General features: G+C 42.3%; 1 protein-coding gene and 1 long non-coding RNA gene across 3 annotated transcripts in view; both read right to left on the bottom strand.

Moving 5' to 3' along the window:
• Window positions 1–1,483: 1,483 nt before the first annotated feature.
• LOC120063581 (olfactomedin-like protein 2A) lies at window positions 1,484–28,391 on the bottom strand. Its single transcript, XM_039013929.1, has 8 exons — window positions 28,383–28,391; window positions 16,057–16,320; window positions 15,205–15,312; window positions 14,582–14,758; window positions 14,195–14,450; window positions 4,445–4,756; window positions 4,011–4,196; window positions 1,484–2,088 (listed from the first exon to the last, which is right to left on the bottom strand). The coding sequence occupies exons 1-8, from the start codon at window positions 28,389–28,391 to the stop codon at window positions 1,484–1,486; spliced, it is 1,917 nt and encodes a 638-aa protein (XP_038869857.1).
• Window positions 28,392–57,154: 28,763 nt separating this feature from the next.
• Window positions 57,155–61,468, bottom strand: part of LOC120063131 — a 13,626-nt gene continuing 9,312 nt past the window's right edge. For both annotated transcript variants that reach the window (XR_005478469.1, XR_005478468.1), the window contains exon 3: window positions 57,155–57,390. This is a non-coding gene — a long non-coding RNA (uncharacterized LOC120063131). The remainder of the gene's footprint in view (window positions 57,391–61,468) is intronic.

Raw genomic sequence — 61,468 nt, 5'->3', positions numbered from 1 at the left:
GAAGGAAAGAAATTCCACAAATTAACTTTTAACAAGGTACACTGGCAGGTAGCCTAGTGGTTTGAGCGTTGGACTAGTAACCGGAAAGTTGCAAGATCAAATCCCTGAGCTGACAAGGTAAAAATCTGTCCTTCCGTCTCTGAACAAGGCAGTTAACCCACTGTTCCTAGGCCGTCATTGAAAATAAGAATTTGTTCTTAACTGTTCTTAAGTTAAATAAAGGTTAAAAAAATTATAATAATTGAAATGCATTCCAGGTGACTACCTCATGAAGCTGGTTGAGAGAATGCCAAGCGTGTGCAATGCTCTTCAAGGCAAAGGGTGGCTACTTTGAAGAATCTCAAACATAAAATATATTTTGATTTGTTTCACACTTTTTTGGTTACTACATGATTCCATGTGTTATTTCATAGTTTCGATGTCTTCACTATTATTCTACAAGGTACAAAATAGTAAAAATAAAGAAAAACTCCACTTTTGACTGGTACTGTATATTCAAAGCATCCCTCATCCTCACTGAAAGAAACAATTTTAACAGTTAACACTACAGTACACAGCAACATTTATACAAGTTAAAAAACGAACATCATCAATAGGCCTGAAATGACAATTACAGATGATCATAGTGCTAGGTGACAGGATAGAGTTTGATGGTCCATAAAAATCTAATGGGTGGAATAAATGAGCCATTCGTGATTTACAATAGCATCCCAATATAGAGTCCACATTGACCAGGAACCTTGTTGTGTAAGCGCATGGTATGCTGTCAAGTTTATTGGTTAGTATGCATTTAAAGAGGAATGTTGGTTGTTGAATCTAATATGGGCGCTGCTGGACTGTCCATAGATCCGGTAAAGAGGTCAATGGAACTTGACCAAAACAATGAAAATGCCATGGAAACGCCCGGGGGAAAGATCAGAATCTCCTCACTGCCCCCCATTAAAATGAACTTACATTTAGGCTATTGTTTATATTTCTATTTCACAATATGTTGAGGTGAAAATCAGAGTATCATGCTGTATGGATGTCAACCCCAACACATGTTCATGTCATCATCACCAATGAACTGCCTTACAGTTAAAAACAACATTGACTACCACCACCGATTTCTCAGTGCTAGCTACGCTACCAGCTTATTCGAACGGGAGTTACCATTTAGCAATTACCTCTTCTAAACCTGAACAGGGACTACTTCTAAATGTTATGCAGCAAAAACAACCAAATATATCAAAATTGGACTTTCGTAACCACATTGTAGGCCTGTTACAATACATCAATGATAATGGACTTGATGAATATCCACTTCCTTAGATCAGATTTGAATGTGCCCCAATCCGGTGTCCTTCTTCTATCCCCACGGTCTACGTTCCATTGACCTCTTTACCACATCTATTACTGATTATCTCTCTTAATCTCTATGGGGATAGTGACCTTGTCATGGTGCTGATGGCCTATACTTTACCTGAGAGCAAAACCCCTATGCTCATTGGTCAACAAAGTGTATGTTATATGTGATCTGGTGTCCATTGTCCCAGGCGTACAGGACCTTCTCCTTGGGATTGTAGTCGATCTGGGTGGTGTAGGCGTATTCGTTGGTAAAGGGCAGACGAGGGATAGCCTCTGAGTTGGTGTGGGTGTCATAGGCATAGTTCACCTCCCCTTCCTTCTGGTTATAGACGTCCACAGCGTACAGCACCCCACAGATGATGAAGCAGTTCCCGTAGGAGTTCCTCTTCAGGCCCGTCCTCCAAGTTGTCTCCTTCTTCATGGACAGATCCCCAGGGTCCAGCTTACTGATGACAATCACCTCCTGCTGAGAGTAGTCATAGTCCGTGGCAGGGTAGATCACCCACAGCCCACTCTCGTCCACGGCAAAGTCAATGTCCGAGTGGCCTCTCCACTTCCAAGGGGTGGTGTCCTCGTAAACCACGTCATGCAGGAGGGTCCAGGCGGCCACGTAGCGCATCCTTAGGTCGTACTTAATTATGTTTTTGGTGAAAGCTCTGTTGTAGTAAAATGCTCCGTTGTACACCACATGGCCTGTGCCGATCCAGTTGTAAGGCAGTTTGAAGAGGTTGCTCCAACGACCTAACAGGACCAAATATATACATGTTTAGCGAGCGCTAACTACATACCATGTTGCCCCCCCAGACATTATGCTAACATCATGTAAAATTAAGAATAAATCAAGTCATTCTGGGTTCCACAGGTGTCACACACACACAAACATTTTAATAGTTCCATAAAAGTTTATACAATTGTTTCACATGAGAGACTGATTCGTTTCTGTTTTACTATCCCACTCCCTGCTGTCCAAACAGATGTTCTGTTATTAGGGTTACACTCATATCTGGTCACATCTGCTCGCTTACATTTCCACCTCAGGAAGTGTGATTTAGATAATGAATGAAGCTGCAGCGAAGGACAAAAACAACCCCATAGCACAGCACTTTTCCCCCCCGAGGCCAGCCCATGCCTCTAATCCCTCAGCTATGGCCAGTTCAAATGAGAGGCCAGCCCTGCCTAAGCAGAGATCACAGCCACTCACAGAGATACCTAGCCATCCGCACGCTGCTGTGAACTCACCACCCTACTGGATATCAGAGCAAAATCTCTGTACGCTTAGCAAGATGTTAGTGAGTTTCAAAAAACATTGTCCTAACACCTCTAAATCAACCAGGCTAGTCCTGTGAGAAAGATCATTTTACCCAGTCAGTTAAGAGGAGTAATCCTATTTCTCTCTCCAATTACTAGTACAAGAAGGGGTGGATTTTTCCCACCCAGCTGTTTTAGGAACTTTGTGTGTGGAATGAAAAGCACAGTATGACAACTAAAACCTGCGAGTTTGAGTCTCAAGCTTCTATAGTGTATACTCACTACATTTCATGGGTCACTGTAGGGCAGTGGTCACCAACCTTTTCTGAGTCAAGATCACTTTGAGTCAAAATGCATGCCAGATCTACCACTCAGACAAAAAAGGACTTAAAAAACTTAAGTCTATGCAACACTAACCAATTAAAAACAGTTCTGTTGCAATTAGGTTTGTGCAGTAGGCTATAGGCCCAATACATTATCACTGCATATTGGCTACGCTTGAATTGTCCTGCCAATGTTGTTCTTCTCAGACCATTTAAAAATGATATTTAAAAAATGTTAGGCGTATGATAACACTGGTAATAGATCATTTGTTGTATTACCTGTGAGGCATAATTATTTGCTTATTGCTTTTACTGGACTGATGGCCTGCATCTGATGGTCAGTCTGAGGGGAGGGAGGGAGCATCAGTCAGGAAGTTAAAGCTTGGTCGCAAATAGGTCTTCCAAATGGACAATGACCCCAAGCATACTTCCAAAGTTGTGGCAAAATGGCTTAAGGACAACAAAGTCAAGGTATTTGTGTGGCCATCACAAAGCCCTGACCTCAATCCTATAGAAAATTTGTGGGCAGAACTGACAAAGTGTGTGTGAGCAAGGAGGCCTACAAACCTGACTCGGTTACACAAGCTCTGTCAGGAGGAATGGGACAAAATTCACCCAACTTATTGTGGGAAGCTTGTGGAAGGCTACCCGAAACGTTTGACCCAAGTTAAACAATTTAAAGGCAATGCTACCAACTACTAATTGAGTGTATGTAACATCTGACCCACTGGGAATGTGATGAAATGCTGAAATAAATAATTCTCTCTACTATTATTCTGACATTTCATATTCTTAAAATTAAGTGGTGATCCTAACTAACCTAAGACAGGGAATTTTTACTAGGATTAAATGTTAGGAATTGTGAAAAACTGAGTTTAAATGTATTTGGCTAAGGTGTATGTAAACTTCTGACTTCAACTGTATCTCTCTATTGTGCATGAGAATACTTTGTAACAGATTTCCAAAATTAAAATCACTTGGATCAATTTGCTGGTGTTTTTACAGTCTTATGTCCAACAATTCAAATAAATACCCAGGCTGCTAGTTGGGGAACCCTGGTCTATAATATGTATCTCTCTATGCCATGCCCACCTTGCTTGAAGTTGTCCAGGTTTCGGAACTCCACCAGGTTGTTGCCATAGTAATAGTTAGTGACGTAGATCTTAGAGTCCTTTGCCAGAGGATCCTTCATCCAGGCTCCCTCATTCCGCCCATAGCTGTGCTGCTTCTCTGGGAGCTCGATAGACGCCAGGGTCCCCTCACAGTCTAGGATCTTCCCTGCCAAGTACAGCTCAAAACAGTCAACACAAAAACTACCAGACAAACTGGATAAATAATGGCCTGCATGAGTTTCCAATCATCCAATTTCACAGTCACACATTCTGGCAGCTAAACGTTACATGCTTATCTGTTACTGAACTGAACAGAGTCATAGCATTGACTGTCAGTATTGCTGTAAATGAGCACATTCAGTTGATATAGGGTGTAGTGTAGTGTACAGTAGGGTATTGTGTTGGTCAGGCTACCTGCTCTGTGTAGGATTGGCCGGCTGTTGTTGTCTGAGTTGTCCAGGAAGAGCATGATGGTGGGAGCTGGTCTGTCTAGCCTCTCTACTCCTGCTGCACTGGTGGTGGTGGTGGTAGTGGTAGTAGATGGCATTGTGGTACTGGCTGTTGTTGTTGTTGCTGCCATTGTTGTCGTGGTAGTGACAGCAGTTTCTGTGGTAGTTGTCGACTCAGCTGTGGTTCCCTTTATGGTTTCCAAGATGATTTCAGCGCCTCCGTCCTCCGAGTGTGTCTCTTTGACGTGTTGGACGGTTTGAGTCTTGGCAGCGTTGTCTGAGGATAAAGGGATGAAGTATTGGCAAGCAGGCCATGGAATTTAGTTACTCAAAATCAAACTCTGGAGGGGCCTTGTCTTCACGAGTTTTCATTAGAATTAACTGGCTAAATTAGTCAAATAGGGCCTCAGAGCCACAGGCCCTGTATGAGCTGCTTTTGAGACCTCTGTCAGAGAGACAGACACTGTACAGTACCAGAGATTTCCCGGGGCCACATCAAAGGGGAATGCATTAGTTATGCAGCACACAGAGCATGCCAGCTTCCTCTCACTTTCTCTGTCCCCTCCTCTGTAACCAAGTGAGTCCTGCTGCCTCTGCCTCTGTCTGTTTGGATTCAGAATTCCACAGCCCTCACATGACATTTTCTTATCCTTGGCCATGGAGAGAGAATAGCAGAACAGAGGACAGTACCAGGAGGAGAGGGCCAGGCTGAGTCTGCTCGCCTCTGTTACTCATATTACTGGAAATGTATCAGTCTAACTGAAATCCCAAATTTCCCGCCTGATACAAACTGCCATGAAGGTCATGGGTGTGAAGCAACACTATTTCTGAACAGACCGTTAACAGACAAGCGGAAAAAATTATTTCAGATCCCTCCCATGTACTATACTCTGAATATCCGCTCCTCCCCTCAAGTAAACGCTATAGGGTCCTCATGTGTAAGCTGAACAGGTATAAGCACTCCTTCATTCCCATGTCCATCAAATACCTAAACAGCAAATAAGTAAAGTGTGTTAGTACGCCACTGACAGAATAAGGGAATATGCAAAGTATTATGTATGTGGCTATATGAGAAGTGTATCATGCTAAGAGTAAAGTGCAATGTATGTATTATGTTGAGTGTGTAATGTACAGTGTTTATTGTGTATACAGCAGTACTGTGTGTCTAAGACAATTTTCCCATTGGAACATTAAAGTTAATCCTATCCTGTCCTATCCTGTTCTAGCCTAGCCTACTCTCACTTCCTGTGCTGCTAGACACATGTGAGATAAAACGCCTCTCCCTGCTACATAAGCAGCGCATCTGCACAACACTCGCTCTCTGAACCTCATAGTGCCAGCCGTGCACACTACCTGACCACATGTATCTGTTAAAGGCTTAACAGCAAGATAGAGAGTCAGGGAAAGCCTTAGGAATCAGGAGGCAGGCATAGATAAGAGAATGTGCTGTGGGTCTCGAGTCAAAATCACAGGTATTGTTGTGGTGAAGGAAAAGCCACATTGTCTTTTATCTAATAGATGCAATTCACCTAGATGCAATTCACAAGGCCCTCCTGTTCTTTGTGAGAGATTATGGAAAGTAAACTGATTCGCTTCACTGGATTGACAAAGGTGGCTGGACTCACCAAAGTATGGCTAAACGGCTAGGCATGGCAGAACACATGATCTAACAGCATATGTGCATCTGAACCTTGAGCAAACCTAGCATACCTATCCATTCAACTAGAGTTACCCAGCAAACCAAAATTGGTTCCCAGAACATTCGTTAGGTTGTAGCGAATGTTCTCATGACACAAAAAAATGTCCAGTCGTGCTGATGACTATAAAATGTTTGTATAAAACATTCGCCTGATGTTACTAGAACGTTCCTAGAACACATTTAATCTGTTCTTTAAATGTTCCCAGAATGTGTCTTTAGGTATTAGGAACATTGTGGGCAAATAACAAGAGATTCCGAAAACACTTCAACCATCCAGTTAGGCTGACATTCAGATAATGTTTCTATCTGGGTGCACAAAACCTTTGATGTTGCAAGAATGTTAACCAAAAAAGCCCTTCTGAGTTCTTTAGAGGTTCCCAAAACACAAAAGTTTGATGACATTCATACAATGTTTACTTTAGGTTGCACAAGACATTCCTATAATGGTGTCAGAATGTTGACAGAACATCTGGTCTAAGCTCTTCCAAGGTTCACAGAACATTTAATGAAGTTATGCATGTTGTTTGGGATGTTACAAGAATAGTCTTGTGATATTCACATAGGTTGCAGAGAACATTCCCACAATGTTGTACAGTGTTCCACAGTTTCCAAATAAGTCTGTTTTTATGACGTTCATAGCATATTTGTTTTAGGTTTAACATAATATTCCATTGATGTTCATGCAATATACATTTCACCTTGTCTTGGAGGTCCTCAGGACATGTTATATTTAAGTTTGACTTAATATTACCACAACATTCTCAGCATGCAAATGTCTAGCTCCTTAAAGAGCGACTGCCTTTAAAATGCAACAAATCCCTTAGAAAATAATCTATGTCGCATCAATTCAAGTCTGAAACAGTTATTCTAGTGATAACATTGACTACAGTGTAAATAGGATAATTTTGGTCATAAAGTCAGCTTCCTCTTAAATGGAGTTTGTAACATCTGTGTGTCACAACGGGTTAATTAAGGTTGGGTTTTGATTTGACGATATCCATTTGCCCACTAACATGGAGTGAACAGCTGCGGTGATTGCTCTCTATACAATAGCATACACAGTGAGACTGACCTGCCCAGCGGCTACGACTTTGTTTACATAAGACAACACGTCGCACATTTTTTTAACCTGAGAAATACTGTACCAAACAACTTAGTTAAAGTGCATTCGCAAAGTATTCAGACCCCTTCACTTTTTCCACATGTGTTACGTTACAGCCTTATTCTAAAATTGATTAAAACACCCCCCCCCCCGTCAATCTACACACAATACCCCATATTGATAAGCAAAAACAGGTTTTTAGACATTTTTGCAAATTTAATAAAAATAAACTGAAATAGTATTCAGACCCTTTACTCAGTACTCTGAAGCACCTTTGGCAGCGATTACACCCTCGAGTCTTCTTGGGTATGACACTACAAGCTTGGCACACCTGTATTTTGTATTTCTCTGCAGAACCTCTCAAGCTCTGTCAGGTTGGATGGGGAGCGTTGCTGCACATCTATTTTCAGGTCTCTCCAGAGATGTTCGATCGGGTTCAAGACCGGGCTCTGGCTGGGCCACTCAAGGACACTCAGAGACTTGTCCCGAAGCCACTCCTGCGTTGTCTTGGCTGTGTGCTTAGGGTCGTTGTCCTGTTGGAAGGTGAGCCTTCGCCCCCAGTCTGAAGTCTTGAGCGCTCTGGAGCAGGTTTTAATCAATGAACTCTCTGTACTTCGCTCCGTTAATCTTTCCCTCGATCTTGACTAGTCTCCCAGTCCTTGCCGCTGAAAAACATCCCCACAACATGATACTGCCACCACCATGCTTCAACGTAGGGATGGTTTTGGCCAGGTGATGAGCGGTGCCTGGTTTCCTCCAGATGTGATGCTTGGCATTCAGGCCAAAGAGTTCAATCTTGGTTTCATCAGACCATATAATCTTGTTCCTCATGGTACTGAGAGTCCCTTAGGTGCCTTTTGGCAAACTCCAAGCGGGCTGTCATTTTATTGAGGAGTGGCTTCCGCCTGGCCACTCTACCCTAAAGGCCTGATTGGTGGAGTTCTGCAGAGATGGTTGTCCTTCTGGAAGGTTCTCCCATCTCCACAGAGAAACTCTGGAGCTCCGTCAGAGTGACCATCGGGTTCTTGGTCACTTCCCTGGCCAAGGCCCTTCTCCCCCGATTGCTCAGTTTGGCCGGGCAGCCAGCTCAAGGAAGAGTCTTGGTGGTTCCAAACTTCTTCCATTTAAGAATGATTGAGGCCACTGTGATATTGGGGCCCTTCAATGCTGCAGAATTTATGTTGGTACCCTTCGCCAGATCTGTGTCTCGGCACGATAATGTCTCAGAGCTCTTCGGAAAATTCCTTCGACCTCGTGGCTTGGTTTTTATTCTGACATGCACTGTCAACTCTGGGACCTTATATAGACAGGTGTATGCCCTTCCAAATCTTGTCCAATCAATTGAATTTACCACAGGTGGACTCCAATCAAGTTGAAGCAACATCTCAAGATAGTCAATGGAAACAGAATGCACCTGAGCTCAATTTCAAGTCTCATAGCAAAGGGTCTGAATACTTATGTAAATAAGGTATTTCTGTTTTTAATTTTTAATACATTTGCCAAAATTTCAAAAAACCTGTTTTCGCTTTATCATTATGGGGTATTGTGTGTAGATTGATGAGGGGGAAAAATATAATCAAAATTGAATCAAATTGAATCAATTTTAGAATAAGGCTGTAATGTAACAAAATGTGGAAAAAGTGAAGGGGTCTGAGTACTTTCCGAATGCACTGTAGATGTAAAATTGCGCAACTAAAACATAATCTGCAATTTTTTTAAATGAATGACAGATTTCTTGAGTTATCTTAGATTAATTTTGGGGATTTTGAGTAAGTGAAATAGGCTTCCGTGTCTACAGTGTCTCATGGAGGACAAACATCATTAACCAAATGCAGAATCGGTCAGAAAACACTCCTCCAAGACTGAAATCGCGTTACAGTGTTACAAGTACACAGCATATGAAGAGGATGGGAATATTTTAATAACTCAAACATTTTGTTCTGTTTCCGGATTGACCATATTAGAGTGAAAAAACCCTGCAAGGACACAGTTATCTCCTGGTGGCACAGAGGATTAATGATTTGGTTGCTGATTTGAGGATTGCAGGTTCAATCCCACATGTTCTTTAACTTCTTTGATATAGGGGGCAGCATTTTCACTTTTGGATGAATTGCGTGCCCATAATGAACTGCCTCCTACTCTGTCCCAGATACTAAAATATGCATGTTATTATTACTATTGATATAAAACACTCTGGAGTTTCTAAAACTGTTTGAATGATGTCTGTGAGTATAACAGAACTCATATGGCAGGAAAAAACCTGAGAAAAAATCCAAACAGGAAGTGAGAATTCTGAGACTGGTCATTGTTAAACTCATCGCCTATTCAATTCCCTGTAATATATGGATCTGTTTGCACTTCCTACGCCTTCCACTAGATGTCAGCAGTCTGTAGAATGCTGAATAAAGCCTATACTGTGATGTGGGACCGGATGGGAGGTGTTTGAGTCAGTGGTCTGGCAGATTGCCAGTTCTTGGTCACGCGCATTCCTCATGATATCGCCATGTGTTCCATTACTTATAGAGACTCAAAATAATTCTCCGGTTGGAACCTTGTTGGATATAAATGATAACAACATCCTGAAGATTGATTCTCTACTAAGTTTGACCAGTTTATTCGACTTGTAAAATAACTTTTTGAAGTTTTTGTCCGACGTTTGCCTGCATCTGCGCGAGCGTTTGGACACGTGTACTACACATGCTAGCAAAAGTATCTAATTGGACATAAGTAATGGACATTATCGAACAAAACAACGATTTATTGTGGAACTAGGATTCCTGGCAGTGCATTCTGATGAATATAATCAAAGGTAAGGGAATATTTATGATGTAATTTCGTATTTCTGTTGACTCCAACATGGCGGAGAAATGTTGTTAAATCTGAGCGCCGTCTCAGATTATTGCATGGTGTGCTTTTTACGTAAAGTTTAAAAAAAATCTGACACAGCGGTTGCATTAAGAACAAGTGTATCTTTCATTCTGTGTAAAACATGTATCTTTCATCAAAGTTTATGATGAGTATTTCTGTTATTTGACGAGGCTCTCTGCAATTACTCCGGATATTTTGGAAGCATTTCTGAACATGGCGCCAATGTAAACCGAGATTTGTGGATATAAATATGCACATTATCGAACAAAACATAAATGTATTGTGTAACATGATGTCCTATGAGTGTCATCTGATGAAGATCATCAAAGGTTAGTGATTAATTTTATCTCTATTTCTGCTTTTTGTGACTACTATCTTTTGCTGGGAAAATGGCTGTGTTTTTCTGTGGCTATGTACTGAGCTAACATAATTGTTTGGTGTGCTTTCCCCGTAAATCCTTTTTGAAATCAGACATGTTGGCTGGATTCACAACACGTGTAGCTTTAATTTGGTGTCTTTTATGTGTGATTTCATGAAAGATTGATTTTTATAGTAATATATTTGAATTTGGCGCGCTACATTTTTTCGCTACCGACGCTACCGTCCCACCTATCCCAGAGAAGTTAACCATGTTTCTTTTGAGGAAAACTGTGGAATTGAGGCTCAGATACACTCTACTAAAAGAGAGGATGTATTTATTTCATCCAGATTTTTTAATCTAGCCAGAAATGCAGAATTTAGACTAACTGTAAAAATAAAACATTGTGTAAAAATGGACTGTTCAACTTTTTTAAAAACACACCCAATATAATTCCTACTTTGAGTCGCTTGACATGGTCCCCCCTCTCTTATTTTTCATGATCTGAAAAGCAAAACTGATCCTAGATTAGCACTCAATAATTTTGGATACATTGTAAATATGGGCCCAGCAGTATGCCGTATATAAAAAGGATGGGTGACGTGATGGTGAATAACTCAGTTATCGGGTATATCCCTGGGTTAGTTATGTGTAAGAAGGCTAAAAAGGAAGAATGGAATTCCTGATTGACCATACTGCCACACTGAAAAAAGAAGGCGTAAGAGAGCTTCTCTGGTGTAGCAGAAGATAAAAAACCTGACTTGGGAACCAAACATTGCTGGTTCAAACGCCACATGTGCATATTTTCAGTGTATGAAGTGTAAAGATATAGTTGTGTTTGTACTGTATGATTGAAGGCTGTTCCAATGTGCTCTAAACTAAAATGCTGTGTGGCCTACACACTGTAGTAGGCCTACAATACAGTCCTCAAATGCAAATTGCCATGAAATCTGTAGAGAAACATACTGGGATGTATTCCAATCTGCTTTAAGGAGCTACACATTTGCATGCTGAGAATGTAGTGGTAATATTAGGTAAAACTTAAATATAACATGTTCTGAGGACCTCTAAGACAAGGTCAACTGTAGAGTACTAGTCAAAAGTCTGGGCACACCTACTCAGTCCAGGGTTTTTCTTTATTTTTACTATTTTCTACATTGTAGAATAATAGACGACATCAACACATATGGAATCATGTAGTAACCAAAAAAAGTGTTCAACAAATCAAAATATATTTTATATTTGGGATTCTTCAGAGTAGCCACCCTTTGCCTTGACAGCTTTGCACACGCTTGACATTCTCTCAATGTCTTCACTATTATTCTACAATAAAGAAAAACCATTGAATGAGTGGGTGTGTCCAAACTTTTGACTGGTACTGTATATTCAGTCAATGGAATATTATGTTAAACCTAAAACAAATATACTATGAATGTCATAAAAACAGACTTATTTGGAAATTGTGGAACATTATGCAACATTGTGGGAATGTTCTGTGCAACCTTTGTGAATATCACAAGAATATTCTTGTAAAATTAAGGGAATGTCCTGTGCAACCTAACTTAAACATTGTATGAATGTCATCACAACTGAGCATATTTTGTATTTTGGCAACCATGTGTGTGAGGTGTTGATAAAATAATTTAAATGTTGAAAGATAATGATGAAATAATTCCACTCTGAAACCTTATAATTGTATGACATTGATTAGAATCATAAAATTATAATCTGATGATGTGTGTAGTTTTAGTCAGGATTAGGTTAAACAATGTATCTGTATAGTGGAAAAACACAGACTGTCTGAGCAAGGCGTAGCTTCGGAACCAACCTGGCTAGGCCTCTTAGAGACTTGGGAGAGGACAGGGAGTACTTCTCAAGGTCTCCCTAATCTCGGGGGAATGGAACTGTCGGCTGGGTAGTGATACACAGTGGTGAGAACTGTGGAGAAGGATAAAACTCACTTACTGTTTGTGTGTATGTATGTGCGTAGGACACCTACTGTTTGTGTGGAAGTATGTGTGCAGCTATAAAATGGATGTTTTTGTATTCTTGACTTTAGAATGTTCTCTGAATAAACTGTACTAGCCTTTTGCATAAGCTGAGTCTTTGCCTAATTATTAGTATACCCATGGTTTTACAAACCTCGGGGATTAGTCAAAGCTATTGATTGTTAGTGATTATCATTGTGGATTGAAAATTCTCTTGACAGGTGTATACTTTTGTTTCAAAGTAGATTTGTTTAAGACTACCAAGAAACACTGTGTGACCCTGATTTAACCCACTGCAGTAAAAGGTTTTAAGATGGCGTGTCGCCTTGTTAATGTCCAAAAGCGGAAGGCTCTCTTTCCATTTCCCCTGAAAACCAGAATCTCCAGTTGTTGGGGACTCGGCAGAGGCTAGCCACAACCTAACCAACGTTCTGGGAACTTTCACAGAACCAATTTTGGTTTGCTGGGAAACGTTACTTGTACATTGTGTTATTACATTACCTGGGAATCTAATGAGAACTTTTGGAGAATGTTCTGTGGTGTTGTGCACAACATTTTTGTGAATGTTAGGAGAACCAAAGATATTTATTACATTAAAAAAAGTTTTGGGGACGTTATCATACTAATGTTAGATAAAACTCTAACTAGAGATTAATGGGAATCTTAGCTAATGTTCTGGGAATGTTCCCGGTTTGCCGAAACGCTTCAGAGTTTTAAAATCTTTGTTCCATTGAACATGCTATACAAATAAAGGCATTTTTATTAATTATATGAAGAGTGCCTTGGTCCTTCTTCCTTTTTGTAAACTTAAAGAGGATTTGAAGGAGTCAGGAAAAGTTGTCAGCTTTCATCTGCACAGTGATGAGGTTCTCCCACAAATTTTGTGCTAGGCGTGAAGCTGGGGCATGTCATGGATGTGGCAATGTTATTGAAACAGCATTCCATTAGCTCGATGTATTATGTCAATACAAAAAAATGGATTTCCTGCTCGCTGAATGCACACAAGCAATTTGATCCTCCAATGGCCCAAGCCATGCTTTGTTAAAAAACAACAGCAAGATAAGTCTTGTACTGAGGATCTGGTGATCTACAAGATGAAGGATTCACTGTTTTACTTCCTCTGGCAGAGCTGCCAAGAGTATACATGTAGCAAGAAGATTTACACTCTTTTATTACACTTATGCAAGAACATCATCTTTCATTCAAATCTAAATGGCTTGCTCTATACAGAAATAGAATGTACAATATCTGTCTCCGTTGGGAATCTGAAATATTTTTGTATAATTTTTTTTATTTAGCTAGGCATGTCAGTTAAGAACAAATTCTTATTTTATAATGACGGCCTACCCCGGCCAAACCCTCCCCTAACCCGGACGACGCTGGGCCAATTGTGTGCCGCTCTATGGGACTCCAGATCAGTCTGGTGCAATGCAGATCCTGCATTATGTAATGAAGACCCCCCCCCCTCCCCAAAAAAGAGTATAACTTACATTTGAATTGGTTTAGTTTATAACAATCACAATAGGGTCTGAGCACATTAGAACAGCATATAAATGATCTCATACAGGCTGGCTGAGCGCAGCTAACTCAGCTGAAGTCACATTCTAATGTTGTCTTAAGGGGTGAGGGGGCTCCATACACACTGGGCTGGGAGAGAGAGTGGTCAAACTCTCCCCCTGTATCGGCCCCTTTTCTCTCACCTTTACCGCCTGTGACATGCCCGTCCCCATCCACCTTGGCTGCTTTGTAGTATGTGATGCCCCTCACTACCCCCGGCTGGTGCCCTGCCACCTTGGCCTTGGCTGTGGGGTCAGGCTTGATGGGCTTCCCAGGTTTGGTGCTCTCTTTCTTGGGTTTTACAACCTTTTCCTTGGGCGGCTTGGGAGGGGGTTTGGATGCAGGGGACTTTTTGTTAGGTTTTTTTACGGTCTCTTTGGTTTTCTCATCATTGGTGACCTGTAAACATTAACATTCAAGCCTGTGATTTACGGTGCGTCTGTGGGCATGTGAACGTTTGTTTGTGTTTGATGTGTAATTTGTGAGAAAGCTTTTGTGTGTGTGTGTGTATTTGTTTGAGACACACTTACCTGAGCTTTGGTCTCTGTTTGGTCTTTCTGCAGTAGCTGCAGCCCCAGGCTGGAGATCTCCTTCTTGATGCTCATCATTATGTTTGAGTAGTTCTCATACCTCTTAAACTGGTTTGTCAGAGTGATCATGCTGTCCCTTACAAACTCATTGTCCCGAGTCAGGTTGGTCTTGATTGTCTGGGGAAACAGACGTGTTCTAAGAATCAGACCAGTCCATTGTACAAATGTGCAAATAACTCTAACCAAAAAGGAACCCTTTTGTAAATAGATTATAAAAACGTTACTTTGTGTGACTCGTACTCTGGTGGAGCCAGTCACACAAATCACTCTCCCCATTCTAGTACATCTTTTCCTGTTAGAGAAGTGAATAACTGTAGGGTTACTGTAGCCATGCAGTTTAGGGGGGGTTACTAGTATCCAATCACAAACCATTTAATCAGCTCTGTCTCCATAAAGGACCATAGACAGCTTTAACAGCTTAGAACCGTTGGAAAGATCCCAAATACACTCAAACACAGTATGGAGGAAGGCATGCAAACCTAGTGTACCCTGGTTTTTGTTTTATGTCCTAGTTATTGTGGCACTTGTTCCACTATACCAGGACGCTGTTTTTTAGTGCTTACCTCCTCTAGTGTGTTCATCTGGGAGACCACCTTATTGATGTAGGAGTGAACCTTCATGAGGTCCAGACTGTACAGCGTCCCCTCCAGTAGGTCCACCATGGAATGGAGCTGTACACCCACAGCACAGAGGAGAGTATTAACACGAAACAACAACCAGGCTTAATCTATGGCTAAGTCTAAATCCACTGAGGATGGCCTGGGGCCGAAACGTTTGTTTTGTTTTCACCTTTCCTTTATGCAATTTCTTGCACTATCATTTTTTTGGGGCACAGTGATGTTCTAATAAACATGTTTATTTTTCATTCAAGCCTCAGTTTTGGACAGTGTGCGGGTCTCCATCTCTTCCAGTATTTTTTTTTTTTTTTACTCCTATGCACCTGGAACAGACACTGTACAGACAGAGTAGTAAGGACCTTAAAAGAGTGCAGAAGGCCTAAATCCAGTCAGATCACACATCTGGTTCTGGTTGTTCTGTTCAAATGCTACATAGCGTGCCTCCTCTCCTCTCACTGCCAGTGAAAAAGGAATGTGTGCTTCAGATATGAAGGTCCTCAGAGGTGCTGAGATGTTATTAGCAGATGGATATCAGACAGACAATCCAGTGATGTCATGTGTAACAACCTGGGACACCTTGAAGCTTTCATTTGAACAATTACAGGGATATCCTCTTTCTGCTTCTCCCATGGTTACGTATACTGTATCTTCAGGATCAAACAACACACATGTAATCAGGGTCTCTGTCACTGTCTTTACACAGTCAATTACCTGATTTTACTACTAACATTGACAGTTATAAGGTTATTTTGCCACCAAGTTACAGTTAGTGTCTGTTACTGCTGCACCTCCCGTCACCTTGAGAAGCTCTGGGGCCTGTTTCTTCAGCTTCTCCATCTTCCACTCATTCTCGCAGGGGTTGAGGGAGGAGGGAGGGGCTGTGCAGGAACACTTGCAGTCCGATCCAGAGCTGACGGTCTCCACCGTGTAGAAGTCCTCCACCCGTGCTTTTCCGCTCCTCAGATGCTGGCACGCATCCTTGCTCAGTGGCCTCATGATGCACTTACATCGACAGTCTGAGCCCTCCGATGTCATCCGCACCGGCTCTGTCTCCCCAAAGATCTGACAAGAGAGACAGAGTTGAAGAGAAGGGATGAAATGGACCGATTACACCAGTTTTAAATAGAGTGGTGTAGGAGTGGTTGACTAAAGTATTCCTGAGATGCGTGAACTTGACATGGTTCCCGTCCCTCAGCTACAGGAGGCAATCACAGACCATACTATTTACCAAGAGAGTTTTCATCTATATTTTTCGTAGCTGTCTATTTACTCCCACAAACCAATGCTGGCACTAAGACTACACTTAACGAGCTGTATAGTGCCATAAGTAAACAAGAAAATGCTCACCCAGAGGTGGCGCTCCCAGTGGCCGGTGACTTTATTTTATTAATTAATTACTTTTTTGGTACTTTTTACCCCTTTTTCCTATCTCATTTCATGATATACAATTGGCAGTTACAGTCTTGTCCCATTGCTGCAACTCCCGTATGGACCCGGGAGAGGAGAAAGACGAGAACCATGCGTCCTCCGAAACATGACCCTGGCAAGCCGCACTACTTCTTGACACACTGCTTGCTTAATCCGGAAGCCAGCCACACCAATGTGTTGAAGGAAACACCGTACAACTGGCGACCGAAGTCAGCGTGCGTGCATGGCCGGGCCACCACAAGGAGTCACTAGAGCGCAATGGGACAAGGACATCCCAGCCGTCCAAACCCTTCCCTAACCCGGACGAAGCTGGGCCAATTGTGCATCGCCTCATGGGTCTCCCAGTCGCAGTGGCCGGTGACTTTAATGCAGGAAAACTGAAATCCATTTTACCTAATTTCTACCAGCATGTCACCTGTGCAACTAGAGGCAAAACAACTCTAGATCACCTTTACTCCACACACATAGACACGTACAAAGCTCTCCCTCACCCTCCATTTGGCAAATCTGACCATAACTCTATCCACCTGATTCCTGTTTACAAGCAAAAATTTCAATAGGGAGTACCAGTGATGAGCTCAATATGGAAGTGGTCCGATGAAGCAGATCATAAGCTACAGGACTGTTTCCTTCCCTAGCACAGACTGAAATATGTTCCGGAATTCATCCGATGGCATTGAGAAGTTTACCACATCAGTCACCATCTTCATCAATAAGTGCATCGATAATGTCGTCCCCACAGTGACCGTATGTACATACCCCAGCCAGAAGCCATGGATTACAGGCAACATCCGCACATCCGAGCATCCGAGCTAAAGGCTAGAGCTGCCAACTTTCAAGGAGCGGGACACTAATCCCGACGCTTATAAGAAATCACGCTGTGCCCTCCGAAGAAACCTTCAAACAGGCAAAGCGTAAATACAGGACCAAGATCGAATCTTACTCCACAGGATCTGATGCTTATTGGATGTGGCAGGGCTTGCAAACTATTACAGATTACAAAGGGAAACCCAACCGCAAGCTGTCCAATGATGTAAGCCTACCAGACAATTGAAATACCTTCTATGCTTGCCTCGAGGCTAGCAACACTGAATCATGCATGAGAGCACCAGCTGTTCACGATCTCCGTAGCCAATGTGAGTAAGACCTTAAACAGATTAACATTCACAAGGCTGCAGGGCCAGACGGATTACCAGGACACTTACTCAGCGCATGCTCTGACCAGCTGGCAAGTGTCTTCACTGAAATTTTCAGCCTCTCCCTGCCCCAGTCTGTAATACCTACATGTTTCAAGCAGACCACCATAGTCGCTGTGCCCAAGAATGCCAAGATAACCTGTGTAAATGATTATCGCCCTGTAGCACTTACATCTGTACCCATGAAATGCTTTGAAAGGCTGGTCATGGCTCACATCAACACCATCATCCCAGACACCCTGGTCCCACTCCAATTCATATACTGCCCCAACAAGTCCACAGATGACACAATCTCTATTGCACTCCACACTGCTCTTTCCTGGACAAAAGCAACACCTACAGTGGGGAGAACAAGTATTTGATACACTGCCGATTTATCCTCAATGATCATGAGGAAGGTTAGAGATCAGCCCAGAACTACACGGCAGGACCTGGTCAATGACCTGAAGAGAGCTGGGACCACAGTCTCAAAGAAAACCATTAGTAACACACTACGCCGTCATGGATTAAAATCCTGCAGCGCACGCAAGGTCCCCCTGCTCAAGCCAGCGCATGTCCAGGCCCGTCTGAAGTTTGCCAATGACCATCTGGATGATCCAGAGGAGGAATGGGAGAAGGTCATGTGGTCTGATGAGACAAAAATAGAGCTTTTTGGTCTAAACTCCACTCGCCGTGTTTGGAGGAAGAAGAAGGATGAGTACAACCCCAAGAACACCATCCCAACCGTGAAGCATAGAGGTGGAAACATCATTCTTTGGGGATGCTTTTCTGCAAAGGGGACAGGACGACTGCACCGTATTGAGGGGAGGATGGATGGGGCCATGTATCGCGAGATCTTGGCCAACAACCTCCTTCCCTCAGTAAGAGCATTGAAGATGGGTCGTGGCTGGGTCTTCCAGCATGACAACGACCCGAAACACACAGCCAGGGCAACTAAGGAGTGGCTCCGTAAGAAGCATCTCAAGGTCCTGGAGTGGCCTAGCCAGTCTCCAGACCTGAACCCAATAGAAAATCTTGGAGGGAGCTGAAAGTCCGTATTTCCCAGCGACAGCCCCGGAACCTGAAGGATCTGGAGAAGGTCTGTATGGAGGAGTGGGCCAAAATCCCTGCTGCAGTGTGTGCAAACCTGGTCAAGAACTACAGGAAACGTATGATCTCTGTAATTGCAAACAAAGGTTTCTGTACCAAATATTAAGTTCTGCTTTTCTGATGTATCAAATACTTATGTCATGCAGTAAAATGCAAATTAATTACTTAAAAATCATACAATGTGATTTTCTGGATTTTTGTTTTAGATTCCGTCTCTCACAGTTGAAGTGTACATATGATAAAAATGACAGACCTCTACATACTTTGTAAGTAGGAAAACCTGCAAAATTGGCAGTGTAACAAATACTTGTTCTCCCCACTGTACATGAGAATAGTGTGCATACAGCTCAGCGTTCAACACCATAGTGCCCTCCAAACTCATCACTAAACTAAAGATCCTGTGATTAAACACCTCCCTCTGCAACTGGATCCTGGACTTCCTGACGGGCAGCCTCCAGGTGGTGAGGGTGGGCAGCAACACATCCGCCACGATGACCCTGAACATGGGTTCCCCTCAGGAGTGAGTGCTTAGTCCCCTCCTGTACTCCCTGTTCACTCATGACTGAGTGGCCGCGCACAACTGCAACACCATCATTAAGTTAGCCGACGATGTGACGGTGGTAGGCCTGATCACCGACGATGATGAGACAGTCTACAGGGAGGAGGTCAGAGACTTGGTAGTGTGGTGCCAGGACAACAACCTCTCCCTAAACGTCAGCAAGTCAAAGGAGCTGATCGTGGACCACAGGAAATGGAAGGCCGAGCACGCCCTCATCCACATAATCGGGGCTATAGTGGAGCAGATAGAGAGCTTCAAGTTCCTCGTTGTCCACATCACTAAGGAATTATCATGGTCCACACACACAAACACAGTCGTGTTTGCCATCAACGCAGCCTCAATTCATCAGGGCATGGACTCTACAAGGTGTCAAAAGCGGTCCACAGGGAGGCTGGCCCTTGTTGACGCCAATTCTTCCCACAGCTGTGTCAAGTTGGCTGGATGTCTTTGGGTGGTGAACCGTTCTTGACACACACAGGAAACTGTTGAGAGTGAAAAACCCAGGAGCATTGCAGTTCTTGGCACATTCAAACCGGTGCACTTGGCACCTACTACCATACCCCGTTCAAAGACACAAATCTTTTGTCTTGCCTATTCACCCTCTGAATGACACACATACACAATCCATGACTCAATTGTCTCAAGGCTTCAAAATCCTTCTTTAACCTGTCTCCTCCCCTTCATCTACACTGATTGCAGTGGACTTAACAGGTGACATCAATAAGGGATCATAGCTTTCACCTGGATTCACCTGGTCATTCTATGTCATGGAAAGAGTAGGTGTTTTGTACACTCAGTGTATATAGCCAAGTTATCGTTACTCATTGTGTATTTATTTATTGTGTTATTATTTTTCTATTCTATCTCTTTTTTTCTCTCCCTGCATTGTTGTGTAAGTAAGCATTTCACTGTTAGTCTACACCTGTTGTTTATGAAGCATGTGACAAATAAACTTTGATTTGATGTAGAGGCCAGGGGGTCGCTGTACTCTACTGATGCTAAGCTCGTCTTCCAGTACCTTCTGGGGCCCAGCTCCCTCTCAGACCTTCTGTCCAGGGTTAACCTGTCATCTTCCTCCAATGAGATTTAGGGATCTCTATAAACCCTGAGGCAGGCCCACATGTGGTACCACTTAGGGGAGAGCGGGGTAAGTTGAGTGGTTTTTACATTCAGCATCACTCCATTAAGGGAAATATAGCGTTCTTTCTGACAAAGATATCTACATACAGTGCCGTGAAAAAGTGCTTGCCCCCCTTCTGATTTCTGTATTTTTGCATATTTTTTTTAAATTAATGTTATCAGATCTTTAACCAAAACCTAATATTAGATCAAGGGAACCTGAGTTTACAAATAAAACAATTTATACTTATTTTATTTATTTAATTAACAAAGTTATGCAACACCCAATTCCCCTGTGTGAAAAAGTAATTGCCCCCTTACACTCAATAACTGGTTGTGCCACCTTTAGCAGCAATGACTGCAACCAAATGCTTCCTGTAGTTGATCAATCTCTCACTTCAATTTGGAGGAATTTTGGCCAACTCTTGCATGCAGAACTACTTTAACTCAGTAACATTTGTGGGTTTTCAAGCATGAACTGCTCGTTTCAAGTCCTGTCACAACATCTCAAATGGGATTAGGACTGGACTTCGACTAGGCCATTTCAAAACTTCAAATATATTCCAGGATGGTGTGTATCTCTGAAAATAATCAGAATTCATGAAAACATTACACTTTTGAAAACATCGCTTGTCCAAATAAAGTGGTCTCTTGGCACCACTTACCCCTGGTATGGAGTAAATTAAGCCGCCTACAAATTTCTATACTGAATGAAATATTACCACTAACTTTTTACAAACATGTCATCTTTATTTCCCAAACACAATTCAACACAAGCATAATTGCTTTATACAATTTTAATAATTGTAAGCATATTTTAACAATTAAAAAACACTGTACTTTTTTAAAACACTTTTGTCACGTGTGCTCCTTCTCCGGCCTCTAGGTCACCAGGCTGCTTGTTATGGCGCACACCTGTCACCATTATTACGCGCACCTGCACGTCTTCAGACTCACCTGGACTCCATCACCTCCCTGATTACCTTCCCTATATAGTCACTCCCTTTGGTTCCTTCCCCAGGTGTTATTGTTTCTGTTTCAGTTTCATGTCTGTGTTCTGTTTGTGTTTCTTGTTTTGTATCATGTTCTGTTTATTTTATTAAAACACTCACTCCCTGAACTTGCTTCCCAACTCTCAGCGCACAGTGTTACAACTTTTAACATAGGCCAGGTCATGTTACCTCAAATCCCAGCGATAATGCCTTGCATTGACCCTGAGAAGAAAACACTTATATTTGCTCAACTTGCCATTGGCTCAACCACTGGCTCAACTTACACCAAGGCAAACATTTTGACTATTAGCTCACACAGCTACAAGGATGCACTTTCATGCTAGATTTAGGACCTCATATTGAAGCTTATAGAGACCCCAACTGATGTATAGAACAATCTTAAAAGTATCTACTTTGGTTAAGATACAAGCATCATGAAACATCTAACACACTAAATTAATTTGACTTGGTGAAAATCTGTGTTTTGGACCTAACTTGCTTACCACTTTTTCCATGTGGTTTCTTCCTTCACAGACTCTATGAAATGATGACCTCTTCCTAAATATTTGGTCAATTATAAATTATGTGTATGGTTTCCTAGAAGAAAGGGTGACTCATCTTACCCCTTTGACTCAATTTACTCCACTCTCCCCTACAGCAGCACAAGAATGCAGCATGAGATTCTTCATTAAATAATCTCTGTCTGTCTCTATCTCTTTGAAATTAAATGTGTCTCTGTCTGTCTGAGCCCTTACTTTGCCACATTGTATCAAGACAGGATAAATATCTCAACTATGCACTCAATCAAGGTATTTCTGGAAGAATCGTCAGTCCTGTCCTTCACCAAATCCACACTGGGCACGTAAACTGTAGATCGGGGCAAATATCTATGGAGAGCAAGTCTTCTTGCCAATGTGAGTAAAGAGTAAACCAAAGGAGAGCATCCACACAACTGTGCACAAATATCCAGTGACTGAATGGTCTCTGGGAGTGAGGATGTTTATGGAGGCCAGACCCTGCAGGCTGGTGAGGGGAGAGAGAGGGGTGGAGAGGAGGGAGGGGGTGGGCTCATTAGTGGAGGAATGCAGCCTTTGACAGCGGTGGGGGGGCAGTACCCTCCATTACTGTAGACTTACACTCAGAGGGGTCTTTGATTATGGGGCAGGACCCCTGTGTGCATAGTGGCCAGCCATTCCTGACCCATGTCAAGTAAAAAAGGCAGTGGGTTGACAAATGCTACAACCACATGAAAACAGAGTGGATTAGCAGATTAAAGTTCCCTTGGAGGGGTTGTGCCCACAGCTCTGCTGCGCCTTATTGTTCCATCACAGACCCAGGCGATCCAAACCCAGCCTGCTCCTTAGCAACATCAGCTTAAGTTGCTTCTAGTACCAACTAAGCATGGCAAACCTAGTGGAATTCCTGCCAGCTTGATTGGGTTTGGTTGCCTCCTCAACACCTGTATTTGGGATAGTGTGCATTTGTATATTGATAAACAGGGAAGAGTTAGTACACACCATTCATGTGCATCTTCCCTATCAATCCTCTTTACTTTACACACAGACCGGAGCAAGTTGGACGTCAGCTGTCCTAATTCTAAAGAAATGATATTGGCTGTGAGAACCGTTATTGTCCTCGCTCTGTTCATTTAGCATCCCATGCCAAGTGAACTTCCAGTATGAGAACAGACATCAGAGCGTTCGTAATTAAGACCGTTAAGAGCTTAATGCATGCTTTGAGCTTGGCGCCGTAGGCTTTGACCTCTGAGAGCAGTCAAGTTTCAGGTCAAAAGAATAGGACTCAAACACAAACGTTGGTCTGCACAATAGGCGGAAGGGACCCGACTGCACAGCTTCACATTCACACACTCCACAGACCACAGTACATGATTAGATCACTCACTCACTGAAGGCCGTGGCCACTCTTACAACGACTAAGTGAAATCCCAATTGTGTCCACAACTGCTAACAACAAGATACATTGGACACAATGGCTGGCACATTCCAGGCGCTTTTTAGGCTTATCTTTAAACACAGAAAACCAATGTTATTATATGATGGCCTTAAGTGTTACTGTAACATTAACCTTGGTCCGTATAAACAAGGATGTCCGTTTCAGACCGTAGGTTTTGTATAATTGTTCAGGCCATCTGCATGCTGTTACTAGGCATATGGACTTAACAATGACACTGTAGCTTTCACAAACAAGATAATTCATGTAGGATACTTTCCACAAACGTTTCTTAATATAAACAGATAAAGAATAGACCCTGTTCCAGGTGTTGTCCACTTCAAAGACGCTCAACTCAGGAAACTGTTTCTGAGGTAAACTGGTAGAAATAAAATACTTAGTATGACTACTAGAGTGATAGGAATGAATCCACACAGTGTTCACGTCTGGAAAGGGTTTATCTGATGACTAAATCGAAGCAAAGATATTTCAGGATAGACAAATGCTAAAGAGAAAGTTCATCTCAGAATCATCGTCTACTGAACTGGAATTCGATGGCCCTAATACATCAGTTGGGGTTTACACAACAGATGGTGGAATATTGACTCAGCTTGACTTTAAGATCACTTTTGACCTATGAAGATATCTGAACTATTCGTTTAAATTCCCCGACGTATCACCTTGCTCTCCAGTCTAAACATTATAGACAAATCTGGAGTCCAAATTCTTGTCCAGAAAGTCCACCTGATTCCTAATCGAATTAGTATTGCTTATGATAAACAGACTTACTGCCACTGTAAATCTGAACCTGGACTGCAAAAGGAAACTTAAGCCTTCAGCCTGGAGATGAACCATGAGATTGCAGTCCCTAACCTGAACAGACACTGGCATTAGCACTGGGACGTTAATTAGCTGGACACAAGCTTACTGAGCACTTGCTGCTTTTGGGGGTACACATCCACATTCCATCTAAGGCTTGCTGCGTTTACACAGGCAGCTCATTTCTGATCTTTTGCCACTAATCGGTCTTTTGACCAATCAGATAAGATCTTTTGCCAATAATTGGCTGTGTAAATGCAGCCATAATGTGTCCGACCGAGCACACTCAGAACATTCTGGTTATCCTCAGTGGCTACTACTGATTGAGCCTAATGAGAGAAGAGTGAGGCAGAGAGAAAGAGGGGTGGATAAAAAATGTGACGGAAGAGAGAGAGAATCAGCTAATCTGTGGAACAGTATCAGATGATTTATCTGTAAACAGTTCTCTGTTAATTATCAGCGCATGTCTGGGGACCACAGTCATGAATGGAATTAGCTGGTTGCAATTGCTTTCCTCCCCAGATGCTGTTGTTTTGGGAGCCAGATGTGTGACAGGGCCCACTGGATAGATTGATGGAACTGATAGATAGATCAGTGTCTAATATTCCACATGATTGTACAATTGTATCAAACCTTTACTTGGATGTTTTTTCCCCCACCATAAAACACAGTGAAGGACCATGGATGTGATAGATGCTGAGTGAGAAAGTGCCAGCTGAAGGAGACCCACTGGGCACAGGCATCAATTCAACATCTATTCCATGTTGGTTCAACGTAATTTCCTTGAAATTACATGGAAACAACATTGATTCAACAAGTGTGTGCCCAGTGGGGATATCTTTCCTGTGTGGAACTAACAGGAAGACCAAGCTGGCTCCACATTGGGCACAAACTCACATCATAGCAGTCAGACACATAGGCTTTACAAAGGCAGCCCAATTAGGACCCCCCCCCCCCCCCCCCACACTGATTGGTCTTTTGACCAATCACATCAGATCTATTCATATCAGATCTTTTTCAAAGCTAATCTGATTGGTCAAAAGATCATAATTGGACTGCCTGTGTAAACACAGCCAAGGAGACATACAGTAATGCAGACTGTGAAAACAGGTGGAGGGCAGGTGGTGCAGAGAATGGGTGAAACATACTTCCCTTTGGCCATGTGGTCCTCTGGCAGCCATGTTCTGTATGGAGCATCCTTAGATGAAGGGCTCAGACAAATAGGGCTTGTAATTTCAGCTCTCTTTGTGTTACTTTTCTCCTACATTACATCGCTCAGAGGGAAAGGGAGATTGCTTTTTGTTAGCTGTTGTGGTCTGTGTCACTGTCTCCTTCATTTCCTGCTGTTCAGAATCAGCCCTCTCCCAGGCGCACTGGGGCCAGGGGCCACTGAGTCCCCCAGACAGGCAGACTGACTGACAAGTCTCATTAACTCATTAAGTCCCAGTGACACACCAAGTCTCGTTAGTTAATTACTCTGACAGAGGGGCATTCTATGGGTCTCCTCCCTATGTCTCGGTGTCCGTCTCTCTCTCTGCCCTCTCAAGGACCTCTCGGCGGGATTCCTGGGTTTGTTTACAACCAAAACAAGGGGCAGGTGCACATGCCTGTTCCCACACCACCACTCCCTCTGTGTCCTCCTCTGAGCTGGCTTTGTCTCACAATCATCTCAGTGCCACCAGTGGGCCATGTCCAATGGGACAGAGGGGGACAGAAAGCATCCAGGCAGCACACAAGACAGGCACATGAGATGTCTCACAGAGAACAGAGAGAACCATAGCCATGCTAATCAATCACAAGTTTGTTAGTGATCCTATACTGTACTTTTGTAGTTGTATTTATTTCTATTTACTAAGGATCCCCATTAGTTCCTGCCAAGGCAGCAACTACTCTTCCTGGGGTCCAGCAACATTAAGGCTGTTATATACAATTGAAAATATTGCATGACATTACATTTCATAACACTTTTCACAACACGTTAAAGTGTGTGCCCTCAGGCCACTACTCTACTACCACATATCTACAATTCCACATCCATGGTGTACGTGTGTGTAGAGTGCGTGTCTTATCATGTGTATGTGTGTCTGTACCTGTGTGTGTGTGTGTGTGTGTGTCTCTTCACAGTCCCCGCTGTTCCATAAGGTGTATTTTTATCTGTTTTATAAAATCTGAATCTACTGCTTCCATCAGTTACCTGATGTGGAATAGAGTTCCATGTAGCCATGGCTCTATGTAGTACTGTGCGCCTCCCATAGTCTGTTCTTGACTTGGGGAACGTGAAGAGACCTCTGGTGGCATGTCTTGTGGGGTATGCATGGGTGTCCGAGCTGTGTGCCAGTAGTTTAAACAGACACCTCTGTGCATTCGGCATGTCAACACTTCTTACAAAACAAGTAATGATGAAGTCAGTCTCTCCACTTTGAGCCATGAGATATTCACATGCATATGCATATTAGTGGTGGGCAGCTCTCATCCATTTTTTTAAAATCCTTTGACAGAAGGCCTTTTCTATTGTACAGTCCACTTGAATCCTGAGTTATCAGTTGTGTAAGTTGTTGCCCTCAATACATTTGATGATCATTGTAATAATAAGGGATTATCATTGTTATGAGACATTTTACACTCCACTGTTCTTGAGAGGACACAAATACCATGATGTGAACACATGACACCTGTGCTCATTGTTCTAAATGTACCACACAAAGAACAAAATCTGCTAGACAACTTCATGTGCTTGTGTGCGTCTTGTCTTGTGCCCATTTTTTTCCTACAGTGGGGAGCAGGGATTAGACTCTCCTCAGGGGAATGCAGGTCTTTGAGAGAGGGGTTACTGAAGTCCAGCAGCTGTGCAAACAAGGCAGGGCAGATATTACTGTTACCCCACTGGCTGCCATCTCTTCCCACATTTCATCTGGCATCAGGCCGTACACATAAAAGGCGCCAGGAAGCCTAGTGGTTAGAGCAGGGGTATTCAACTCTTACCCTACGAGATCCGGAGCCTGCTGGTTTTCTGTTCTACCTAATAATAAATTGCACCCACCTGGTGTTCCATGTCTAAATCAGTCCCTGATTAGAATGGAACAATGAAAAAATGCAGTGAAACTGGCTTCGAGGTCCAGAGTCGAGTTTGCGGGTGTTAGAGCATTGGGCCAGTAACCGAAAGGTTGCTAATTTGAATCCCTGAGCTGACTAGGTGAAAAATCTGTCGCTCTGCCCTTGAGCAAGAAACTTAATTTCTCCAGGGTTGCCTAAATAATAGCTCATCCCTGGCCGTTACCCCAGTCTCTGAGGGTGTGATATGCAAAAAAATAAATTTCCATTTCACACCACACTTGTACAGGTTACACACATGTACATGTGTGAAACAGGACAAACATAAGCACTAATGTAATGGTTACTTAGTCTGATGTGCAATAAGGGGATTCAAAGTCTATACTTACAAGCCAAGAAGGCTGATGTCATGTTCAATAATGACATACATCTATTCTTTATATCAACACGTGTTCAGACTGAGAGAAGGGAGAGAGTCCGTGTCTATGGTCAGGCAAATTGACTGATCTCTGACTGGACACCTGGTCATACAGGGAAACAGTTGATATTGGGGAATGGGCATTTAAATTTGGACATCAAACGGATAATTGAAATAGCATAATGTTTACCGTTTGTTATGCAAACTGCTTCCCGCTTTCAACAACCTCACGTCACAAGAGAAGCGTCGATCGCTCCTTCGCGCACGTGAACGAATTAACTAGGCTAATTTGCGCAAATTGAGCAATCATTTCGTTGAAATACGTTGACTTTAAAGTGGGATAATATGTTTTTTAAAGAGTGCATAAAACATTAATATTCAGATATTAAGTTAACAATAATAAATGTACTGTAGCAGAGCTGCAAGACAGGGTTGACAAATTCGTATTAATATTTTATCACAAAGAATTAGATCCATTAAATATGGGGGAGTTCCTTACTTACTTGTGCCATTGCAGCATTATATAGGTGTTATTAGTCTATAACCAAGTCATGCCCATAACTTACCTTACTCTGCGCAGTGACATCTTTACACACCACCAGTAGGCAAGCTAATAAATTCATAAATCTCCACATTTTCCTCCCAGGTGCTTGATAGCAGATAAAAAATCCCTCAGCACAACTTTTGGTGTCGGAATGACAAGATCGGTTACAGTATTACTCGATCCATAAATTAGGACATCCGCACGAGATATTAGGGTTCCATTGCCACAGACCCAAATCGTATATGTTGTTGCTGTAATATGCGCAACAATCAGTTTTCCAAACTGATAAGGCGCTGTCCGCACACTAGTCCTCAACTCTGCGCATCAGGGGTAAATGATCATTCACCAATCTTCTCTTCTCCACACATGGGAGGGGCAATTTGCACACACGCTTGACATGAACATGGGACATAATATTTCTTATCGAATCTTATCTTTAGAGTAATTTCAGACGTATTTCATTCTAGTTTAATAACTTTCTAATATTTCATACAACTTTTTACAACCTTTATTGCGACAAATCTGACAATTAGCATTTACGCAAGTCGCACAGGGATATGAATTACACGTTACAGCTGCACTTTTTCCATATCATTTTAGCATTAATTTGAAAAATGAGTGGCACATATAAAATGTGTGTGCACAAGTTTCAGAGTTGTCTCACTGGTGCTCGCAACTAGCCCTACTGCCGCCAGACGGCACTGTTATAATAGCGCCATCTGGCAGCAGTAGGGCTAGCTCGCAACAACACAGGACCAGGAGAGACAGGACACAGATGGAGTGGAATGTAAAAGAGTAGCAGCACCATCTCCTGGCTATTTGTAAAACCAACAGGCACTGTGTTCTTGGAGGTGTTCTTGTACCGGGGCCCCGACTCAATCAAACCCCCATTGCGGAATTTACGCAGTAGAAGGTTAGATCTTGTCTCCGTAATCAAATAAAATCACAGCATGGTTTTGGGTAAAAAGGGCACTATAACCCTACTAGTCCTACTAGACTCCCTAGTATAGGTCTTCACAGGTCCACCCGAAACCGAACCTGATACCTGACATTGGGACCTGAGCGGGTATGGGTCCAAAATTCAAACTTGTCTATCTGGTCCGGGTCAGGTCCTGTTTGAATGACAGCGGGTCTCGGGTCTATGTAACCACAACTGATAGACATGAGTGAACCTGACCACAGCTCCGCATAGCCTATAGAATACACATTTTACGCTAATAAGGTAAATGTATTGACTTATAGAAGGCCTAGCCAACATATAAAGACCTATTTGTTAACCTGAAGAGCATCTTGGCTGATAAACATATTTTATTTGTCAGTCGGGTCCTATCGGACCTTTTAGGTTACGATTTGGGTCTAGGTCTGGTTGTCCTTGGGTCCATTCGGGTTCGGGTCGGGTCTAGGTCCGATTGTCCTCGGGTCCATTCGGGTTTGGGTCTGATTGTTCTCGGGTCCGTTCGGGGCAGTTCCCCCACCCCCCAAAAATCTGGGTACAATCGGGTCTGGGTCTGATCGTCCTCGGGTCTGTTCCGGTCCGGGTCCAAAAAGTTGATGAAGATCTTTACTCCCTAGGTAGCTTATACAGGCCTACAGTGCCTTCAGAAAGTATTCAATGCCCTTGACTTTTCCACATTTTGTTGTGATACAGCCTGAATTTAAAATTACATTTAGATTTTGAGTCACTAATCTACACACAATATCCCATAATGTCAAAGAGTAATTTTGTTTTTAGACATTTTTACAAATAATAGTGGTTGACATGATTTCTGAATGACTACTCCATCTCTGTACCCCACACATACAGTACAAGTATCTGTAAGGTCCCTCAGTCGAGTAGTGAACTCCAAGGACATATTCAACCACAAAGACCAGGGAGGTATTCCAATGCCTCGCAAACAAGGGCACCGATTGGTAGATAGGTAAAAATGATTAATTAGGCTTTGGATGGTGTATCAATACGCCCAGTCACTGCAAAGATACAGGTGTCCTTCCTAACTCAGTTGCCAGAGAGAAAGGAAACTGCTCTGGGATTTCACCATGAGGCCAGTAGTCATTTTAAAATAGTTACAGAATTGAATGGCTGTGATAGGAGAAAACTCAGGATGGATCAACAACACTGTAGTTACTCAACAATACTAATCTAAATTACAGAGTGAAAAGAAGAAAGCCTGTACAGAATACAAATATTCCAAAACATGCATCCTGTTTGCAACAAGGCACTAAAGTAATACTGCAAAAAATGTGACAAAGAAATTCACTTTTTCTCCTGAATACAAAGCATAATGTTTGGGTCAAATCCAACACATCACATCACTGAGTAGCAATCTTCATATTTTCAAGCATGGTAATGGCTGCATCATGTTATGGTTATGCTTGTCATCAGCAAGGACTAGGGAGTTTATTGGGGGGATAAAAATAAATGGAATAGAGCTATGCACAGGCAAAATCCTAGAGAAAATCTGGTTCAGTCTGCATTCCAACAGACACTGGAAGACAAATTCACCTTTCAGCAGGTCAATAACCTAAAACACTATCTACACTGGAGTTGCTTACCAAGACGACATTGAATGGGGCCTAGTAACAGCTTTGACTTAAATTGGCTTGAAAATCTATGGCAAGACTTGAAAATGGCTGTCAAGCAATGATCAACAACCAACTTCACAGCGCTTTAATAATTTTGTAAAAGAATGACTGGCAAATATTGTACAATCCAGGTGTGCAAAGCTCTTAGAGACTTACCCAAAAAGACTCACAGCTGTAATTGCTGCCAAAGCTGTTTCTAAGATGTATTGATTCAGGGGGTTGAATACTTATCTACTCAAGATATATATTTTTTTATTTTTGGTAAATGTGTGAACAATGTTAGCATTTTTTGTCAATTTTGAAATTAGAGAGGATTTGGGGTAAATCGTTGTTGACAAAAATGAATTAAATCAATTTTTATCCCACTTTGTAAACGCAACAAAATGTGGAAAAAGTCAAGGAGGTTGAAAACTTTCCAAAGGCACTGTCTGTATACAGTAGACAGTTCTAAGGTTCCGTTAGTAAGGATTTGAGTTAGATGACAATGCACAAACCATTCATTCTACGAAGCTTAATTAACAATGGTTCGTTTTGGCCAAATAATCTAAATAGATATCAGAAATATAATGGTGAGAGACAGGGTGACAACAACATTTTGCGTACTTTCCCCCAGAATCACCTTTCAATGGTCAATCACGTTGGATTAGTATGGCCATTATTTTTCACAGCCCTTGAATACCATTTTAAATTATCCAAGTCAACTTTGTATAACACTTAATAACAATACTTTACCGTTCTAAACTGTTTTGGAAAACTGATGGCCAACTAATTGCCAACTCAGCGGAATGATGCAACTATGTAGATAGCCGCACCACCCCCAACTACAAACACCGCGGCCAAACCCTACATAACCCAGAATTCCTGCTACAGCGCGTGCGTCATTGCGTAATGTTCAGGGTGCAGGTTTGTGTAGGTATGGGGGTGTGGAAGAACTGTTATTCTTACTGACACTCGAAACCATGGGGCTGCGGTCCGTCCAGTGAGACAGGAGCGCATCAACGCAACGAAGACAGCTAATTGCATTATCGAACTGAAAATAGTGGTAATAGGCGCCCTGTTGATAGAAAGGCGCGCATGCAGCTTTTATGAAGGAGGATGGAGATAGAGAAGAGGACGAATGGGTTCGATTACCCAGAGAGAAACAATGCGAAGTCCGTTAACGGTACGTGTTCGCATCCTTGCTCCAATTCCATTAGGACTGTATAGTGGATGTTAACATCAGGCTGCTTGCTTTCTATAGACTACATCAAGTATTTTTATCAGGTTTTGTGCATGCGAATCTATACATGTGTAAAAAACATTTACAGTCATTGGGAAAAACACACACATGCATACACATATATCAATGTCCTTACATTCATGATACATTATTATACAATTACTGTAACATAGTTAATCATCCTGTTTTTAGCCTACATAATATTCTGCTTATTCTATGTGGGGTGTAATAAGGTGAAACAATATAGTATCCTTCTCATGGGCTGTTAATTGCCTTTCAAAATGTGTCTTACCTATGGGAATTATCTGACCCAGTGTGCTCCCTGCGATCTATATGATAGGCCTACTTTTGTTAGTCAGTCTTGATTCTTGCATATTTCACACTGTGATGGGTTTGAGGGTCGTTTGTTGAGAATAGAGGTAGGAATGTTTTTATTTGGACGTGGGCAGTCAGCGGTCTTTTGAAGATCGTAAAAGGTGAACTTTTGAACTTGGAGAACGCCCTGAAGCTATTAGGTTTAGTCACAAAATCCTGTGTTGGCTATTACCACCACAAAACATGGAAATGGCTGATGACCAAGACAAGGCAGCGGGAGAAAGAGAGAGAAAACATTGCGTTTTAATAATTCAATGAATCCAATTGGAATGACAAATTGGCAACATTGGCTTAGATCTGTTAATAGACCACTTCTCAATAGAGATAAACATATTTGGCATCGTTTTAAATCGAATAAATCAACATAGTTGGAGGCTATTAAAGAGTAGCTATACGCCTATATTGTTTGATCAGTTTTGGTGAGATAATGTCATTAATAATTACACTAGGTGTGATCTCCTGCCATGACTATATATTGAGGACTCAATTCACTCTTCCTTATAAGGCTATACATCACACATTTGGTTATATTTCGTTTTTAAAATGATTTCTCTCATGCAGGAAGGCAGGTTGACAAATATCGACACGTTGTTTCAAGGGAGGGACATTAGTGTCTCATCCAGGCGCCAGCGCCTCGTGCCCCAGTGTGGGTGTGAAGATTTATTGTCATTTCGAGGATTAAAATTCCTTAGGCCTTGACGAGGAATAGTAATCGAAAATGACTGATCGAAATTAAAGTATATATCACATTATGCTAGTGGACCACAAATGCATTGATTAATTAATCTTATTTTGGCAAGAATGAGGCCAATATGCACTAATTCATGGTTTAGTATCAATAATGTTAAACCGTGTAGCACACTGTAGGCTACTTAAGATCTCATCAGTGGCATTTATATAGCCTAAGGTTTTGATTCTTTTCATGTATGACAATTCTTTTTTGTGTGTGCAAACATTATTTCAATGACAAATGTGGAGATTCACCAAATTTCCTAAAATAAGGGAATAATAGCTAATTTTGGGCGGGTTCGATGGAACTGACTGATTTACATTCGTGTACAAATGTTACATTTAAGGTATTTAAACTTCACTGTAGTTACATTTATAATACGTTATTAGAAATTGTGCTTATTAACTGATCATTAACGTTATCACATAGTTTGAAAATAAAGTAGCTAATTTAAATTAAATTTAGAAAATACAAGTATGCCATGTTGTTCATGTTTATTTGATTAGGCTTAAACCTCGTAATAAATACATAAGTAAATATTAGTATTTTTACAAATTCTTTACAAATGATTTCCATATCGTTTGCCAATGGTTAATTAACTTGTTCATTATGCAAATGTAAAACATACTTTTAAATAAGTATATCCTGAAAAAAGGGAAATATAAAAAGGTATCTATAAAGACATTAGTGGGCCTAACATATTTACCTAAAACTAATAGTTTGGTCCCCCCTTAAATAGTTAAATTCAAGGTTCTGATTTCTTCATCAGAGAATTGTAAATGGCCCTAAAATAACCTGACATGTTAAGTTCTATTACTGTAAAGAAATGCATGTGTCTAGAGTAAGTATGTTATATTCCATGAAAATGTTCTTCTCAAATGAAAATAGAGAAAATGAAATACTTTTAAAAGACTATTCATTTGCATCAATTTACCGTTACCATAATTACTATAAAATACTCAAATTGTATTTTATTTTCAAGATTATTATGAAGACCTCATTGTTGAATTCCTTCTCAGTTTATTGACAATTTCACACTAAAACAATATTACAATTCAGTATAGCACTATATCAGGACATTACTGTGCTGGCTATGCCAAACCTTTTAATAATACTGTATATTGGTGAAGAGGCCTGTGGCACTACAAACTATACTACAGTATCACCAGTCACCACTGACAGAATGTGAAAATATTCTAAACACATACTCATTTACTGCTTATCTAATAGCTTTGCTTATCTCTAAATTCATTCCAAGAGAAACTCAATTCCCATTGATCTGAGTGTCAGGACCTCTACATTTTCCTCTAATCAATGTAACAGGTCTGTTTTAATGTAATTGTCTTCACATTAAGTTAAATAGGAAAATATGTTTGTGTGAATCTGATGTGGTTTAGCCTCAGGGTGGTAAGAGGGCCTGGCAGATTTTTGCAGACACAGTGAAAGAGAGTGCTTTGTCAATCCTCCACTCTGGTAGGGGCTGGGGGTGGTGGGCAAGGGACCATGGGGCTTTCCTTTCCCTAGGGGGACAAACTGTGTTGTGGGTGGAGAAGGAGGAAGGGCAGGATACGACCCCTGTGGTGCTGCTGAATGATGATTGAAGATTACAGTAGGGGAGGTGGGGTAGAAGAGACGGGGGACAGGGGCACAGCAGGCAGATGTGATCCATCATGTCCTTTTTACCAGAGAGATTCTTAACTCGACTCCTGGCCATATCTTAGCTCCATCTCTTATCTCCCAATCTGCATCAACCCCACTATCAGCAGACACAAGACACTGTCACTCCCTCTACCTTTAAGTTCATTTTATTTAAACAAATATTGTTGAGAGTCAATACTATGAAGGAAAGACTAGTGGTGACAAATGACTGATTTACGTAATTAACCTGATTAATACTAATTAGAGTTGGCCTTTACAGAGATCAGGAAAATATATTTTTAGGGCAGAATCATAGTAGAGGAATGACAGAGTGTCATTTTGTTGGGTATAATGGAACAAAACAGGAGGATAGAAGTCATTAGAGAAACAGGTCTTTATGGAAATAATGTGCAGGCATAGTGAGAGGTATTTGCTCTGAGGGAGATCAACAGGGTTGGGTAGGTTACTTTCTAAATGTAATCCTTTACAGTTACTAGTTACCTGTCCACAATTTTAATCAATAACGTAACTTTTGGATTACCCAATCTCAGTAACTTAATCTGATTACTATACTTTCAGTTGCTTTTAGATTACTTTCACTGCAGGTTAGCGTTTTTCATCATGAATCTTGTTTTGGAGTTAGCTCTCCAGGGTGGTTACTAGCTGGCACAACCACAAAGTCATAAAATCTGATTTTAAACCTAACCCTATCCTTAACCACACTGCTAACCCTAATGCCTAACCCTAACATTAAATTAAAAAAGCTCTATTTGCATGTGAAAAATGAATGCCATATGCTGCATTTGCTATAGTCCTATTGTTAAATCTTTTTGGGTGACACTGATATCTCAATAAATTGCAGCTGTTTAAATCTATCAAACGTGTGCAAGTTTGAGCATGTGTCTGTTAGGCCTATGGACATTAGATTGAGCAATAAAAGCCCCACTGGTGGTCTTCTTAAATGAAACTTGTTTTTGACAGTACAATAGGCCTACACCGGGGGAGTTTTTATTCCATAGGATGGGATTCACACTATGCAGCTGTTGCAAGAGCGCATTTTCCCCTGGCTGTTCACCGGGTCATATTCATTATGCCGATTCTGTTGCAAAACGTTTCTTAAATGGAAGCAAACGGGAGGGACCTAAATTAATGTGTCCAATCTTGTTTGCTCTGTTTGCTTCCTTTTGGTTAAACAGTAAACAGTTTCGATAACGAATACACCACTGGTCACAAAAACAATGACTGATAGGCAGCTTCAACTTCTTCAATTCAACTATTATTGGGTTAAAATACACATATAGGCCTACATTTGTGAACAGCCATCCACAACAACTACAATCCGTAACTCGCAAATAGCAAAATGATAGAGCATCAGTGCGATTCACATCAATGCGCTATTTAGCCTAGATATCAATAATAAGTGATAGGCTGTCTGTATCGCCCGTAGGCTACACCACTGCTGTCGTTCTAACCTCCAAGTGTTTATTCAAGTTGGAATCTTTGTATGCCGACAACAGTCGCACCATTGGAAGACATGGCTTGGACTGTAGCCTACAAAGCCTATTCCGGCTCTTTTCATGCCATCCATCAAACACATTTGGTGTGTCATCATAGTGGTCTAAGTTGTGGTCAGACTTGCTCAGGCAGAAACAAACTTACATTTGCACCTTTTTTCAATGCTGATTTGAATGTCATTGAGAAAACAGAAATGTGTCAAACAAATGTTTGTAGAAGTAATCATTTAGTTTTGTATCTGTAATCTGAATACAATATTTTTGCTGGTAACATAACAGATTACAGTTATCGTTTTTGTGTAATCTTTACATGTAGGCTAATCCGTTACTCCCCAACCCTGAAGATCAGCCACTTCTATGCTTTGTTATACTGTTAACGGAGATTTATGCGATATATATATATTTTTTAATTCAAAGACACAATGCACATCTATTATGGATTTGTGTGTAAATGTGTGAGCAAATTATTTACCTTCTGAAATGATCAAACAGGACCAACATAAATATTTTCAGCAAATCTATTAGATTTGACAGATTTTTACAAATAAATAGAAATGTATATGTTATTTTGGTATTACAGAATACTAATCATGATACGAGCATCAAGTTCTGTTCCTCATTGTCTTGATAGAGAATGCCTTGGCAAAATTCACCAAACAATGACAGTGACTAAATGATGACCATTGCCCAACATGTACTGCCTCAGCAGAGCTCTGTTAGTAAGGACACAATGTATTGCTGCTCCTGTGTGCTCCTCCTGTCCCGGTGCACTGACAGTAAGTGCCGTTACCAGGCAACACATTCTTTCGGTCATCCCTGTAATGATACAGAGAGCAGAGGATAATTAGATCAACGACTGGTGACCCAGCAACCAGCAGGCCTCGGGAATCAACACTCACACTGTAGAGTCAATTCAGAACGTACACGACTCACACATAACAATACCGAAATCACAGGACGCATCATAGTATTTAAAACATTCTTCTTTTTTTTTAGTATGAAGATGTAAATCTCAGGACACAATCAAGTCATCTTGCGCGATTTGTGTCTGTCTTGCAGTCAACACACTGGAAAGCTAATGCATTTGCACCTATGGGCTGAGACTTATGAAGATGTGGCTCTTGAGGCGATAATGGCCAAGTCTCTGTTGACCCCCAAACAACCCAGGAAAGTATTTACAACCTCCACTTGATCCATGAGCTAAAGGAGAGCCACTGAGCCGGCCTGGAGGAATAACACGGCTAGTTACTGATAGGCAGGCAGAGATGCTTTGTTCATTTATCCAGCTAGCAGCCCAACAGAACACAGAGCAGAACCCTTAGGGTATGGACAAGGAATTAACAGCTGGTATTGAGATATAGGGGGGCTGGCGTGGCGGGTCATAAAGAGGAGACAGTACAGTAAGGGCATCAAGGCAGTTGGTACAGTGACATCGCAGATGCGTGAGTCTAGGGCCAGGCTTTTGTCAGGGCTCTGTGATATTCAACACGTTGGCCAGCCAGGAGCAGTAAACGTCTACAATTTGAGTTTGAATTTGGGTGGAGGATGAGTTTACAGGGAGCTGTAAAACACTGAACTTGGTATGTAGAGTAGGGATGGCTTTCCTGTGGATCTCACAAATCAGAGCCAGGGTATTGCTACAGGAGACAGTTGTTACGGGCAATAAAAGAGCGGCTTCCCCTGACTCTGACACATTTATTCAAATTAGCCCCTCAAACTTAGTGCAATCAACACTAGAGTAGTGACGGATGTTGTGTACCTGTGTTTGACATACATCTCTGTCGATAAAGATACGGCTGGTCTCTCACTCGTTCATTCTTTTGGAAAGGAAACAGATTTCATTAATGAGACATTCATTTGTTACCTGAGCCATCTGCACTGATTTAAGGCAGCACAGTAAATTACTGACCCTGACATTTCACAGTCAACAGCAAAGACACACAGTCACATTCCCAATGACTGTGTTAGCAGGAATCTGCTAACAATCTGGGCTTTCTAAACTTTTGTCCTCATCACTTCACAATCCTCACAAACCCTTCTACAGTACATGATTGGCCAGTGGACATTCTCAAACTCTCTTTGAAAACTTGGAGGACTCAGAGAGGCTCAAAACAAAACTCAAGAAGATACCATGTTCCTTATAGTGTCACATGAATGGTGCCATAACTTTTCTCTTATTTATTGGCACTCATTTAATAAGATAATTATTATCATATGCCCCTGAGCCATCAGTGTGTGTGTGTGTGTGTGTGTGTGTGTGTGTGTGTGTGTGTGTGTGTGTGTGTGTGTGTGTGTGTGTGTGTGTGTGTGTGTGTGTGTGTGTGTGTGTGTGTGTGTGTGTGTGTGTACTACGCTATCCAGCCCAGTGCGTGGTAATAAAACTCTGACCCCTGTTATGATGAAAGGGAAGTTGATCCTTTGAGCGTGTCGGTCGACCAGCTGTGAATGACCCCCGCCCAGCCCCTCTGTGGCTCTGACCAGGGCTTGACCTGAGAGCTGAGCTGAGGGGGCTGGTGGGATTAGTGCCGATAAAGACATACAGTCAGCATCTTTAACCAAATCACCTACTCTAACAAATTACATCAACATGGCTAGAGGACAGAAAAAAGCATATAGAAATGAGCGAAAGTGACATTTACATTTTTTCACGCCACTTATATACTGCAGGTTTTAGAATCTCAGATCTACTGAAGACTGCATTTAAGGTTAATAGGTTGTGTTACTCATACTTTAGGATACATTTTAGACTGAGAGCGGGACTCAGGCCACGTTTACACAGGCAGTCCAATTCAAATATTCAAATATTTTTTTATCAGTAATTGGTCTTTTGATCGATCAGATCAGCTCTGAAAAAGATCTAATGTGATTGGTCAAAAGACAAATTAGTGGAAAAAAGATCAGAGGGAGTGAGCCGTCCATCCGAGATTAGGGAACTATGCATTGTTAGGCTGGAGGGAGCAGAGGGGAGGACAGAGTAGACATTGTGCTGCGTGGTATTACATACTGGGGTCAGAGGTCAGGTGTAGAGGTCAGAGGGATGACCACAGCACAGCCTGTGGATCTAACACTGGAGTTCCTCCACAATCTGTCACATTTCATATCCATGATGGTGTGATGAATAGTCCTGGGCACGGTTTCCCGATAGCGATGGAATGTATCTTTTAACAATGTATCTTTCCTACAATGAAAATGTTCACTGGTTGAGACAGTTTAAAGAAGGATTTTTAAGCCTTGAGACAATTGAGACATGGATTGTGTAGGTGTGCCATTCAGAGTGTGAATGGGCAAGCCAAAATATTTAAGTGCCTCTGATAAAATGGCGCCGGAGAAGAAGGCAGAAGTTTTAAGTGTTTTGTTTGTTTATTTGCGTTGTTTGTTTTTTAAACTTATTTTGTACATAATGTTGCCGCTACAATCTCTTATGACCGAAAATAACTTCTGGACATCAGGACTGCGATTTTTCACCACTGACAGGCAGAATCCTTTTTTCCCTTTAACGAGTCTGACGAGCCCGACGCAAACAATATACTGCTTTCTCAGGAACAGGCCCAGATCCCTGTGATTTGCGTGAAGAGGAGGCAGAGTAAAAGGGGCTGGCAGGGTAGGCTGCCTTCTGAGAATTCGTAGGCGATCGAATTAACCCCCACTTCCTTCCATTCTGCTAGCAAACGTGCAATTTTTGGAGAATAAAATAGATGACCTACGCGGAAGATTAAACCACCAACGAGACATTCAAAACTGTAACATCTTATGCTTCACGGAGTCGTGGCTGAACGATGACGCTATAAACATACAGCTGGCTGGTTATACGCTGCACTGGCAGGATAGAACAGCGGCGTCTGGTAAGACAAGAGGCGGCGGACTATGTATTTTTGTAAACAACAGCTGGTGCACGATATCTAAGGAAGTCTCGAGCTATTGCTCGCCTGAGGTAGAGTATCTCATGATAAGCTGTAGACCTCACTATCTACCTTTTCGTAGCTGTTTACATACCACCACAGTCAGAGGCTGGCACTAAGACAGCATTGAATGAGCTGTATTCCGCCATAAGCAAACAAGAAAACGCTCACCCAGAGGCGACGCTCCTAGTAGCCGGGGACTTTAATGCAGGGAAACTTAAATCCGATTTATCACATTTCTATCAGCATGTTAAATGTGCAACCAGAGGGGAAAAAAACTGGACCACCTCTACTACACACACAGAGACGCATACAAAGCTCTCCCTCGCCCTCCATTTGGCAAATCTGACCCTAATTCTATCCTCCTGACTCCTGCTTACAAGCAAAAATTAAAGCAGGAAGCACCAGTGACTAGATCAATAAAAAAGTGGTCAGATGAAGCAGATGCTAAGCTACAGGACTGTTTTGCTAGTACAGACTGGAATATGTTCCGGGATTCCTCCGATGGCATTGATGAATACACCACATCAGTCATTGGCTTCATCAATAAGTGCATCGATGACGTCGTCTCCACAGTGACCGTACGTACATACCCCAACCAGAAGCCATGGAATACAGGCAACATCCTCACTGAGCTAAAGGCTAGAGCTGCCACTTTCAAGGAGCGGGACTCTAACCCAGAAGCTTATAAGAAATCGCGCTATACCCTCCGACGAACCATCAAACAGGCAAAGTGTCAATACAGGACTAAGATCAAATCGTACCACACCGGCTCTGACGCTCATCGGATGTGGCAGGGCTTGCAAACCATTACAGACTACAAAGGGAAGCACAGACGAGCTAAACTACTTCTATGCTCGCTTCGAGGCAAATAACACTGAAACATGCATGAGAGCACTAGCTGTTCCGGAAGACTGTGTGATCACGCTCTCCGCAGCCGATGTGAGTAAGACCTTTAAACAGGTCAACATTCACAAGGCCGCAGGGCCAGACGGATTACCAGGACATGTACTGCGAGCATGCGCTGACCAACTGGCAAGTGTCTTCACTGACATTTTCAACCCCTCCCTGTCCGAGTCTGTAATACCAACATGTTTTAAGCAGACCACCATAGTGCCTGTGCTTAAGAACACTAAGGTAACCTGCCTAAATGACTACCGACCCGTAGCACTTACGTCTGTAGCCATGAAGTTCTTTGAAAGACTGGTCATGGCTCACATCAACACCATTATCCCAGAAACCCTAGACCCACCCCAATTTGCATACCACCCCAACAGATCCACAGATGATGCAATCTCTATTGCACTCCACACTGCCCTTTCCCACCTGGACAAAAGGAACACCTATGTGAAAATGCTATTCATTGACTACAGCTCAGCATTCAACATCATAGTGCCCTCAAAGCTCATCAATAAGCTAAAGACCCTGGGACTAAACACCTCCGTCTGCAACTGGATCCTGGACTTCCTGACGGGCCGCCCCAGGTGGTAAGGGTAGGTAACAACACATCCACCGCGCTGATCCTCAACACAGGGGCCCCTCAGGGTGCATGCTCAGTCCTCTCCTGTACTCCCTGTTCACTCATGACTGCACGGCCAGGCACGACTCCAACACCATCATAAAGTTTGCCGATGACACAACAGTGGTAGGCCTGATCACTGACGATGATGAGACAGCCTATAGGGAGGAGGTCAGAGACCTGGCCGTGTGGTGCCAGGACAACAACCTCCCCCTCAATGTGATCAAGACAAAGGAGATGATTGTGGACTACAGGAAAAAGAGAACCAAGCACACCCCCATTCTCATCGATGGGGCTGCAGTGGAGCAGGTTGAGTGCTTCAATTTCCTGGGTGTTCACATCACCAACAAACTAACATGGTCCAAGCACACCAAGACAGTAGTGAAGAGGGAAAGACAAAACCTATTCCCCCTCAGGAGACTTGAAAGAACACTAAGGCTGGGATAACACCATTATCCCAGAAACCCTAGATCCACTTCAATTTGCATACCGTCCCAACAGATCCACAGATGATACAATCTCTATTGTGATCTCTGCTGGGTTTTAAACGCTCAACGGTTTCCCGTGTGTATCAAAAATGGTCCACCACACAAAGGACATCCAGCCAACTTGACACAACTGTGGGAAGCATTGGAGTCAACATGGGCCAGCATCCCTGTGGAATGCTTTCGCCACCTTGTAGTCCGTGCCCCAACAAATTGAGGCTGTTCTGAGGGCAAAAGGGGGTGCAAATCAATATTAGGAAGGTGTTCCTAATGTTTTGTACACTCAGTGTAATTATTTCTCAATACTGACGATGGTTCAGCTCCTAGAGAGATATTACTTCCTGGCACATCATTGCGCACATGTTAGGCTACCCATCATTAAATATATTGAGACAAATATATTAGCCTACAAGTAGAAAAATATAACTAAATTGATTGAACATGAAATGTATTTCAATATTATTGAAATAGTCATATAGTCTACTGTTTATATTTAAATGCAGTCATCTCAGTTTTAATGTGAAGCATCTTTTTATACATCACTTGTTTGTATCAATTTGCAGACATTGGCAACTTTGTATTTGTAGTCACTTTGTTCTGAGGTTATCAGCGGTCACATAGAGATCTGGGGCGGCAGGTAGCCTAGTGGTTAGAGCTTTGGACTAGTAACTGAAAGGTTGCAAGATTAAATCTCCGAGCTGACAAGGTACAAATCTGTCGTTCTGCCCCTGAACAAGGCAGTTAACCCACTGTTCCTAGGCTGTCATTGAAAATAAGAATTTTTCTTAACTGACTTGCCCAGTTAAATAAAGGTCAAATAATATTTTTTTATCAGATCAAGCCTGAACTGTCTGATGAAGTAGGGAGTCACAGTTTCCAACAGGCCAATATTCTACATAGTTTTGCACAGAAAACATGGTAATTAACTACAATGACCATAGTCCATTGCCCTCCTACTTGTCCGGTCTGTGTATCTCTTTTACACCTGCTACGCTAGGTTAGTTTGGGGCAGACATGGAGTGGGAGACAGAACAATGTGCGATCGAGAGGGATAGAGGGCAGTTGCTTCGCAAGGTATCTCTACCTGAAAATACATGATAGAAGTGATTGATAGTTGGTATTCAGCAGTTATAAAAGCATCCCTTATTTACTTTGAAGAACTACTAAAATAGTGATTTTGGCAGGCAGCACAGGAGGCAGCAGCTCTATAGAAATGAGACGATGACTTGGAATGAAATAATAAAGTCATCAAATAAAACAAATGTAATATACACAGTGGTGATTTTACCATGTACATCTTGGTGGGGCAAACTCCCCCCAAATGTTTTAGATGCATGCCAGCAAAGCCACTACACAACACAACACTAAACAATACATGAATTGCACTAAAAAGGTCACAAACGGTGCCCACAAACTGTTAGGGCCTACATAAAGCTGTCCCACCAGCAGAGTCCCAACACCTTAACACTGCTACACCGCAGCGGAGCCTTGTCTGGCAGCGAAACAGTTCATTCAGCCTCATTTACTGGCTTTTATAAAAAAACAAAGCTGATATGGCTGACTTGCTTAAACAAATGCGGTTTCTACTGACAATTGAGATGTACAAACTATGGCATAAGGGGATGACGAGCGGATAAGAAGCAATCCGTAATTTCAATTAAAACATTAATGAGCGAGCTAGGATGGACGCAGTCAATATAACTATTTGTTCAACACTTTTGATATGCGACAGAATTCAGAACATGGGCCGTTCTTACAGTATTCTCCCTGTACACCAAGTCAGAACCATAGGATAAATAAAGAGGGCGTGTATGCAGACAATGAAAGCTAAATGTGGACAACCAAGTCAGAGCAGTAGGATAAATTATGAGGGGAAAATAAACCACATTTTGTGCATATGAGTAGTTATAAGTCGGGGAAGTCATTTGGGGACCTGTTGGGTAGCACTCCTCTTAGATTTTTGGAGCACTATAGTCATGTAACAGCCCCAGTCAGGTAACATTGACACTCTTGGTAACAATGACCCACCTCAGCCAAATTACCCTCTGTGACCCACCCCAACTTAGGAAGCATTGACCCTCTTAACTGAATGTCAGGTAATACAAAGAGAGCCCACTAATATCAGGTAACAGTGTATCACACCCCCCTATACATCTACCCCATCTGCTTATTCAAGGCTTTCTACAGCAGGGAGCTGAGGGCAAACTGAAACTCTCCTTAAAGACGTGCTTCACTGTCTCTAGGAACAGGATGACTTGAACACTACCCACAGGCTATTGGTCTGTGACACCACACTGGCTTTTCATAGCAGGTGATTAATTTGCTCCTGTAATGTAGTGGAAACAATTGTATATCCGTGGCTGGTTTCTCCCAGGAATCTCCTGTCACTGTGGGCCGATATATCACAGATGTCACTCACCATTCAGCTATGAAGAATAAATATTTCCCTGTGTACAGTAAATGTCTTGAGTTCCTAGCAAATTACCTTTTGTTAGGAACTCAAGACATTTACTGTACATGGGGAAATATTTACGCTGTCTCCACGCTGTCCCCATAGGATAACTATTTTTGGTTCCAGCTAGAAACCTTCTTGGTTCAAAGTAGAACCCTTTTGGGTTCCTTGTAAGAACCCTCAGCTCTGCACCCACACTCGCTCCCATTCCTCAAGGACATGACCACTAAGTGGACATGACAGACAGAGTGGGCGGATTCCATTATGCTGAGCGGCGGGAACCGTTCTACGGCCTGTGATGCAAAAGCGGTGGAAGAGGGCCCTTCTCAATTTGAACAGTATGTTGCATTGTGCGGTCATGTTGTCAACAACACAGCATAGTGGATCGTCCAGAAACATACAACTTGTTTTCATTGGGAAGGCAGATAAGGCATTTTTATCAGAAGCAATCACTTTTGTGTGTGAAAACACAGAATCCTGCTCATTACTCCACGTGATTAATTACATCACTTTTGTTTTGAGCCGATTTCGCCGTGGGGTTTGAACAGGCACCTGACTCACGCCCAGGAGGCAACACGTTCCAAAGGGAATAAATCAACTTTCACCCGGTGCAAAAACCCACCTACCCGGGCGCCCGGGCCAGATGAATGGAATCCCCTCAGTGACATGGAGCTCCGAGACACACAAATAACAAACAAACGAAACATTTCTATAAACAGCACTTCTTTCTCATAAGTGTAGCAAGTTTTCATGTGCACCTCAACATCGCATCCACTTGGAGGATTGCAAACAGGTAAATTACTGCATTTAATGATATTCAAATGCACAAATAACTTGACCAAATATTTCCTTGATACATGCTAGCCTTGCGCACAGTAAAAAGGCCCTACTCATGATACTGGGAAAATCGGATAAGAAGAACAATATATACATTTTGAAGAAATGATTGACTAAATATATGGGGAAAACATGAAGACTCAAAACAATTTGTAATGGGAATTAAATAATGCTTTCTTGACTGAGTCAACTTTGTCAAATCTATGACTACCTCCCTCATTTTTCTACTGACATGATCAGTCAATCACTCACTTGTTCACTTCATCCTTACCTCCTTCCCTCTCTCTTTGCATCCTCCCCTCTCTCCCCCAGTCCCTCCCTCCCTCTGTGCCAGGCCTCCCAGTGTGACATGTGATAGATGTGATAGTGTGTGTGGGTGAGATAAGGCCAGGACCAGGCTGACAGGTAGGTAGGGGCCACTCTACTCAGATGACAGGGTGGCGTGCCTCTTCACTGGCCAAGCAGAACACTGGCCATCTGGGGCAGACGATCTGGGACAGTGATGGACTGACTGATCTAGGGGCTGGGTGGATGTTAATGGGGAGGGGCAGGGTGCTGAAATGGAAAGGGGATGGACTGACATGGGGGCCATACTAATGGGAGGGGGACTTACTGGTACACTCTGTTGCATGTACATTACCATCTATAACCTATGCACCACCATTATCTCACACGCACTCTCACCATATGGTTCCTGTTGAAAAGGAATGCTGCCATTGCAAGGCATGTGGAAATTAGTGTATTTTTTTGTCATACAGTAACATATTTGGAGCCTTGGAGGTCTCTCAAATGAGTTTCAAATTTGATTTACAGTAGTTTTGAAGCTCACTGGTTGTGCTTCTCTTAATCCTTGTTCGGAATACCTGTGTAGGTGAAGATCCTAAATGTTTGTATGACATACTCCCAACTGTCATTTCTTTTAACGTTTTAGTATGGTGCCAAGAGGTTGTTCAATAGGTTGCACTGTATTTACATTAGTGGGGGCTGCGGGGGGAGAGCTGAAGCAGTGGGTTAGCTGGTGTTCCCCAGCCTGTAGCATGGCTAATATGATTAGCTTTAGCATTGGCCCTACTGCAGTCATGTCACGGGGCTGGTTACCAGAGCTGAGCAGCTAATTAGCATGTGTACTGGTGGTAGTAAACCTGCCCTGGAGGGGATCCTAGAATCCCGAAGCTCACAGGAATACTAGAGCTAGAGGTGAAAGAGTTGTGGAAGAAGTAGCTCTCTCTCTCTATCGGAGGACATGTTTATTATTATTTAGAAATGACAACAGTAGGAATCGCCACTGTGTTTATTTTTTGTAGTTATTTATTTACGAACTGAGGCCCTAAGTATAGATTTCTCTATGAAAAACCTTTACAGTATTTTGATTACTGGTGTGAGTTCTGTCAAGCATGCCTGACCTTCTTATCCCTGTGGAGGGAAGAGAAAGGACATGAGCCAGTATGCTATTTTGATTGTGTGCTGATTGTGTTCTGGAGGTTGCAGAGGTTTTAGAGGTGAAAGGTTAAAGATGCGGCCCCTCTTTGTCAACACACAATAGGCTGCAGTGGAGGAGGCTCTGGCACAGTGAGCTGACAGGACAGACAGCTGAGATTAAGTTGAGACATGAATAGGTAGGGGTCTTACTGAAATACAGTGTCAGGGTGGCACCTAAGTCCTCAGGGAAACTTAGTCTTAAAACTAAGAACATCTGTCCCTTTGAGGTGCAGGGATGTTTTCTTGTCTTCAGGGGGGACAAGTACTCAGAGCCACTACTGATCCTACATATCACAGTTTAATATTCTGCTTTTACAGCTATCAATGAATACTTCATTGATGTTTTAGCCAATCTTCTTATTTTGTAATGGCGTTAATTGTTGGCAATATGGAGTTGAGTGAATGCTTGCTTGTGATAATTATTGGTTATACTGCATGTGCTTGTGAGTAGGCTGTAATTCATGTGTGAGTGTGTGTGAGTGTGTGAGAGAGAGAGAGAGAGAGAGAGAGAGAGAGAGAGAGAGAGAGAGAGAGAGAGAGAGAGAGAGAGAGAGAGAGAGAGAGAGAGAGAGAGAGAGAGAGAGAGAGAGAGAGAGAGTGAGTAACGGTGTGTGTGTCTGAGTTGGGCATATGTGACTGTGACTGTGCCTGTGAGTCTGATATGGGCATGTGTGTGTGTTGGTGCATTGTGTTTGCTTGAGGGACACCATATGCCAGTGTTCAGTGGAGGGTGCAGGGGGCGTCTGGCGTGTGTCGGGTCAAGGGTCAGCTGTTGATAGCAGGGCGGTGTGCTGACACGGCGGGGTGGGGGGTGGCCTATAATGGAGAGATATACCGCCAGGGAACTTTACACACACTACTGTTTTGCGTTTGAATGATTGCTTGTCATTGAGTGTGTAAGTGAGAAGTGGACTGGCGTCTAGACCGAGTGCACAGCACAGATGGTATGGCACTGATGGACCAATCACAGACAGGGTCTCAATTCATAGTCAACATGATGAATTAGTGTCTACAGCAAAAGCTACTGTAAGGGATCTCTGATTGTCCTTCTGTCTTCACATTTCTCCTTTGTTTTTCAGGCTTCTACGGTGACCATCCCTTGGAAGCTGAACCAAATAATGGGATAGGTAAGTTGACTTGTTATGTGTTTATACTTCATGATAGGACAAATACATAATGATAAAGTAAGTCATTCATGTGATTTCCTGTTGGCAAATCGCCGATTGATCTTCTTCCGTTCATTTTCAGTTGAAGATTTTAGTTTGTAGTATTGTGACCAATTTGTTCCAGATAGTTCATGTCTAATTGTGACTGAGGATATTTCTTCCACACATAATTTAATGTCGGGCCTGTTACATTCAACCAACAGCAATACAGTGTGGATGGCAAAATATGTCACACCTACTGTATGCTTTGTGGATGGCAGTGAAAATTGGCTAGATACCCCCCTCTAGTGGCAAGATGTAATAGTACATGTACAGGTCCAGGTGTAGTAGGGAGATGCCCAGACAGGATTCTATCACTCCCCCAGATGTTTGTATGAATAAACATTCATCACTGACAATATTGTGTTAAATGTAACCCATAGTTTAGGATATGTGGATTTAAAAAACAAAAACAACACTCCAGTAAGCCTATAAACCGGAATTGATTGGGAGCAATGCTATTCTGCTGCCTTACATCACTACATCTTTGACATCATTGATTTTGGCTCCTTTAATAAATAATGAGGCTGTTTGCTGACTGTATACAACACTCTGTCAATACACAGTGCCCTCGTAAAAACATGCTGAAAAATGAGAGCCACGTTGTGGTTCATATAGCCTCTGTTTTTTTTTTACTAGTGTAGATAACACTAGTCCCCCTGAAATGTAAAATATCGGCCCGTGCTCGGCTCTTCATCATTCCAATTTCAGGGGAAAATAATTGATACCGTTTTTGCTGTTCCTCTTGCGTTTCCGATTACTGGATCTGCATAATAGGCGTGTCTTCCATGTAGCATGTGACTCCTTCCATCTCCACCAGGGAGACACGTTCAGCTGAAAATAGAGCAGGAACTGGCCCTACAACATGATGCGCCGGTTGAGGATCACGAGAGTAAAGAGAAAACAATACCTTTAAAAAATCTATAAACGTGTCATTCTTGTGCAATTAATATCTATATGCTACATTAAGGTTTTTATTTTATTATTTTAGGCTATCTGGCATTAGTGGGTAAGCTTTAGGGCAGGGTTTAACAATTTCATTGTTGGACATCAAACACTAAAAACTTCAGCAAATCAGCTCCAAGTGATTTTTATTTAGTGGAATCTGTTCCCACGTATTCAGACACATAATAGAGATACAGGCGATCGTATACAAACATAAGCAAGGTTTGACATTATTATGTTTTAGTTAAATACTATATCTGTTTGGGCTTCTTGCGGTCAATTTAGTCTACTCGTGATTTGTAGTTTTGTTCTGGCAACTAACTGTACTTACGCCAATTGTTTTTGGAAATGGCAGAAAAAGTTAACATCGATCCATGGAGCCAAAAATAACAATGCCGGAGTTTAATTCGATAAGAGAAAAGCGGTAAAATGGAGAGTTGAAAATAAAGAGAAGTTAGGGCCAGAAAAGTAATGTTTGTGAAAGATTTGGTGAAGTGGTAAAATAGGATGTGTGATGATTGTGAGGCGCTATACAAATTTGAAAGTCACAAGATGGGGACTTTCAATAGAGCTCGTTAGCTTGTAGTCCTAAAACCCAGGAATGAGTTACCTCTGGTTCGTTCAGCTATCCCTACGGGGAAAGAATAGGGTTTTGGTAGAAAAAAAACACTTCTCCTGAGCCTGTGTTTACCACAGACCTCATTAAGATGATCTCATAAAACAAAACACATCTCCTAAACCTGTTTACCACAGACCTTATTAGGATGATAACACAACTACATTAATATTCCCATAGGATTTGTCCAACAAACCATGGCAGAGTTAGTGCCTACTAAAAAACGGCATTAATATTGCTCTCTATAGGCCTATGGTACGTCAAGGGAACTGTAGCCTACTGTTCATATGGGTTAAATGTAAACTGTAATCTGGACACTGACTCTAGGTATAACCTCTCACATAGCCTTCATATTTACTCCTGCAGAATTAAGCATTTCTGGCATTAAAATGATACATCAAATGCAGGCAACAGTTTTACTCTGGAACAGAAATATGATTTATTTCAGCATCTTGAGAGAATAGGAATGCACAGGTAGATACCATCTGTAGAGGTGCTATATCAGCATCATATTTGATAGTATTTCAACCACATGAAATATGCATCCAAGACGAACTGAGATCTTATCAAACATGTTAGGTTGTTTTCAGAGCTTTTTATTTCCTTACAACCGGTCAAACTGATGTCCTTGCACAGTAAATCCTTCCAGTAATCTTTTGGTTATTGCATTTTCTCCCCATCCCTAAACGTCTTTGCTCCGTGACAGAAGCACAGATGACTTAGAATACTTAACCGATGACAACTACAGTGAGCTCCAAAAGTATTGCGACAGTGACACATTTATTGTTGTTTTGGAGCTGTACTCCAGCACTTTGGATTTGAAATTATTCAATGACTATGAGGTTAAAGTGCAGACTGTCCGCTTTAATTTGAGGGTTTTTTCATCCAAACCATGTGGACGGTTTAGAAAATACAGCACTTTTTGTACATAGTAACCCCATTTTAGTAGTATTTGGACAAATTCACTTATGTGTATTAACGTAGTCAAAAGTGTAGTATTTGGTCCCATATGCCTAGCACACAAGCTTGTGACTGTTTGTTTTGGTTGTGTTTCATATTATTTTGTGCCCAATAGAAATTATTGGTAAATAATGTATTGTGTCATTTTGGAGTCACTTTCACTGTAAATAAGAATATAATATGTTTCTACATTAATGTGGATGCTACCATGATTGTTGATAATCCTGAAAGAATCATGAATAATTATGAGTGAGAAAGTTACAGACGTACAAACATCATACCCCCTAAATCAGGCAACAACAAAAATCCTGCACCCCCTGTCCAAAAATCTTTCTGCAATCTCTGACTGTAGACTACAGCGGATGATCTAGGTTAGGGTCAGGTTTTTTACTTTATCACACATAATTGGGCGGTTGTGGATGGGTGTTAGCAATTGCGGGCGGGTGCGGGTGAACAAACAGCTGCCCTATGCACCACTAGTCGCAGCCTCGGTTTCACAGATACTGCAAGATAATGGAGTGGAATGGAATATTTGCAGATAAGTCCCAAAATATGTCAATTGAACAAATACATGGTAATGAGCCACACACATACAGTCATTTAGATTGCTGTCACTTTTTCTCTCTATGAACAATCCACTCAGTTTTGTAAAGGCTCTAGTCAGTCATTTCTTAGTCACCCTATGACTGTGTCTGTGTTCTATGGGCTGCTGTGGTAGCAACCCCTCTTTCTCCTCTCACCGTGGGGCAACAGGCTGGTGGAAGGGGCAGTGCAGGGGTGGGGGGTTTGTCCAATGTTAAGGTCCAGGTTCAGGCGAAGTTCATTTGAGATGCTCCCTTCTCTTCGCCCTGGCTGCGGAGCCAGGTGGCAGAGGTCAGAGGTTAGACTCAGTTCAGAAACTCCTGACCCCACCGTGACTCCATGCTGGCCTGATTGTGTGCAGCTCTAAACTGGACTTTCTTAGCAGCCTCTGTGTCCTGGCCCCTATAAACCTGTGGGAGTCAGTAATAAGTGGAAGGAAGCTTGGGGGAACTATTAAACCAGTGCACAGAAAAAGACTGGCATTGTTGCCCCCCTAAGGGAGGAGGCATGGATTTATGAGGCAAAGCCTGATTGGGTTGTAAACTTGAGGAGGCGGGATCAGAGAGTACTCATGGACAACACTAGTCTCCCTCAGCCTATTCACATCCCAGGATGCCTCAGTGCATGGAGTGGGCAGGGGTGATGTGGGGGTCAAGGGGCTGTAGAGTGTGGAGGGGGGCTGAGGCAAGGCTCCCTGAGCTTGTAAATGCTGTGACAGGGGTGGGAATCCAGAGACCCTCATTCAGGGACCAAAACACAGTTCAGAGGGCAAATAGCTGAGTTAGCAACAGCTGTTTTCACCACTACACAGTAGATGAAGTCCTAATCTTGCCACCACTCAAACTCTCCTAAAACAGCAGAGAAGGGGAATGCAAATTGAGGAATTTAGCAGCTGTGATCTCTCTCGTTCCTTGTAAATGCTTTCCCCGTCATCTCTGTGAACCTGCAAAAGGCGGATCAATATTTACTAATGTCAAGCTGGTTTATATTAATATGGATGTGCTTTCTTGTAGATAATTGCTGTATATGTGGAATTGTATAGTCATATTGTCTTAACTTGTTAGAGCAGAGAAAGTATGGTTAATGACGTTTTATTGAAAATGTGGAAAAGTGGTCGTCCCTCCCTGATGGGAAAGTGTTTACAACCACGAGCTTGTCTATGGGTGGGTGTCTCATGTGTCACTCACAGCAGCAGGGATGGCTCCACCCCCTGGTCACCTCTAGTCTGACCTGCCTCTGTCCCAGGCTCCAACCCCCCACACCGTCACCATACCTACTCTGTCCAAGGGACACAGTTGACCAATCACTGCTGATTCTGCCATTTCGGAGGTTATCAGTCGCTTGGAGTGGCTCCCTTTGTCCTATTGTCAGTCATTAGCAGCTGTCCATTCACTACAGTGGAATTGGGCCCGGGAGGACTTTCTTTGTTCAACTTTGCCCTGAGAGGGTGCCAGTGACTCGTCGGTTTTTCGCATTGATCATTACATTATCTCTCATTGTAGCTACTTCAATACCACTTAGATGACTGAACATATTTAATTTGGCAAAATCAATGATTAGGATGAAATGCAATGTAGTATTCATTGGTAACTGCAAAAAGATACAGTTCCTAGTGAACGTTTACACATTCCCTTGCACAGTTGTCACATTTTGCTGCCTTCAAATGTAATCTGAAAAGGGATTACATTCTACCAACTCTGCACAACTGTTAGGGTGACATACACTGAGTGAACAAAACATTAGGAACACCTTCTTAATATTGAGTTGCACCCCCTTTTGCCCTCAGAACAGCCTCAATTCATTGGGGCAGGGACAGGGATGCTGGCCCATGTTGACTCTGATGCTTCCCACAGTTGTGTCAAGTTGGCTGGATGTCCTTTGGGTGGTGGACCATTCTTGATACACACAGGAAACTGTTGAGTGTGAAAAACCCAGCAGTGTTGCAGTTCTTGACACACTCAAACCGGTGTGCTGGTATTTCATATTTTGTCTTGGAGTCCATGGTGGCGCCAGCGGTCCTAGAGGCATCACTACAGCTCCAGGTTCGATCTGGGTGACCCATGAGGCGGCGCACAATTGGCCTAGCGTTGTCCGGTTTAGGGGAGGATTTGGCCGGCTGGGATGTCCTTGTTCCATCGCACTCTAGCGACTCCTTGTGGTCGGCCGAGCACATGCACGCTGACTTCAGGTCACCAGCTGTAAGGTGTTTCCTCCGACACATTGGTGCGGCTGGCTTCCGGGTTAATCGAGCAGTGTGTCAAGAAGCAGTGCGGCTTGGTGGGGTCGTGTTTCGGAGGATGCATGGCTCTCGGCATTCGTCTCTCCCGAGTCCGTATGGGAGTTGCAGCGATGGGACAAGACTGTAACTACCAATTGGATACCACGAAATTGTGGAGAAAAAAGGGGTAAATAAAAAACTATATTGTATATATTTTGTACTTGCCCATTCACCCTCCATGTCTCAATTGTCTCAAGGCTTCAAAATCCTTCTTTAACCTGTCTCCTCCCCTTCATCTACACTGATTGAAGTGGATGTAACAGGTGACATCAATAAGGGATCCTAGCTTTCACCTGGTCAGTCTATGTCATGGAAAGACATAATGTTTTGTACACTCAGTGTATATCCATTGTTTTTGTCAAAATTGCCCAAGCTCAGTAAATTTGGTTGGAAATCATTGATGGAGAGCAAAATTCAAACCAGATTTAAGGCAGGATTGAGACTGGACCACTCAGGAACACTCAACACCTATTGGAAAGCCATTCTGGTGTGGCTTTGGCATTAAAATGTATGTAATTGTCCCACTGAATTTTTTTTTTTTTTTATCTATTCAGAAGACTTGAGGCAGGGTTTCCTCTAAATTTTACCCTGGGCTTTTTTTTTTTCTCCTTTCATATTTCTTTTGATCCTGACAAACTCCCCAGTCCCTGACGGTGACAAGCATACCCATAACATGATGCTGCCACCATCTGCTTGAAAATCAGAGACAAGATGTTAATATTACTGTCCATCAATGATTCCCAACCAAATTTACTGAGCTTGAGCAATTTTGACAAAAACAATGGATATATGTTGCCCTAAGAGTTGTGCAGAGTTGGTAGAATCTTATTCAAAACTATTTACAAGATGCATTCGTTGCCAAAGGTGCTTCCACCAAGTATTAACTCTGTGAAGACATACGCAACCAAGAGATCTTCATGTTTTATTTGTTCTTACTTTAGAAAATGTTCGATACTTTTTTTTTCACTTTAAAAATGTTGTGGGTTGTGTAGATCTGTAGGGGGAAAAATCTAATTGAATCCGCTTTTAGATTTTATTTTAAGGCAGCAAAACGTGACAACTGTGCAAGGGTTGTGTAGACTTTCACTAGGCACTGTATGTCGGATCAGTAGTGCCTCTGCATACTTGTCCTCCCTGAAGACAAGAAGACATTATGAAAGATCCCTGAACCTCAAAGGGACAGATGTTCTTAGTTTTAAGAGTGCGAGACAGTGTCCCTGAGGATTTCGGTGTCACCCTGACACTGTATTTCAGTAAGACCTACCTATTCATGTCTCAACTTAATCTCAGCTGCCTGTCCTGTCAGCTCACTGTACCATCTCAGCGGTTTCCACAGATACTTGTGTTTGTATGGTAATGTCAGCACCCAGTACACGCGTGACTAGTTGGATTATGAGTGAGCGGTGTCGGCGTGTGGGATGTATTGTTACAGCTTAGACCTGGGTGGTTCTTCTACTCTCAGAGCAGGGGCCTCTTAGACAATGCTTACCTCAGGATCTGCGACTGGGGTTTTGTGTCCATTTCATTGTTTTTTTGTTGCTTCGTTGGCTTTTGTCACTCATCACCTCCTCAATGGTCAAACGGGACATCACGGCTCAGGAACAGCTAGATGATGCACTACTAATTCACAGTCTCAATTCAAACAACACATTATTTCATGACATAATACTACTATGTGTGATTTATTATTTCCATTCTATTTTTAGGTGGGCATAAAAAAAACATTATTTTGTTATCCATCTTCTTGATTTTTAGTGCATTGGGTTGAATGCATTACACGGCCTGTCCACCCTTGGTAATGTGCAGTTGTAGCCACAAGGGGGTAGTAGTCACATAGTATTGTTTTCACAGGATATACATTATGACTTCCAGTTGTAGTTTGGACTCAGTGAACTCAAAACTCATATGGAAATACTTGGCCTCGTCCCAATACATGCTTTTTCATTGTCCTCACATAACTGGGCGAAAGTTTGACGCACTCTTCGAAAAGTCATTTAAGAACAGAGGTTTTTTCATTCCCATATGTCTACGTCATATCAGAATGCAGCCCTTATTGTTGTTTCAGATTCATTCCTTTATTCATTTGAATTACATCCCTGCATGAAATGGAGTTGATATACACTGAGGAAGGACAGATGCTTGAGCAGTGGATTTTCAGATTTGAAATCTGTGTGTGCTGAAAAGAGACTGAAAGAGTAAGTGAAAGTATAACATGTACCTCTGGGAATTTGACTTTCTTTACTTTTGTGAGTTTTTTTGTTGCATTTGATTGTCAATGGTCTATTATTCCTCTAACACACTGATCACATGTTATCTTTAAAACATATTAATTTTCCATTAAAGTTGTATAGAAGTGCATCGTAATTGAAATAATGTTTCTTTGTCAATGCTTGTGTCAGCCATTTTACATTTGAGTCATTTAGCAGATACTCTTATCCAGAGCGATTTACAGTAGCAATTAGGGTTAAGTGCCCTATTCAAGGGCACATCGGCAGATTTTTCACGTAGTTGGCTCAGGAATTCAAACCAGCAACCTTTCGGTTACTGGCCCAATGCTCTTAGCCGCTAGGCTATTCAGCAGTCTTGGTTTATTTGTGAAGCGTCTAAGTGCTGTCCCATCTCTTCATTTTCACCTTTAATGATTTATGATCATCCCAGATTTGATTCATTCCCCGTTTCGTTTAGCCTCTGCTTGATGCAACTTGCCTTGGCGTACAACTCGGGTTCAAGCCTTCAGAGTGTTTCAAGGTCACCCAGAAGTGGGCCAAGCTGTTCCTGGTGTCAGTCCCTATAACTTCCCTGTGTGTGATGACAAAGCCGAGCTCCAGCGCGATAAACATGCAGGTCTTTGTGTGGGTGACTAATGTATGTCACAAACAGACCCTTCTGAGTAGAGAGTCTGGGAATGATGTTGTGATGACAGTGCATTTGCTGTAATTGTTGTGTGTGAAATGTGTATCCTCATGTTTTAAGACAGTGAGAGGCATTTTAGTTTCAATAAACCATTTTCTATACCGTTAGTAGGGTATATGACAGGCCATGATTGTAAATAAGAATTTGTTCTTAATTGACCTGCCTGTTAAAATAAAGTTACATTACAAAAGATTTTAAATAAAGGTGGACAGAGTGAAAGAATCTACTGTAGTTGCAATACTGGTGTGCTGTGTGTTTTTACGAAGCTAGTTCAGAGACAGGGGAAACCCAGGCTGGTTTTCATTGTTCCCTCAGACTCTTTCCCACTGTAAAAAAATGATAAAACATGCATTGGGTCTGGCCTGGCTGAAAAATGTCAATGTGTTGGAGATTTCCCAGCATGTTAACAAAACCTTACAGGGAAATTACTGACAGATTATTTCCATATGTCTGTATCTCCTCCAATTATAGAAAAGGACAAATTAACTTTCCAAAAATTTAGCACGCTGATTGTTTCACTTTTTATTTAAGGTCAACTTGACCCGAAACTGAAAAATGTGTGAAAACGTGTTGCTCTGTTCCACCCCTGTGATTGTTCTTGCCACATCTGCTGAGTTGAAACTTTATTTCAGGCTCTTTTCTTTTGGCATAATGAAAGCGTGAACACTCCCAGCTGTTTGGTGAGTTCCTCAGCTGGCCTTCCAATACTGGAGCTCTCTTCTTGACCACAGGTCTCCCCTGAAAAAGGAGATTCTTTATTTCAAAGCAACTAAATAAAGGGTACATAAAAAAAGGAACTGAAAGGTCCACTAAACAGTTAATCCTGTGACATAGGGTGTCGCTGTCCTCAGCTTCCCGTTACAGAAGGGGAAATCATTCTGAAATAAAAGTACTGTAAAACGTGCACTGATCTTATGATGAGAAGATTGAGTCACTTCGCCAAAACACATGATCTACCATAACAATCCAAGGAAATGGAATTACATTGCCTTGCAAAAGTATTCAGACCCCTTGGATTTCTTCACATTTTATTGGGTTAGAAAATGGGATTAAAATTGATTTAATTGTCATTTTTTTGTCAACTACCTACACAAAATATTTTTTTATGTCAAAGTGAAAGATATATAGATAAAAAAAAAAATCATAACTAAAATATAGTCATTGAATAAGTATTCAGCCCCTAAATTAGTTGAGGAGTAAAATGTGGCTTAACAAATCACAGAATAAGTTACATTGACTCAGTATGTGTGAAATAATAGTGGTTGACATACCCGTTGTCTGTCCCCCATACATACAACATAAACTCAGCAAAAAAAGAAACATCCTCTCACTGTCAACTGCGTTTATTTTCAGCAAACTTTTGTACATATTTGTATGAACATGACAAGATTCAACAACTGAGACATAAACTGAACAAGTTCCACAGACATGTGACTAACAGAAATGGAATAATGTGTCCCTGAACAAAGGGGGGGTCAAAATCAAAAATAACAGTCAGTATCTGATGTGGCCACCAGCTGCATTAAGTACTGCAGTGCATCTCCTCCTCATGGACTGCACCAGATTTGCCAGTTCTTGCTGTGAGTGTTACCCCACTCTTCCACCAAGGCACCTGCAGTTCCCGGACATTTCTGGGGGGGGATGACCCTAGCCCTCACCCTCCGATCCAACAGGTCCCAGACGTGCTCAATGGGATTGAGATCCGGGCTCTTCACTGACCATGGCAGAACACTGACATTCCTGTCTTGCAGGGAATCACGCACAGAACGAGCAGTATGGCTGGTGTCATTGTCATGCTGGAGGGTCATGTCAGGATGAGCCTGCAGGAAGGGTACCAAATGAGGGAGGAGGATGTCTTCCCTGTAACTCACAGCGTTGAGATTGCCTGCAATGACAACAAGCTCAGTCCGATGATGCTCCACCTCCAAATCAATCCCGCTCCAGAGTACAGGCCTCGGTGTAAAGCTCATTCCTTCAACGATAAACGCGAATCCAACCATCACACCTGGTGAGACACAACCACAACTCGTCAGTGAAGAGCACATTTTCCCAGTCCTGTCTGGTCCAGCGACGGTGGGTTTGTGCCCGTTGTTGCCGGTGATGGCTGGTGAGGACCTGCTTTACAACAGGCCTACAAGCATTCAGTCCAGCCTCTCTCAGCCTATTGCAGACTGTCTGAGCACTGATGGAGGGATTGTGCGTTCCTGGTGTAACTCAGGCAGTTGTTGTTGCCATCCTGTACCTGTCCCGCAAGTGTGATGTTCGGATGTACTGATCCTGTGCAGGTGTTGTTACACGTGGTTTGCCACTGCGAGAACGATCAGCTGTCCGTCCTGTCTCCCTGTAGCGTTGTCTTAGGCTTGTCACAGTACGGACATTTATATTTATTGCCCTGGCCACATCTGCAGTCCTCATGTCTCCTTGCAGCATGCCTAAGGCGTACACGCAGATGAGCAGGGACCCTGGGCATCTTTCTTTTGGTGTTTGTCAGAGTCAGTAGAAAGGCCTCTTTAGTGTCCTAAGTTTTCATAACTGTGACCTTAATTGCCTACAGGTAAGCTGTTAGTGGTAAGCTGTTAGTGTCTTAACGACCGTTCCACAGGTGCATGTTCATTAATTGTTTATGGTTATTTGAACAAGCAGGGGAAGCAGTGTTTCAACCCTTTACAATGAAGATCTGTGAAGTTATTTGTAATTTTTATTTTTTTTATTTTTATTTTATCCCATTTTCTCCCCAATTTTCGTGGTATCCAATCGCTAGTAATTACTATCTTGTCTCATCGCTACAACTCCCATACGGGCTCGGGAGAGACAAAGGTTGAAAGCCATGCGTCCTCCGAAGCACAACCCAACCAAGCCGCACTGCTTCTTAACAAGTGCGCCTCCAACCCGGAAGCCAGCCGCACCAATGTGTCGGAGGAAACACCGTGTACCTGGCCCCCTTGGTTAGCGCGCACTGCGCCCGGCCCGCCACAGGAGTCGCTGGAGCGCGATGAGACAAGGATATCCCTACCGGCCAAACCCTCCCTAACCCGGACGACGCTATGCCAATTGTGCGTCGCCCCACGGACCTCCCGGTCGCGGCCGGCTGCGACAGAGCCTGGGCGCGAACCCAGAGACTCTGGTGGCGCAGTTAGCACTGCGATGCAGTGCCCTAGACCACTGCGCCATGGATTTTTACGAATTATCTTTGAAAGACAGGGTCCTGAAAAGGGACGTTTCTTTTTTTGCTGAGTTTATGTAAGGTCCCTCAGTCAAGTTTCACAGATTCAACTACAAAGACCAGGGAGCTTTTCGAAAGCCTCATAAAGGGCAGTGATTGGTAGATGGGTAACAATAACAAATCAAACATTGAATATCTCTTTAAGCATGGTCAATTTAATAATAATGCTGTGTTTGATGTATTAATCCACCCAGACACATCAAAGATACAGTCAACCTTCTTAACTGAGCTGCAGGGCAGGAATGAAACTGCCCAGGGATGTTACCAGTAGGCCATTGGGGATTTTAAAACAGCTACAGAGTTCAATGATTTGATGGGAGAAAACTGAGGATGGATCAACAACGTTGAAGTGACTCCACAATAATGACCTAAATGACAGAGTGAAAAGAAGAATACAAAAATGCAGAATAAAAATATTCCATCCTGTATGCAACAAGGCACTAAAGTAATACTGCAACAACAAAAAACACAGCAAAGAAAAATACTTTTTGGCCTAATTGAAAAGCCTTATGTTTGGGGCAAATCCAACATAACACATCACTGAGCAACTGCCTCCTTATTTTCAAGCATGGTGATGGCTGCATCATGGTAAAGGTATGCTTGACATCGGCAAAGACTGGGGAGTTTTTCAGGATTAAAATAATTGGGATGGAGCTAAGCACAGGCAAAATCCTAGAGGAAAACCTTCTTCAGTCTGCTTTCCACCAGACTAGGAGATGAATTCACCTTTATTCTTAAAACATTTTTTTAATTTTTATTTCACTTTGACATTACACAGTAGTTTGTGTAAATTGTTGACAAAAAATTACAATTAAATCAATTTGAATTCCACTTTGTAATAAACTTGAAAAAAAAAGAAATCCAAGGGTTCTGAATAGTTTTGCAAGGCACTGTACATGGTAAGTATAATTACATAGTGTTGTATCTTTGCAATGTTGTTTTTACTCCTGGATAGTACAGTAGAGTCTACAGTAGAACATAGAACATTAGTGTATGTTTACATGCTATCTGTTCTCCTATCCCATCACTCTGGGTGTTTGTACCGCAGTCTGCATTCATTGATCAGTGAGTTGTTCTCATGTAAACCCACCGACAGCAATGAATGTTTATTGCAGCATTAGGAGGTGGACCTCTTAACTTAGTCCAGTATGGGAAGTAACAGAAGATGATGTAAAACCAGGAGATTTACAGGAAGTGTCTGTCTTCATCCCTCTCCACTTGCCGAGTGTCTCTTTAAAGGTGGCCCTCAGGGTACATTTAACGGTCGATGGTTTTGGACAGATGCTCAAACTCACCGACAGCGTTGAATGTTTACTGAGGGCACCAGGAGAAATGTCTTGTCCTTTAGTTGCCACACTCATGTCCCTAGATCAGCAACCACTCGCCTTTGTTCAGCAACCACTACACCACATAATATAGGCTGCTGTTTCCAGGCCAGCAGATATAGGAGGCCACTCATTTCTCTTGGCCAGCATGTTCAATGTGGACGCCCAGTTTGTTACCACCCATGTTGTTGTTGAGTTGCTAATAGATTTTGATGAGGTGCCAGCAGGGGAGGAGAGGAGAGTCATGATGTTGGTTTTCCCGAAATAG

The sequence above is a fragment of the Salvelinus namaycush genome, chromosome 18 (assembly GCF_016432855.1).
Source record: "Salvelinus namaycush isolate Seneca chromosome 18, SaNama_1.0, whole genome shotgun sequence".
NCBI classification, from domain to species: Eukaryota; Metazoa; Chordata; class Actinopteri; order Salmoniformes; family Salmonidae; genus Salvelinus; species Salvelinus namaycush.
This window is presented reverse-complemented; position numbering and strand designations above follow the sequence as displayed.

Bases quoted from the DNA above. Each gene is read 5' to 3' on its own strand.
- LOC120063581 (XM_039013929.1), bottom strand. The intron at 4,197-4,444 runs GTAGCCTGACCA...TGTACTTGGCAG, and splicing joins GCCAATCCTACACAGAGCAG to GGAAGATCCTAGACTGTGAG. The intron at 2,089-4,010 runs GTGGGCATGGCA...TGGTCCTGTTAG, and splicing joins CCTGGACAACTTCAAGCAAG to GTCGTTGGAGCAACCTCTTC.